This window comes from Rhineura floridana, chromosome 1 (genome assembly GCF_030035675.1).
Source record: "Rhineura floridana isolate rRhiFlo1 chromosome 1, rRhiFlo1.hap2, whole genome shotgun sequence".
Lineage (NCBI taxonomy): Eukaryota > Metazoa > Chordata > Lepidosauria > Squamata > Rhineuridae > Rhineura > Rhineura floridana.
Window position 1 is genome coordinate 128,517,834 of NC_084480.1, and position 72,089 is coordinate 128,589,922.

At 41.8% G+C, this 72,089-nt stretch overlaps 1 protein-coding gene and 1 long non-coding RNA gene across 3 annotated transcripts; one reads left to right on the plus strand and one right to left on the minus strand.

Moving 5' to 3' along the window:
- Positions 1-16,588: 16,588 nt before the first annotated feature.
- LOC133380276 (uncharacterized) lies at positions 16,589-54,698 on the minus strand. 2 transcript variants are annotated; one of them, XR_009761417.1, is made up of 3 exons: positions 54,584-54,698; positions 17,494-17,621; positions 16,589-16,770 (listed from the first exon to the last, which is right to left on the minus strand). It is a non-coding gene; the product is annotated as an uncharacterized LOC133380276 (long non-coding RNA). The 2 variants fall into 2 exon arrangements; XR_009761414.1 differs by lacking the exon at positions 54,584-54,698 and adding an exon at positions 54,211-54,298 and having other exon boundaries at positions 17,494-17,623.
- Positions 54,699-56,172: 1,474 nt separating this feature from the next.
- Positions 56,173-57,245, plus strand: LOC133380246 (tetraspanin-3-like). Its single transcript, XM_061617182.1, has one exon. The coding sequence runs from the start codon at positions 56,251-56,253 to the stop codon at positions 57,061-57,063; it is 813 nt and encodes a 270-aa protein (XP_061473166.1). The 5' UTR covers positions 56,173-56,250; the 3' UTR covers positions 57,064-57,245.
- Positions 57,246-72,089: the final 14,844 nt, after the last annotated feature.

Consider the following 72,089-nt stretch of genomic DNA (forward strand, 5'->3'; position numbering starts at 1 on the left):
TGTACAGAGGTAAAATTTACATTATTTCCTCTGCCAACGTTTGCCTTTAGCTTCATCCATCACTGCCATGTGGCCCTCAGAATATTGCCCAGAGAGGAAGGTGGTCCTTGGCTTGAAAAAGGTTCTCCACCCCTGGAGTATGATAATATTTTTGTTGTGAAAGTGTAATAAAATGAGGGCTTTCTACCAGATGCAGCCAAGGCCTGAGCCACATTGGTCCTATACAGAGGGATTCAGGCATTGGCTGAGTCAGGTTTAGACATCCATGGATCACTACAGGTCAGGCTGAATAATCGGAATTAATTAGATTAATTGATAAATTTGGTAGAATTTCAGGGTACATGATAAATTGGTCAAAATTTGAATTAATGCCAGTTGGCAAATGTAAATCATCTGCTTTGTATGCTAATTGGCATTTTCGTTGGGGTCCACAGGTTATAACATACTTAGGGATTTTGTTTCCTATGGATATTAATCAAATGATTAAAACAGCCTTTCCCAACCTTTGGGTCCCCAGATGTTGTTGGACTACAACTCTCATCAGCCCCAGCCAGCATGGCCAATGGTCAGGGATCATGAGAATTGTAGTTCAGCAACTTCTGGGGATCCATAGGTTGGGAAAGGCTGGATTAAAATAAATTTAAACAGGTTGATAACAGAATTTTTTTAGTGATTTGGAAAGATGGGCATCACTTAGACTTACTATTTGGGGTAGTATATTTTGCCACAAATAAATATGCACTGTGAAGTATGTTTACATATTCCCTAAACATAGTTTTGAAAGATTGATCCCATATTTCAGAAATTTATTTGGGGCAATTTTCCACCTCATATATCACTTAAAATAATGTATATTGGAAGGAGAATTTCAGTTTCCAGAATAAGTCTTTACCATAAGGCATATTTGTTAGCACAGAGAAATGCTTGGCAACTTTCTTTTTTTATGAATACCCTGCCATGGGTAATTTTAGAGATGGCTTATCTAGTACCTCTTTTTAGATGAGCAATGCTGGGGTCTAGATATGTAAAAAAAAAAAGGGATCCATACCACCTTCCATTTTAGCTGCCAGAGAAACATGGTATATATTGGTTTAGCAGTTACAGTTTGATCCATATGCTCATGCTAAATTAACTTTATGGGATAACCTGACCCCCGCCCCCCAGGATTGGAGACATGTGGGGACTGCAAAAAGCCCTACTAAAAACCCCATATGGTCCTTGACCTTATGTCCTCTGGGATCAATACAATCCAACTTATTTTTTGTTTCCTGACCAGTATCATGTCATTCCAAAATCTAAGAATGCTGAAACATCACTTGTTTCCACTCTCTACATCTTTACTCTCATAATAAATTGTGACTGGCTGGCCTGGGGAAATTGCAGTCCCCTAAGCTCTGTAGGCAAGTCTCACCTACCACTAGAAAAAGATGTATAACCAGCTTCTCTGATTATAAGCAGGAGAAAGCCTTCGCTCCACCAATGAATTGTGTCTGCCCTTCAGGGTAAGCCGCAGATTTAAAAGGAGTGAGCCAAATGGAATGTTGTTATTACCAATGCCATATTGTTTGTTTATTAATGTCATTACTATAGGCCAATAACTCAAATATGGCTGTGTCTGGTGAGGTACGCCTATGTGTAATTACACTTCACAATGGATTTCCCAAAATATTTCCTCTGGAATAAAGGATCAGCCTCTCTGTTAATAGAGTGCTTAGCTTCATCTGCAGTATATTTCAGCATCCATGACAACTGACAAATATTTAATGTCCTTGGAGACCTCATTAAATATACAAATTAAACTTTACCTTGAATTTATGGCCTCAAGTAGCACTTTAAAAAAAGAAGAAAAAAGCAACGCCTCTATTTTGAAACACGTTGAAGGCGAAGAAGAGTATCTGAACAATCAAGAGTCCTGCCTCACATTATTTCATGGTGGCCATTTTCAATGGGCTTTACCAATGATTAAAACACATGTGCATGTATGTATGGCTTTTCTTACGGAGACTGATTCCCACCTTTCAGTTCTCATTAGCGTGATGCTTTAACAAACTGTATAGCGGGGACTGTACGTTTTCAATAGTCTTTAGATGTCTTTGGGGGCCTTGAGATCAAAAGATGGCTAGAAGTAATTTATTATTGTCTTTGTTCTATACTGAAATAATTTAGAAGCTCATTAGATGTTTGTCACAAGGATGACATAACAAATCAGTTTAACAAGGTTCATAAGGGCTGGTCATGCAAACTCTAAAAAGTCAAAATCACAATGAAGGTTCAGTAAACTATTAAAAAAAATGGAGATCCTCAAACACAGGATCCTGGGGGGGGGGGTTCTCAATCTGTGCCAATGTAAGTGCCTGAAAGTACAGAAAGCCATTGTTTGTCTTCAGGATTGGCCCAAGATGTTCTGCTGCCTGTGGTGGACAAGATGATGCCCCCTCCCACTCCACATGCAGAAAACAATCAAACTGGCAGCTGAAACTTACTTCAACACTGTTGATGGGATAGTATCTTCACTACACCTGATGACAGAAGGCTAGATTTTAGGGTACAGGTCAGGCCACATGTCATACACATCTTTAGTACCTTGCCACCACTCTCCACCCACTAGCATCTGCCACATGAGGTGGACTCCTCATTCTGCCTAATGATAGGGCTAGCCCTGTTTATCTTGACCAAGTGTAACTTCTCCTAATCATCAAGTCAGATGGTTCAGCAGGCAAAGGATGAACGGCAAAGCAACAACACAGAAAAGGTCCTTTCCCCCATGCCCATCTACCTAATTATTCTTAGAGTTGGGCACATAAGAAGAACCTCTCCTGCTGATCTCCAAGTAAGGTTAGGCTGGTATGGGTAGAAACAGTCCTTTAGAAAACCTGGTTCCAAACTGTAATGACTTTTAACAGGATTAGTCATTCACAATGTATACACAGTTTTGCAAAGCAACATAATTCATGTTTGTATGTTGTTTTCACTAATATATATATTTTTATGCACACTGTACCCAAGTATATGCTTTTCTGTACATATTACTTGGCTGGAGATCTGCACTGCAAAATTCAGAGAAGTGCAAGCTTGGAAGGATTGGTGTGTTTCAGTTCACATATTGTTTCAGAAAGTGCACATTTGGTAGGTTCACCTTTAAATGAGAACTAAACAGAGTTTCTCCTCCATCCCTACCTATAATTCTTCATTTTTCTGATCTGAGTAGTTGTTTAGATATTGAACATACAGACATCAACCTAAAACATCTTTATTTCATCAGGGTTTTGATGGTTAACTATGTGCTGCAATGGAGATGCTTTACTGTGTGCTAGATTGTTATCGATTTGTGGATGAATTTTAATTATATTTTATGGGCTCCATTAAGAGGAAAGGTGGCATACAAGTCCAATAAATAAATAGTTAGTCAATTCATTTGTTTGTTTGTTTGTTCATTCCTGTTCTTCTCCCTTATCATTTAGAGGCAAGATTCCCTCTCGGAGAATGGCAACAAGGGAGAGGGCATTCTCAGTGGTGGCCCCCAAATTATGGAATGATCTTCTTGACGAGGTGCACCTGGTGCCAACACTGTTATCTTTTCGGTGCCAGGTCAAGACTTTCCTCTTCTCCCAGGCATTTTAGCATGTGTTCTATATTGTTTGAAATTTTTAAATTGTGTTTTAAATTGTTTTTCATAAGATGTGTTTTAAATTGTATTTGTTTTTAGTTATTGTAAACCGCCCAGAGAGCTTCGGCTATGGGGAGGTATACAAGTTTAATAAATAAATATATATATATATATATATATACACCTCGGGAAAGGAATGTGGCTTAGCCGATCTGGACTGATGTTATCAAGTGACTGGTTAATCTTAGTCCTGGAAACCAAGTGCTTTCAGTGTCACTGGAGACCTTCAAATCTCAGTCCCAAAATCCATGAGCATCTTATGTAATATAAAGCCATCTCTCATTTACAGTTTTGACTTCCATCTGAATTGATTTGCCATCTGCTTTGATTATTATTTGAATAGAAAAGTGAGGTACACAAGTTAATAAACACTGCTAAATAAACTTTGTCATTACAAGTGAGTTGAGAAGTCTTGGAGCTTTCCCCTGGAAGGAATAGTCCATATATGCAGCTTATAAGGTGGGAATTGGAATTTTCTTTGCCAACCAATAATAGAAATGGATAAGAATTCATCATAAGAAAATCTTAATTCCAGTTCATTTCAATGGCAGCCTAGAGGACTGATGTGGGCGGGGGATCCATAAAATCAAATAGCATCCCTCTTTCCTCTGTAATGGGCTTTAGATCAACTCCAAGGACAGTAAGAAATGGGTCATTTATAACAAACAGCTGTCATTTATAAACAGGCATAAGCAGAGCCAACAGCTTCTGTTTTTATAGCACACCATTTTTTATTTGCAAATATATAAAAATTGCATAATTCATGGCACGTTGGCCACAGATCCAAGGACCACATCTGCATGAGCATCTCTGGGTTTCCAATACATTTATATTCTGGAGGAAAATGTGCAGTGTTTCACCCCTTTAAAGAGTTCATTACTGAGAGTTAAACTTAGGTTTACATTGGAACTCACCGGTGGGGAAGCAAGGGACATTTCCTTCTCTCTCTTCCACCACAACACCACAATATAAGGCTCTCCAAAATACACAATTGCACACTAAAGATGCACACTTGTGTGTATAAACCTTGCATTTCTCTGTCATTTTTTTTAAAAAGGTACTTTAGAATCAAGTATTTACCAACACTGTGATAATGTGTTTAATGTTTTCTGGAAATCAACAATGGAAATGGGAACATAAAACAAAACCATTGAAACCTGTTTATTTGGATCAAAGGAAGTTAAGGATAGTAATCAGTTGATATCTGTAAAAAATATTCAGGGCTGTAATATTGTTTGAGTTTTAATGGGGAAAACCATACCTGATATTATCTAAATATTTCACTTTCACAGGATTACTTATCCAATCCCAGATTTTGCAAGAACATATTGAGTGACATATTGTGATTAAGATGTAGACTTTAATAAACTGATTGTTTAATTGATTTAAGACATGCTGCACCAGTGTAATAACATTCATTGAATAAGGTTTAATTAGCCCACTGCAAGTACACTCTTATAGTACCATTAGTGGAATGCAGATAGTCTTTATCTAGGAAGACACATAGCTCAGTGGTCGCGCACTTGCTTTCCACTCAGAAACAACCATACTCCAGGTTGTTGTTTTTTAAAGTGGTTTCAGGTAGCAGAACTGGGAAGACCTTGCCCTGGGATGTTGAAGAACTGCCGCCAATTGGGGCAAACAGCATTGTGCTAGATTAGGGATGGGGAACCTGTACCCCTCCAGATGTTGCCGTACTTAACACTGAGTGCCTAGTGAAAATTTCCAGGGGGCTATTGGAGTTCCAGTTCAGAATGGAGGTGGATGATACTGTCATTAAGGGATAAAAACAACTGTTGATTAATTTGCCAGTAGTGACTGTACTTGTTTGGGGAAGCTGCTTTATTCTCACCAGGGCTAAGTAAAGGCCAAATGGAGGCACGTGAGCATGTTGGCAGTAAGCAAATAGAACTGGTGCAGAGTTAAGCATTAGCATACATTCAGGGCTCTTGCCCTTCCCGAGCACTGAGGGCACGTTTGTCTCAGAGTAACGAGGAAAGCTTCAGGCTTTGATTCCACTTGTCAAAGCCTCATGCATTGCACAGCCACCTGAAGTGAAGGGCAAAGTCAAATAGGCCAAGGAGTTCTTGAGCATCTGGGTAACACTATCGAACCTCACGCTCTGTCTACGGCAATGGCCAAACAGCACAATAGGGAAATACATCTCTTCTTGTTCTCCCTCTGCCCCTTGCCCCCGTTACTCAAAGCTTGAATGTGAAAGTTCCTGGGCAAGGTCCTGGAACGGGTGGTTGCCGGCCAGCTCCAGGGGCTCTTGGATGACACTGATTATCTTGATCCATTTCAATCCGGTTTTAGGCCCGGTTTTGGCACCGAAACAGCCTTGGTCGCCCTGTATGATGACCTCTGTCGGGAGAGGGACAGGGGGAGTGTGACTCTGTTGATTCTCCTTGATCTCTCAGCTGCTTTTGATACCATCGACCATGGTATCCTTCTGGGGAGACTCACAGAGTTGGGAGTCGGGGGTACTGCTTGGCAGTGGCTCCGCTCCTACTTGATGGGTCGTCACCAGAAGGTAGTGCTTGGGGAACACTGCTCGACACCCTGGACTCTCTGTTGTGGAATCCCGCAGGGATCGGTACTGTCCCCCATGCTTTTCAACATTTACCTGCAGCCGCTGGGTACGGTCATCAGGAGTTTTGGGGTGCGTTGTCATCAGTATGCCGATGACACACAGCTCTATTTCTCCTTTTCATCCTCTTCAGGTGAGGCTGTTAACGTACTAAACCGTTGCCTGACCGCGATAATGGACTGGATGGGGGCTAATAAACTGAAGCTCAATCCAGACAAGACTGAGACGCTGCTGGTGAGTGCCTTCACTGCCCAGATGGAGGATGTTCATCCTGTTCTTGATGGGGTTACACTCCCCTTGAAGGAACAGGTTCGTAGCTTGGGAGTTCTTTTCGATCCTTCCTTGTCACTTGAGGCCCAGGTGGCCTCGGTGGCATGGAACGCTTTTTACCATCTTTGATTGGTAGCCCAGCTATGTCCCTATCTGGACAGTGATGACCTTGCCTCAGTTGTTCACGCTCTGGTAACTTCTAGGTTGGACTACTGCAATGCGCTCTATGTTGGGCTGCCCTTGAAGATAGTTCGGAAACTACAGTTAGTCCAGAATGCAGCGGCCAGACTACTGATGCGGACCAGACGGTCCGCTCATATAACACCTGTTCTGGCCCGTCTGCACTGGCTTCCTATTTGTTTCCGGGCTAAATTCAAAGTGCTGGTTTTGACCTATAAAGCCCTACACGGCATGGGACCGCAATACCTGGTGGAACGCCTCTCCCAATATGAAACTACCCGTACACTGCGCTCGACATCTAAGGCCCTCCTCTGAGTGCCATCACATCAAGAAGCTCGGAGGGCGGTGACTAGATCCAGGGCCTTTTCAGTGGTGGCCCCCGAATTGTGGAATAGTCTCCCCAATGAGGTACACCTGGCGCCGACGCTGCTATCTTTTCGGTGCCAGGTGAAAACCTTTTTATACTCCCAGGCATTTTAAAAAAATTTAAATATTCTATTTTAAAAAAAAAAGTTTTATAGTGTATTTTAAAACAGTATTTCATTACTGGTATATTCTGATGTTGTTTGGTTTTTGTTCTTTGTTTGTTTTGCTTTTTGATTTTCTTATATTTGTTCTATTCATATATTTTCTTGTTTATCCTCTATGTACACCGCCCAGAGAGCCTTTTTGGCTTAGGGCGGTATATAAATTAAATTAAATTAAATAAATAAATAAAATACCTAGAAAGCCAGAAGCAGGAGCCAGAGGACAGGCCAGGGTCCAATTTTGTTACTAGTTAACTGGGGCAGTTTCTTTCAGCTGCTTGAGGAATTAAAGCCATATCTTGTGGGGAAGCTGAAACCTTCAGCCAATCAGGAGATAGGCAGTGTTATCTGAGCCAATGTTTTCAGCACTATGAACAGCTCCCTATGTTTAGGTCTCTTACTTGGAGAGCAGAGCCTCCAAGCTATGTCTGTTCACCTATTCTTGAAAAACTAGCTTTGTGGATGAGAGTGTCCTGCAGATATCATCTTTTCAGAAGCCTCGTTCCACACCTTGTTGGAATCAGGCCTTTAGTGTGGTGACACCAACCCTTTAGAATTCTTTCCCATTGCATATCAGACAGGCGCCTTCTCTGTTGTCTTTTCGGCACCTACTAAAGGTGTTACTCTTTCAACAAGCTTTCTGAAATCTCTATGTCATTTGGTATCTGCCTTGGATTTGAATTATTATTATTTTATTTATTTATTGTATTTGTATACCACCCATAGCCAAAGCTCTCTGGGCAGTTTACAACAATTAAAAACATTAAAAACAAATACACAAATTTAAAAACACATTTTTAAAAAGCAATTTAAAAAAAATTGTTGTTATGTTTATCCTGTTGTTGCTTAAATTATTTTTATATTTATAATTGTTTTTAATTGTTTTTATATACGCAATTCTTTTAACTGTTTTTATATATGTAACTGTTTTATATATGTGACTATATTGTAAATGCTTTGAATTTCTATATGGGGAGTGATTCATACATGAAATCATTACTAATAATCATCATTTTGGGTGGGATTCAACTATTCTACTATCGAGTCCCATCAGCACAAGGATTTCTGCTTGCACAATGGGACTTTCCCCCTCCTTCCCCTGTGCACACTCTGCACCCTCCCCAAATCAGCTCCAGAAGGTTGGGGGAGCCCCTCAAACAGATTTAGGAGGAGGAGGAGGAGATTCAATCCAGACAAGACTGAGACACTGTTGGTGAATGCCTTCCCTGCCCAGATGGTGGATGCTTACCCTGTTCTAGATGGGGTTACACTCCCCTTGAAGGAACAGGTTCGTAGTCTTGGGGTTCTTTTCGATCCTTCCTTGTCTCTGGAGGCGCAAGTGGCCACGGTGGCACGGAACACGTTCTACCACCTTCGGTTGGTAGCCCAGCTACGCCCCTATCTGGACAGGGATGACCTCGCCTCAGTTGTTCATGCTCTGGTAACTTCTAGGTTGGATTACTGTAATGCGCTCTACGTAGGGCTGCCCTTGAAGACAGTTCGGAAGCTTCAGCTAGTGCAAAACGCAGCAGCCAGACTGCTGACGAGGACCAGCCGGTCAGCGCATATAACACCTGTTCTGGCCCGTTTGCACTGGCTACCTATTTGTTTCCGAGCCAGATTCAAGGTGCTGGTTTTGACCTATAAAGCCTTACACGGCGTGGGACCGCAGTATCTTATGGAACGCCTCTCCCGCTATGAACCGACCCGGTCACTTTGCTCAGCATCTAAGGCCCTCCTCCGGGTACCAACCCATTGGGAAGCCCGGAGGACAGTTACTCGATCTAGGGCCTTTTCTGTAGTGGCCCCCGAATTGTGGAATAGCCTCCCCGAAGAAATACGCCTGGCGCCGACGCTTCTATCTTTTCGGCGCCAGGTTAAGACCTGGCTATGCTCCCAGGTATTTTAATGCATTTAATGTTACAATTTTAAATCTCTTTGTTTCAGTTTATTTATTGTGATATTTTGTATTTCTGTACTTTTAATCTTTTGTACACCGCCCAGAGAGCTATTCGCTATGGGCGGTTTAAAAATGAAATAAATAAATAAATAAATAAAATAAAATATTCCATTGTGCAAGCAGAAATCCTTGCACTGATGGAGCTATTGCCTTAGCGTTACGCTGGATTCTGCCTAATATAATAATAATAATAATAATAATAATAATAATAATAATAATAATAATAATATAGCTATAATTTGGTTCACAAATGCTCTTTTAATATTGTGTCCTGACTCTGGCCCATTCCATTGTTTCAAAATGGAATTTTGCTCCTTCAGTGACCTACACTTTTAAGTGATTCTATGCTGTAGGAAAAGCATATAAGAGCTTCCTCTTCCACCTAAGAGATGATCAACTGAATAAGATAGTGCCTGATGCTTGATGAAGTGTCTTTTCCCTTTTGATCCCAGCTAGAATAACTGCAGGCAGCTTTCTTAGTCACAGACATGTCAGGATTCATTTTGAAAACTCACAAGGATGTTTGAGGGAGATACTTGTCACATCAAAAGGAATGCTTAAAGAAGAAGAAAAACCCTATGACACATTCAAAACCCAAAGAAATTAACAAGCATACTAAAACAGTGAATTGTGTGTCACCACTAAGGATGACAGCAGTGGGAGCTTCTCTGATGCTGACTTGGGAAACAACATCCCATTTGCCTTGTTTCCTTTTGGAGTTAATGCTGTGCGCTAACACTCCCCTCCCCACAACAGAGAAAAAGAGAAACCACTACATTCACTCTTCTCAGATACTGACAAACCAGGAAGATAACATGGAAACTCATAAGACCACTGCATGGCTTGGGACTTCCCAGGAGGATCCCTACGCCTGTGCAGCCTCTGAGACGAGCTCTGTCTTGGATGAAACTTATCCAGTTTAAATTCAGTCAGAAGGCTCTTTTCTGACTGGGAATAATTTCTTCCGGATAAGGAAGAAACGTGAGATTTCCCACACAGCTTTGCTTTGATTGTTGGAGTCTGGAATTCGTCAGAATTGTCTGTCTTCCAGCAGCTCAGCCAGAGCGAGGATTTTTATGCTAGCTCAGCTGGATAAGTGACCCTTTTTTTTATACGGATTAACAGGCAAACATCCTCCTGTCTACATTCATCATTTTCTTATCTATACAGCTAAAGAGATTTGTCAAAGTAACAGCAATTGAGATAACCTAGGTGAGGTAAGACTTTCCTTTTTTTATTCACGGAACTAAGGGGGAAGAAAATATAAATAGCTTATCTTTTTTTTATTGCAAAAAGCTGACATGGAAAATAGCATTTTAAAGATTACAACGGACGAGAGATTTCTGATTGGGAGAGATAAGAAATCTTTTTGATTTATAAGACTTTTGTGTAATATATGGCTGGGACTATTTTTCCTGATCTACTTTTTTTTTGACGAATCTGCTCATTCTCTCTGCTACTAGTTATTTGGACGCTGTGAACTAAAGCCGTTCTTACACTTCTGGGCAGATAAGAGATAAGGGCTGTCTAGCGTGTGACTTTAGTTGGTTGGAAAGATTAACTCCTTTGTAACTGGTTAAAGAAATAAGCTGCTCTTTGTTTGGGACATTGAAAATTGAAGGAGTTTTGTTCCTTTGGCTTTAAGAATGACAATTATGGATGTACAAGAAGGGACTTTATCTCTAGACATGTTTCAAAAAATAATGAATGGGATTAACTCAATAAAACAAGAACTGAGAAATAATAGACAAGCGTGGAGAATTGAATTTCATGAAATGAGACAGGAGCTGAAAGAAACTCAGGATTCTATGAGAAAGGAGAATAAAGATAGATCTGGAAAACAAAAAAAGGATGAAAGAGAAATTAAAGGCAAGGTTCAAACTATGGAGATTGGCTTAATTATGGACATGAAAAAAGATTTGGATTTCCTGGCTGTGATGGATCCTGGAGACAAATATTACAGTTTGGAATTCAGCGCTGTCTCTGAAGGAATTGAAGAGATTGGAGATAAAGATATTATCGGTTCAAAAAAATTCCTGGACTGGAAGGATTTGATGGAACTTGAAATGGAGAAAGTTAACAGAATTAATCCCTGTTTTGTGTCAATGGAAAAACCTTCAAGAGATGTACTAGTGTATCATGTGGAAAAGAGGAACAGAGATGCGGCTTTGCAACAATACTTCAGTGATACGTTTGGATTTGATGGCAAGAAAATATCTGTGATGGAGGAAATTCCTATCAGACTTTTATTATATGACTATGACAGCAAGATTTTTGGGTGCGTAAAGATGGAAGATGGAAGATGGACCCAATATGGATAATGACAGAAGAGCGATTTAAAATTACTGGACTTAGTAGATTTGATGAGTTGGATTAATTGATATGTTTATTTAGTAAAAAAATTGATTGATATATATCTCAAGGATTGGAAACTTCTCTTTGACTTTTTGTGGAAGATTAAAATGATAGGATGTTAATGAGATTTGAAACCAACTAAGATAACCGCTGGAGGAAGGTGATTTTATAATCTATTAAGAGATAGGTTTGTTATATATTATAGATTTATAGCTGAACTATGACAAATCGGAAGTCAATATTCTTTCTTTATATATATATATATATATATATATATATATATTTCTTTTTGTATTGTACTAGTTATTGATTTGTGTTGTTTTCTTTTTGTATTGTTTTGGTTCTGAAAATTGGAATAAAAATTAATTGAAAAAAAAAAAAAGACCACTGCATGGCTTGGCAGAAAGGTAACATACCCTTCATTTAATTGTAAAAACAAGTGGACTGGTTAAGTAAGTGTTTTGACAATAAGCAGATTCTCTTGCAGTCTTTTGGTTACTTAGAAAGCTGTTATACATCGAGTCAGACCATTGTACATCCCATCTAGCTCAGTATTGTCTACTGCCACCATCTCTAAATATTCAGACAGTTTTCTTGTGTTCAGATCTGATGGTGGGTCTCAGGGTCAGAGGGTGCAGGACCACAGACAGCTCCAAGTAAGCAACTTGGTCCAGTAACAGGTGAGAGAAGACTGAGCCTTTTTAAGCATCTGCCCCCAGACTACCTCTTCTAGGATTTACCCTCTTATTTTAATGAGCCAACCCTCCAGCATGGAGATGGGCACTCCTCCTCCATTCCAGTCTCCCTCCTGGTGTGCTCCCTGTGCTGCTAGACCGGCAAGATGTGGCAGAAGGCACTAAGTTCTTCATTGGGGAAGGTGTCCATTAGGATCCTGGCTTTGGCCCTACAGCCCCTGGTAGTATGGGAGGTTGCTCTGTGGGCTTCTTTCTGCAACCTCAGGGTCAGTGTTCTCCTGATATCTAGGAGCTGGCTCAGAGCCCTGAACCTGGTCTGATCCTGTATCTGGAGACTCTGCAACCTCTTACCGTGAACATAGATTGCTGCTAGACCCTGGGGTCAATACATTTCCCCAGCACCACCTGGAGATGCCAGGATCAAATCTGGGGCCTCCTGCTTGCAAAGCATGCGGTATAGTGAAGTAGCTAAGACAATGAATAAAATCCGCACTTCGCAGCTTATCTTCTGCCATGAACTCAGTATGAAAATATAGGCAAGTTGCTCTGTCTCTGTCCTGCCCAGAGTGCGAGTCATGAGACAGAGACAAGGATGAAATTAATTCTTGTTTTATTAGGGTAATTGAAACATCAAAGGCAGCGCGCTTCATAGACTTAGCTAAGCTAACTCACTACTGTCCCTAACTAAGCTACCTGAGCATACTCTGCAGCGTGTGAAGAAAGTTGACTCAGCACCCATGTCAGGGGGGCGCAGCCTTAAGTGGGAAAGGTCTTTGCCCGTAATCTCTGACTCCTTCGAAGACCCTCCCTCTCACCAAAGCGCTTCTCGCGACGTCTCGCAAGAGGCGAGAGGGGGCATGCCTCCGCCGGCTCATCTGACAGTATAGGCTCGATAGGTGCCGGCTCGGCTTCAGGAGGTGTGGAAGCATTTGAAGTGTCGGGAGGGGAGCTCAGGGGAGGGTGGAGTTGGCGCATGCACCAGGACATTCCCCAACGGCTCTGTTGGGGTGTCTGGAGGTGGAGCGAAGTCTTCTTCGGTGGGAGAACTGTTCATGGGAACTGGCACAGTGTCAACCACACCCCCTCCCTCATTGTCCTTGAAAGTCTCATCACCCTCTGATTCTTCCCCTTGCCCTAGCTGAGGGAGCTGCAGCTTATCCAGCCCCCCTCCTTGATCCCCCTGAGGGAGCTGGAGCTCAACAGTCTCCCAGCTTCACCCCTCCCCAGCTGTAATATGGGAATACTAATGCTGATTGCCTTACAGGATTATTGCAAGAATATTTTGTAGGGGCAGGATTTATCCTTTTTATAATATTGCAGGAAAAGCACTTTTAGTTCATAACATTTTATTTTATTTTTGATGTTTATTTTAAACTCTTGTATGCATATCAGAGCTTGGAAAAGTTACTTTTTTGAACTACAGCTCCCATCAGCCCTAGGCAACATGGCCACTGGATTAGGCTGATGGGAGCTGTAGTTCAAAAAAGTAACTTTTCCAAGCTCTGCATATGTTTTTTTTTACAATTGTAAGCCACTGAGACATTTTAAGGGCTCATTAGAAGAGCATCTGCTTTGCATGCAGACGGTCTCAGGTTCAATCCCCAGCATCTCCAGGTAGCTCCAGGAGAAAACGCAGTCTGGAATCCTGGACAGCCACTGCCAGTCAGTGTAGACAATGCTGAGCTAGATGGACCAATGGTCTGACTCAATATAAAGCAGCTTCCTGTGTTCCTAAGTGATGAATAAATATAATAAATAATAAAATAATAAAGGTTGCAACAAGATGATATATGTAAAGCACTTTGAATAGCAGCGTATGATTCTCTTTAAATGTAAGGCATTAATATTAAGAAAAAGAGAACTGAAAATCAACAGCCCCAAACAGGAATATCTGATTCTGTGGTTTGGTTTACCAGGATTGGTTGCCATATGTATGTAAATTTTACATGTGTACAGCAGAATAGTTTCCTCTCCAGCCTCCATCCAGGCAAGCAAGAAGAATGATCCGAGTTCAAGGACAGATTCTAGCCAGGCAAAAACATTTAAGGAAGGTGCAAAGCAGGGCTGGTGAGCAATGTGGCCCAGGAGGTTGTGTGCCATGGACAGATTCCTAAAGCCACATTTGGCCCCCAGGCATGAAATTCCCCATCTCCGCTCTAGAGCTCCTGGTATGTGTATGATCTGTATCTGTGCAAAAAATCATCCTCTGTGGCTTACACCTGTACCTTTCCTGAAGATGATCAAATATTTTAGGGACCAAACAATCCTATTCTTTCTTTGAAAACCTTTTCTGAATTTAAATCTGTAGTAATAATAAGAATTAAGTGATCTGTTATTGTATTATTATTATTAATAATAATAATAATACTTAGTTGCTTTCCTCGCAAAGCGACCCAAAGCATCTTACAGCAATGAAAGTTGTAATATTATATTTATGTTTATATAACTAATCTATAACATTTATAATATTTATATATGTATAAAATAAGAAAACTAGTAACACAGTTTTATTATTCCTATGAATAAGTTTTTGCAGCACTATAGATTAAGGCAAAGTACAATTTAAATTACATATACTTTTTTTTTTAAAAAAAGTGAGAATGCCTGTAGTATATTAATTTGAAAATACACAATGGATTTATACAAATTATATTTGTAATTTGTATTTGAAAGGCTTCTCAGCCAAAGTGGTTTTGATTTTGTATTTGAAGAATAGTTTAATAGACCACTTTGGAATTTTATTTGTTATTCAGAAATATGTATCATGTCTAGAACTGGTTGAGAGAGACAGCCAGGATGGAGGTGATGGGGGCAGCCAACTATCCAAATGTCTGCTTCAAAAATGTAATGTAATTTTTGAAATAAGGGTTTGTCTCAATTGCATGCAGATAAGAGAGTGTGGTTTAATATTTGCAATAAAAATTCTGCATCTTGAGAGGAACTGAACCTTTCCTCCATCTCCCAGTTGGCTTATCTCACCATGCTCTGTTGCTTCAAGCACTTCTCTCTTGAACATGGTTCACTTTTGACTGGGATAAAGATGCCAGCAGCAATAGAGTATGGTGAGGGAGGCTCCAGGCACCCTCATCTGCTTGCATCTTCCATTGTGAAAAGAACCTCCACAACCCAGGAAGATGTGTGAGCAAGCTACTCTTTTCGTGTCTAGTTTGGCCCTGTGTAACTCAAAAGCCTATCCATGCACTCTGAACAAATGTGTTTGGGTTTTAAAGTGGGGATGGGGTAGGTCATGCATGCAAGGCCTGTCCCTAATGTCCCTGTGTGCATTGGCTTCACTGCAGACTTCCCCATGTTCAGTGCCAAGACCTAAAGGAGAATTCCTAGCACATTTGTGTGAATCCTTTAGAAGCCTCCCCACAATGAAGAACCATATGACATCACCCAAATTTACTAAGACTCCCCTGTAGACCTTCATACTAAATATGGTTAGGGATGGGGGAGAAATTCAATTCAGTTCGCATTTAAAGGAAAATTTATCTAATTCTCACTTTCCAAAACAATAAGCAAACCAAAATAGAGCCCTCCTTCAAACATCACACTTTTCTGAATTTTGCAGGGCAGTTCTTGTATTGCATTACTTGTAAATTACTACAAGTAATGTGTACAAAAAATCATGTGCTAGGATAAAATGTTCTTATAAGTGCATATATTAGTGAAAATAAAATAAAATGCATTATATTACGGAAAATTGCTTTGCAAAAATGTGTATAGCAGACAAAATTTATTTCAAAATGTGTATATTAGGAGCAATTTGTGCTAAAATGCTAATGAATTTTCATAAGGACTTTTTTTAAAATTGCAGAAATGTGAAGAACTGAACTTAAGATTGGAAAAATGAGAAACTGAGAGAACTCAAAATTGACGGATTAGCCCATCCCTAGAATAAGTGCATTTGGGACACTGGGGACAAGGCTTGTGCATGCCCCTGTTCCCTCCCACATGAATTCAGTCAAAACACATTAATATGGATCTCTTGCAATGATGTGACAGATTTCAAATAAGTCCTAGTGTCATCAGTCAAGCACTCTCCTCCCCTTGAAAACCACATTTGTGTGGAAATGAAATAACCTCCATGACATCAGCAATGACTGCAACTGGTGGTGTTTGCATACAATATGGCTGCAAATGTCATCCTAGATGCAGCCACTGTGATGGGCCAGTAATTAATTAGATTTTGGGAGGTCACACCAGCGAGACATAGATTTTCAATCAGCTTTGCCTGCCTACTTCAGTTTCTTATTTATTTATTTATTTATTTATTCATTACAGAAAATACATTTATACTGCAATTTCATTTTAAAAAATCAGAGCAATTTACACCTATTCTATAGACACATAAAAACAAATAAAAAATTAAAACAGGTCACCAACCAACTATTGCAGAAAGTCTTTATCTTCTCTCCATAAGCCTGGTGGCAAAGAAATATTTTCAGCAAATATTTAAAAGTCAATATAGAAGTTGCCTGCTGAATCTCTATTGAAAGAGCATTCCACATAGCTGGGATTTTCTGGAATAAATAAATAAATGACATTAAAGGCTCAGTTTCTTGTCAATGTCAAACAAGCCTCTCCAAGTTGGGGAGATAACCAGTGACACTCCTACAGATGATCTCAGTGATTGAGCTGGGATATAAGGGTTCAGGCGGTCCCTAAGGGGACCTGGACCTGTTGTCCAATGCTTAGTAAATTACTACAAGGACCTTGAACCTGGCTCAATAGTAGATGAGCAGCCAGTACAGATGTTTTAGCAATGGTGCCACATGTTGTTGGCCATATGCCCCATCAGCATTCTGCACCAGCTGGAGGTTCCAGATGAGGCCCAAGGGCAGCCCCATTTAGCAGACATTGTGATAATCTAAGTTAACAACATATGGACTATAGTGGATAGGCAATCCCTGTCCAGGAAAGGTTGTAGCTGGCAAACCAGATAAAGCTGCAAAAAGGTGCTCCTACCCACAGAGGACACTTGGGCCTCTAGTGACAGAGATGTATCCAAGAGTACTTCCAAACTACTGTCTACTCCTTCAGAGGGAGGGTGACCCCATCTAGAACAATTAACTTGACTATCTTTGGATATGGGACCACCCACCCAAAGACCCTCCGTATTCCTAGGATTCAAACACAGTTTATTGGCCTTGATCCAATCCCCCACTAGTCCAGAGATTGCACCGCCACTCAATGGTATCAAAAGCCACCGAGAGATCAAACAAAAGTAACAGAGTCACACTCACCCTCTTTCTCTCTCATGATAAAGGTCATCCATCAGGGTGACCAAGGCTGATTTGGTTCTGAAACTGCATTTAAGCCCAGACTGTAGTGGTTCTAGATAATCTGTCTCATCTGGAAATACCTGCAGTTGCTCTTGGTAAAAACATTACAGAAATGAACTCTCAAGGATCAAGACACAGGTACATAGAAATATAAGAAGCTGCCTTGTACTGAATTAGACCATTGGTCCGTCTAGCTAAGTGCTGTCTACACTGACTGCCAGTGGCTCTCCAGAGTTTCAGATGGGACATTCCTAGTCCCACCTGGAGATGTGGGGAATTGAACCTGAGGCATTGTGCATGCAAAGCAGATGCCCTACCACTCAGCCACTGCCATTCCTTTAACTATAATTCACTAATAGGCAAAAAACCTTGCGGTTTAAGAATGTACCTATAGCCCACAGATATTTCTATCCAACTTTAAAAAGCAGGGAAATTGGGCAGCTATAGTGAATGCAGCAGGGATGAATATTCTAGGATGAATAATGAGGGAAATAAACTTTTCTGGTTTAGATTCTCTGTAGAAACATTAGTAACACAGGAAAGAAGCAAAGTAAGAACACCAACAAACATACAAAAATATAATTCTCCATCTTTGGAGATGGCAGGTATTGCCACCACTCACCATATGCTCAGAGGCATGTTACCAAATTCTTGCAAGCTACACAGGAAGTGGATTGGACTGTGAAAGACCAACCCAAATTTTGTTTGTATTTTGACAAATGTGTAGAGCAGTACAATATCTCAGAGAGGAGGTCAGGTGTCCTTCTCCCCTGGTGCATTCACTATAGCTGCCCAATTTCCCTGCTTTTTAAAGTTTGATAGAAATATCTGTGGGCTATAGGTACATTCATAAACCACAAGGTTTTTTTTGCCTATTAGTGAATTTCCCTGCTTTTTAATCCGAGAGGTAAGAAATGTGATCCTGTGCAAGCTTGCTGAGAATGGATTGATCATTTGCATGCTTATTGAGTTCAGTGGGATTTACTCCCCTGCAATCATGCTTAGGATAGGTGAAACTGACAGGGGGAGGGAGGGAGGGTTGGAGTGGGCAGGGAAGGAGGAGGAAGGAAGAGGGGGGAGGAAGGGAGAGGAGAGGGGAAGGAGGGGGAAAGCAGGTCTGATCATTTGCATGCTTATTAAGTTCAATGGGATTTACTCCTATGCAGTCATGGTTAGGATAGGAAAAACTGACCATGGAGGAGGGGGAGGAGGAGGGGGAAGGAGCATATTGGAGGGGGCAAAGGAAGGGGGAGGGGAGGGCAGGTTTGATCATTTGCATGCTTATAGAGTTCAATGGGATTTACGTCCATGCAATCATGCTTAAGATAAGTAAAACTGATCATGGGGAGGAGGAAGGGGAGGGGGAGGAAGGAGCAAAGGAAGGGGGAGGGAAGGGGCAAGAAGGAGGGGATAGGAGGGAGAAGGGAAGGTGGGTTTGATCTGGGGTTGCCAGACTCAGGGCCTGAGAATGATTCTGTATCTTTAAGAGAAGAGAAAATTCAGCCAAGTACAGGTTTTCTTACAACACTATAATGGGAAAAACCACAAGGTGAAATTCTTCCTTTCCCCTGCACAACTTTTAAAGATACAGAAGACCTCTTGGAGGCTGGGCCTGGCAACCCTAGTTTGATCATTTGCATACTATTTGAGTACAATGGGACTTATTTCTGTGCAATCATGTTTGAAAATGGAAATGCACTGCCTTCAAGTCGACCAAACTTATGGTGACCCTTTGAATAGGGTTTTCATGGTAAATGGTATTCAGAGGTGGTTTACCATTGCCTTCCTTGCTCTGAGGCTGTGAGGCAGTGACTGGCCCAAGGTCATCCAACGAGCTTCATGGCTGTGTGGGGATTTGAACCCTGGTCTCCCAGGTCCTAGTCCCACACTGACCTGGGGGAAAGGTGGGGAGGGGGAGCGGAGGAGATTGGGTGGGTGGGCACTGGGCAGAGGGGAAAACCCTTTCCTTTCCAAAAGGAAAATATTGTGAACAGTATCGTTGCTTTTCAGCGTTTCCCCCACCTTTTTATTCTACCTCAGGCACATGTAGCCTCCCACCCAAATTTAAACCAAAGCTGTCCCTGGCCACATCCACACCGGACTTTATTTCATTTTGGACAGTCATGGCTTCTCTCAAATAATCCTGGGAAGTGTAGTTAGTGAAGGGTGCTGAGAGTTGTTAGGAGATGCCCTGTTCCCCTCACAGACCTTCAATCAGAGTGGCTGACTGTTAAACCAGTCTGGGCACTGGAGCTCTCTCAGTGGAACAGAAGTCTCCTCTCAACACCCTTCACAAACTACACTTCCCAGGATTCTCTGAGGGAAGCCATGACTGTCTCACATGAAATCAAAGTCTGGTGTGGGGGTGGCCCCCTGATTAGCCAAGCCCAGCAGCTGTGAGGCTTTTAGAACACTGACAGTTGGTTCTTACTGAGCATCCCCAATGTTATAATTGGGTTCCAGACAAAATTTCTTAAATTAATTAAAAATCAGCCAGGCATTTTTTTTAACTTTTCAACTGCATAAGATGAAGGTCAGAGTATGGGGCAAGGTCAGTATTAAGATTACAGGTACTCTGTGAACATGGCTGATTTTTAATGAATTTCAACAGATTATGAAAACTCTCAGAGAAAAAAGTCCAAAAGGGCTCTGGGTTTTTTTCTTTCTCTTTAGACTTTGAACTCTCTATTCTCTCTGTTTTGTGTATCGCCATGAAAATTGACAGGGTTGTTAAGCAAGCGTTTCTGAGTTCAGGACTATAAGTTTTCTAAGGTTTTGTTTTGAAATGAGCATATGGGAAGCATCGGAATGGCATGGGGTATTTTCAATTTAACATTGCAGAATGTGAAAAATCCACCCTGGCTATAGTATACAGCCACTCTCATGGCTGTATAATATTAAAAAGACCACTCAGACTGAGTTCCTTAGCCAAAGCATGAGTCTGGCTTGCTACCAGTTCTGCACTTTGAATGACACTCTTTGATATGTAAGAGTGTATCAAACACTAGTTTGGTTGTGAGTCACACCCACACCCCATGTTTCAAGTAGGCTACTTGTGGCACTCGTGTATGCACACCCAATGTATCACCTTATTAAGTTATCACAACTGATTTTAAGAAATGAAAAACTATACCAAGGATGGGAAGGATGTTTCTTGATGACATAACAGACCAGTCCAGTCTGCACAGTCCACAGCTGTGCTCTACAAAAGATTGTGCCTGTTTTCAACCTAGGATTCTGTTTCCACGCTTTACTTGTTTGTATTCCCATTCCACCCAGTGGATTTTAATTTTCTAAATGAGGTCAGGATGAAAACTGGAAGCTTTAGATAAGTCACTGTTATGTCCATTAAGACTCGGAATGGCAACATTTGTTTTCCAAAAAACTTGAACCTTTTCAGAGGAAATAACAAAATAGGTGCTTACTTTTTATTGATCTTGGTCATCCCTTTTCCCATCTTCCCTTTGTAAAAGAAAGCTACAGGGTCTTTAAGGAATTAAATTCTGTCCTTATCCCATTGATGCCTTTTCTTGTCTCTTATTATAAAATAGTTAAGAACAGTGTTAAAAAAAGAATGAACTCCCAATGCTATATTTAATTTTAAATACTCTCCCAATAGACACTGCTTCTGATAGACACATTTAAAGTCTTCCCAGAGTAGCCTATTCATATTGTTTAAAAAGTTATGATTTTAACAAGTCTCCTAAAGTTTGATGCTCACTGCATATTTTTACTGAAAGACAGTGACACAAGCCTCATAAATTGTAAGTTTCTTTTAAAAATATGGTTGACGTATTTTGTAGAGGTATACGCTTGTAAGTGTGGATTGATTGATTTTATTATTACGGTCATAGACCAGCCAACTTGTAAGTGTGGAACCTTCCAACATAATCGGATTCAAAAAACTAATTTAGTTGTGCCCTTAAAGCTTCCCCTTAATTTGGGGAAATTTCTCACAAATACTTCCCCCCCCCAATGAACACATATGAATCAATAACCCTATTATGTGAGGATCACCACAAAATATATTTTCAGTGTATGTGTGTGAGATCAAAATTTGTTCCACCCTGAAATAAGTTGGGGAGCTCAAGTTGCTCTAGGTGAAAGCATTTTATTTAATATTTTTAAATTTCCAAATAACTGAAGATTCTCTTTTCAACTCACTGTGATTGATTGTTTTATAAATCTTCTTCTTGACCTGTGATTCAGCAGTGCATAATTCAGTGAGCATTTACCAGGAGTACCAGCCCAATACAAATCCACAATCTGCTGGGATGAGAGAGTATGGATTCGGTGGATCTTGGGCTTACTTGGCTGAGTCCTCACCCTGGCTCAGCTGGGGCTCAGTTGGCAGAACTTAAACTGGTAAAATTTATGTCAGCTTACTTCCAAAAGGGGGGCATTCTGGTGCGGTGGCAGGGGTGGGGTGGGCAAGATGGGGCAAGAAGAGACTTATACCTGTTCCAAACTCTTGGTCACATGACCTAGCAAGCCAGAGGGAAAAGGCCAGCAAAAGGGAAGTGAACAGGGCCAGCACCAGGGGGTCCCCTGTAGCCCAGAGGAGCCCCTCCTTAGGGTGGGAGGGCAGGGCTCCTGATTTGCAATCCAAGGCAGTGGCAGCTCCTGACCCTGCCACAGATAACAGAGAGGGAGCTCCCAGGCACCTCCCCCCAATATAATCAGTGCAGGCCACACATGTCCCACCTACCTCTGTTGCTTCTGCCATCAACTAAGATGGCGGCAGAGGCTTCCCTAACGGGCTGATGCCCCTGCAGCCATCTAGGTTGATGGCAGGCATGTGCTCACACTGCACACATGCCTGCCATCAACTAAGATGGAGGCAGAGGCTTTCTTAAGGGGCTGATGCCCCCGCTGCCATCTTGGTTGATGGCAGGCATGTGCGCATAGCATGCACGTCATTTACAGGAGTGACAGGTAGGTGGGATATGCATGGGGAGGTTTATTAGCCCTGCATGGCCTGTATTGAGGGGTTGCAGGGCAGGCTGGAGCCCAAGGGCCCCAGCATGCCTGGCGCTGACCCTGGTGGTGAAAATCAAATTCCTCTAAATAAATTCATCTTGAACAGTGTTTGGAATAGGGGTAACTTACACCACCATAAATAATGCTGGCATAAGTTACACTGGCTTTCTATGGTTAGGATTGTAAATGAATGTGAACACATTCTAGTATGGCCACATTGCCACTCTGGACTCCTTTGGGACAAAGGGTGGGATAGAAATGATCTACTGTTGCTATTTAAACTCACTATTTGATTACATGCTTAATTTCTGATTGTAGCACATGTCCAATGTTTTACTACATTACTGTTTTTGTGGGGTTTTTTTTGCTGTCCAGAATTTATAGGAATTACAGTTCTGCAAAAAAAAAGTTTGTCATCTAAAAACTCAAATCCAAATTCTGACTCTGTTTCTAAACTCTGCATATTAAGAATGCTGAATGTGCTAGTACTCCAAATTACATTTTGTGCAAATTATGAATGAAATCTGATATTCAATCACATTTCAGGCCAAATAACAGTTATAGCATCTAGAAAGTTGCTCCAAAATCCTTGACATTCATAGGGGAATAAAGCATTGGGACTGATAAACCAAAAGGAGGGGCAAATGAAGGTGTATTGGAAAGAAAAGTAGAACGTTGAAATGAAGTATATAAATGTTTGAAATGAATGAGTGAATGAATACAACTAGTGCTGAATGAAATTAAAGGGTGTCACACATTTTCAAGTTTGTAGGTAGAAGCTGCCCACAAATGTTTACGTTTTCATGTGGGATAACTCATGAGGACTTGAAACTTACAATCTGAAAGATTCTTAGAAATCCAACATGTGTACTATAGAGAAACATTTTAAATGATAATTTCACTCTGGCTCTCAGGTTCTGTATTTTAGAGATGGATTTCAGTCATGTAGCCATCCAATCCCTTTTCTTTCAAAGTGGTGCATGACAATGAATCCTAAGGCAACTCCTTTTAACAAAGCAGCTACTGTAAATTACTATTAAAGTGTTTTAACTCCCCCTCTTTTTTGTTCTACTTCATTTCAAATGGAGACAATCTTGAGGAAATCACAATTTCCCCCTATTATAGCAGCCTGCCTGGATCAACCACATGTGAGCCCATCCGTATCTGACCCTCTCAGGCCTGCTCTTTTCTAAGATGCCCATTCCCTTAGTGATTACAGCTCTCTGCTGGGTTTGATCAGTTGCCAAGAACTTCCACCCTGGGCTGGCATCAACTCAGCTAGCCTATTTAAGTGCATGCTGGAGGCTGTTTTTAATATAGTGTGCATTGGACATGCAAATCACTGAAAGACTCAAAGCTATTTTTCAGGCACCCTGCTACTGTGATCTGAATCTTGATTTATGGAGCGGAACCCCCATGTTGTACTTTAACTGTTGAAGGATAAGAAATATATTTCTTGGTTTGCCAAACATCACTAACATAAAGGCATGCATTCAACAAAAATTCTTCTATTGGATATCTTTGGAGGATAGGAATGCAGCCTTAAAAGGACAAGCACCCAGATAAAAAGGTTTCTTTCTTTAATTAATTAATTAGGATGAGCCCAGGGCGGCAAACAAAAGCACTAAAAACACTTTAAAACATCATAGAAACAGACTTTAAAATATATTAAAACACAACAACCATTAAAAACATATTAAAACAAAACATCTTTAAAAACACTTTTTTAAAAAGGTTTACACGTTAAAAGAGAGGCTGTAACATTTCAGCAAAGTACAATTTGGATTTCTGGAGGATCAGGATGGGGGAGAAATTTGATTCAGTTCATATTCAAAGCTGAAGCTATCAAATTCGCACTTTCCAAAACAATATGAGAACCAAAATACTGCCATCCTCTGAAATTCTCACTCATCCAAATTTTGCAATGCAGTTCGCCAACCAAAGAATATTTACAGAATTGCACATATTAGGGGAAAGTGTATATAAAAATGAATATATAGTGAAAGTGAAAATAACATAAAAACACATTCTGTTAGAAGAAATTGGTTACAACATACATACACTGGCCAATACTGCATACAAAAATGTGTTTTATTAGGAAAAACTTTCATTAAAAGTGCTGAAGAACTTTCACGTAGATTTTTTTTAAAAAATTGCAAATTGCTGCAGAAATGTAGAGAACTGAATTTAAGACTGGAACTATTTGAAACTAAGATAACCAAAATTGACAGATCCTTCCATCCCTACTGAAGGCTATGATTATATAGCAGCTGAACAACAGAAACCTATTTGCCTTCCTGACCCCACACATATAGGACAAAAAAAAAAATCTGTTAGGAGGGAATATCCAGCTATGGGTTTTATTTATTTACTTATGCTCTCACCTTCCAACCAAGGCCCTCAAAAATGACACACTACTTCCTCCAAAGAAAATGTCTTCACAACAACTAATCTAAAGTCAATTAGTCCTAGAGATGGTGACTAGCCCAGGGTCACCCAATGAGCTTTATGATTATGCTTGGTTCTCCCTATTAAGCCCTCTACCTTGTTGCCATCCTCCGAGCTTCCGTCGGAGTAGGCACCCGGAGGAGGGCCTTTGATGTTAGCGTAGTGTATGGGTGGGTTCGTGTCGGGAGAGGCCGTCCACCAGGTATTGTGGTCCCAAGACATGTAAGGCTTTATAGGTTAAAACCAGCACTTTGAATTGAGCTCGGAAACATACAAGCAACCAATGCAAGCAGGCCAGAATAGGTTTTATATGTTCGAACCATCTGGTCTCTGTTACCAATCTGGCCGCTGCATTTTGCACAAGCTGCAGTTTCTGAACTGTCTTCAAAGGCAGCCCCACATAGAGTGCATCACAGTAATCTAGCTTGGAGGTTACCAGAGCATGGACAACTGAAGCCAGGTTATCCCTGTCCAGATAGGGGCATAGCTGGGCCACCAACCAAAGTTGGTAGAAGGCACTTGAGGCTCAGGTAGCATCTGTGGCATGGAGAACCCCTAAGTTACGAACCTGCTCCTTCAAGGGGAGTGCAACCCCATCCAGGACAGGTTGGACATCCACCATCTGGTCAGAAGAGCCACCCACTAGCAGCATTTCAGTCTTGTCCGGAATGAGCCTCAGTTTATTAGCCCTCATCCAGTCCATTGTCGCAGCCAGACACTGGTTCAGCACAGCCTCACCTGATGAAGATGAAAAGGAGAAATAGAGCTGTGTCATCAGCATACTGATGGCAGCGCACTCCAAAGCTCTGGATGACTGCACCCAACGGTTTCATGTAGATGTTGAACAGCATGGGGGACAGAACTGACCCCTGTGGAAGCCCATACTGGAGAGTCCAGGGTGCCTAGCACTGCTCCCCAAGCACCACCTTATGGAGCCGACCCGCCAAGTAGGAGTGGAACCACTGCCATGCAATAACAACAGCAATAATAAACTTTTAATTTTATTTCCTTTCTCTTTTTTCTTTCTTTCTTAAATTTGCAAATAAAAAATTAATAAAAAAAGAAAATGGGGAAGAGCAGACTTTCACCCCACTCTTAATTTATATAACTACAGCTTCTGAATATGCCTGACACTGGATCAAGGTCAGAGCCTTTCTTAGATAAAATAATTGTTGTAATTTCTTGTTAGTAAGGATCCTGTCTAAAAAACAGAACTAAAAACCATGACATTAGTAACAAATAACAGATTAAATCTAATGAGGCTATGTGAAAAGACTGCTCCAGAAAACATTCCCAGCATGGAGTGATGACTGCAAATGGCACTGTCACCTGCACTCAGTGCTTTATTCATCACCAGACATGGATATGACCCGTTAGGGTGACAGACTTCCACCCAGTTTGCTCTGCAGCAAAGTGTAATTGCTTCTGTTTTTATATTAAGTTCATCAATTCTTCCAAGGGAACGTTTGCATGGGCAAGCAAGTGCAAGGCCAAGACTAGGAAATTTGAGAACAACATACTGAAAAATAAATCAGCTTGATCTCCTAATGGCTTTGTTGCATCTCAGGTAGGACAGCCCAAGCAGGGAGGCAGGATTCAAACTGTGAATGTGCCTCTTGTTTGTCCAGATGGAGGATGGAGATGCATGTGTGTCCTATGGCTTCTAGTTTGTTCTCAGATCACTATGACTTGTAAAATTCAAAAGCGCTAAAAAGCTTGTGGCCAAAGCATTGGCTAGCTGGATCACATTCAGCCTCTCTGCCCTGCCCTTCTTCTTGGCCATCATTGTCCTCCTAAGGGTAGCCAAGTCACAAAGCTGCAGTGACAGAAGAAACCACAACTGTTCTTCTGCAGTGACAGAAGAAATCACAACAACCCCTTAAATATTAGACAGGCGCCATCTCTGTTATATTTTCGGCACCTATTGAAGACCTTCCCCTGTCAAAAAGCCTTTTAAGTTTAGACCTATCCCAGTCTGCGTCTGTATTGGAATTGCTTTTTAATATGTTCTTAAACCTTTTTTTAAAAAAAATGTTTTTAATCTTAATGTTTTGAAAGCTCTTTTTAAGAAACATTTTAAAAGATGTTTTGTTTTAATGTGTTTTAAAGTTTGCTTTTATGATATTTTAAAGTTTTTGATGCTTTTGTTTGCCACCCTGTGCTCCTGCCGGGAGGAGGGTGGGATATAAATAAATAAATAAATAAATAAACTGTTCAAAGTCTCCTGCCATTCAACTTTTTAAACGTAAAGCTGCCCTCTGGGCTCCTCTCAGGGTCTAAACTCTGCTCTTAGCCACCATAAAGGAGTCTATGATCCTTTGGCTCATAAATTAAACTTTTTTTAAAAAAAGTCCTAGTAGTAGAGCTTGGAGAAAACATATAAATGTGTTTTCCCTTGGCTGTCCGAGAACAAGCTGGCAAGCTTCTGTTGTGGGTGGGTGGGTGGGTAGATGGATGGATGGATTTATATCCTGCCCTTCTTCCCAAAGGAACTCAGGGCGGTATACTTCACACTAAGGATTGGTAAGAAATTTGATTCAGTTTGCAGTTCAAGCTGAGTCTATCAAATTATGCATTTTCTGAAACAATCTGAGAACCAAAAACAAAGCCATCATTCATACTTATTTGAATTTTGCAGTGCGTTCACCAACCAGTGTTTACAAAAATGCATGTGTTAGGGGAAAGTGTGCATAAAAATGAATATCTGAGTGAAAATAACATGCATACGATAAGAAACTGCTTGCAAAGATGTCTATATTAGTTAATACTGCCTACAAAAATGTGCTTATTAGAAGAAAATTGCACTAAAATGCTGGAGAATTTTCATGAGGATTTTTTTTAAAAAAATTGAAAATTGCTGTGGAAATATGGAGAACTGAATTTAATATCAGAAAAGTGAGAGAACAGAAATTGACAGATCTTTTCATCCCTACTTCACACATACATATGTCACTCTATAGTCAGAAAGGAATTACTTTGCTTTCCAGAACAATAGCTATATCGGTTTGTTGTACAAAAAATATTGTCTGTATACTTATTTGAGTGCAACCCCATCAAACCCAGTGGGTTTACTTCTGAATAGACCTGCATAGGATTGCAAATTCAAATCCAAGGTAATAATGAAGCAATTGAAGCAGACGGCCCTTATTCCTACTTAGCTAATCCAGGACACTTTTGTCTTTGGTTCCACCCATTACCAGCATCTGATACCATCACGCCAACTTATTACCCAAGGAAACGCAGCTCTCTGAGAGAAAAAGGTTGTTCACCCCTATGTTCATTTGAGAGAGAATGGCTAGCTTAAGGGCACCCATATAATAATAATAATAATAAAATTTTATTTATGAGTCGCCTATCTGGCCGAATTAAGGGCCACTCTAGGCGACGTACATTAAGACTATAAAATACAATATACAATCAATAAGACCATCATTCATCTAAGCACCACTCTACCAATTAATAACAACATTAATAACTAACCCGCCCCAGAGATCCCATAGGCCTACCTGAATAGCCAGGTTTTCAAGGCCCGGCGGAAACCTATTAGGGAGAGGGCATGGCGAAGATTGAAAGGAAGGGAATTCCAGAGGGTGGGGGCCACAATCTAAAATGCCCTCTCTCTGGTCCGCACCAGTCTCGCTGTTTTAACTGGTGGAACCGAGAGAAGGTCTTGTGTGGCTGATCTCATCAGGCGGCATAATTGCTGATGCTGGAGGCGCTCCTTCAGATAAACTGGTCCAAAACCGTATAGGGCTTTAAAGGTTAACACCAACACCTTGAATTGGGCCCAGTAATTAACTGGTAGCCAGTGTAGATCTACTAACACCGGAGTAATATGATCACGGCAACGGCTATTCATGAGCAACAGAGCCGCCGCATTCTGTATCAGTTGTAATTTCCGGACCGTTTTCAAGGGTAGCCCCACGTAAAGCGCATTGCAGTAGTCTAAGCGAGAGGAGACCAGAGCATGTATCACCCATGGGAGCAGATGGGCTGGAAGGTAGGGTTGTAGCCTTCGTATCAGATGTAATTGATACCAAGCTGCCTGGCTCACAGCTGAAATCTGAGCCTCCATGGACAGCTGGGAGTCAAGAATGACCCCAAGGCTACGGACCTGGTCTTTCAGAGCGTGTTGGCGTGTGTGCGTTGTTGTGTGAAACAGCATACATTACTTTGGAGTTAAGTTGAGCAAGAAACTTCTTCAGAGCATGTTAAGAGTATTTATTGAAAGACATTAAAGCCAGAGGCTTAAGAGTAAATACATGTAGAGATTCTTCAGTCACCCCCCTTCTGGTACATCTCTCTCCATAGATAAAACACAAAAGACAGCCTCTCAACTCAGAGGCATAATTCAGAAGAAGGGAACAACACATGGACTCTGTTACAACTTTCCCAGCTGTTATCTCCCGTTACCATGACAACCTGTCTGACCTTCACGTCTGCTCTCTCAGGCCAGACATGGCAGATAAGACTGCTTCTCAAAACACATGCTTGTAACTTTCCAGACCTGATGAAAATATCCTTAGGCAGTACGGCCTAATGCCAACAAACTTACCCCATTGAACACCAGGTCTATATCTCCCAATCTTCCCTTGTCACCCACTAGCAACACTTCGGTCTTGTCGAGGTTTAGCTTCAGCCTATTCCTTCCCATCCATTCACTTACGGAGTCCAGGCACTTGGACATGGTATCCACAGCCAACTCTGGTGAGGATTTAAATGAGAGATAGAGCTGAGTGTCATCCGCATATTGGTGGCACTGCAGCCCAAATCTCCTGATGATGGCCCCCAGCGGCTTTACATAGATGTTGAATAGCATGGGGGAGAGGATAGAACCCTGTGGCACTCCACAAGTGAGAGGCCAAGGGTCTGAAACCTCATCCCCCAATGCTACCCACTGGCGCCTGTCTGAGAGATAGGAACGGAGCCACCGTAAAACAGTGCCCCCTATTCCCAATCCCTCCAGGCGACCTAAAAGGATAACGTGGTTGACGGTATCGAAAGCTGCTGAGAGGTCCAGGAGGACAAGGAGGGTATATTCTCCCCTATCCAACGCCCTCCTCATATCATCCACCAGGGCGACCAAGGCTGTTTCAGTTCCATGTCCAGTCCTGAAGCCCGATTGGAATGGATCTAGATAATCTGCTTCATCCAAGTGTGTCTGTAACTGTTTGGCTACCACTCGCTCAATCACCTTGCCCAAGAATGGTAGATTAGAGACTGGGCGAAAGCTATTCAACTCTTGGGGATCCAAGGAGGACTTTTTCAAGATAGGTTTTATTACTGCCTCCTTGAGGGCTAGTGGCATTGCACCCTCTTCCAAGGATGCATTTACCATTGCCTTGATCCCTTCGCTCAGTTTCTCTTTGCAGCTAATAATGAGCCACGAGGGGCAAGGGTCTAGTAGACAGGTGGTTGGCTTCACAGTAGAGAGCACCTTGTCAGAAGGAAGAGGCTGAAACCGATCCCACTGGACCGGAATGCAACTTGCCGACTCTGGCTCACTTCCTGTATCCACAACGTACGGAATCATGTTCTTCAGGCATTCGATTTTATCGGCAAAGTGTTTAGCAAACATGTCACAGGAGGCTTTAGAATGCTCCATGGGTTCCTGAGCAACTGGACCGACCAGGCTTCGGACCACTTGGAACAACCTCCTGGGACAACACTCTGCGGACGCAATAGAGGCAGCAAAGAATTCCCTCTTGGTTGCCTTTGTTGCCACCTGGTAGGCAGCTATTGCTGCTCTAACCAGTGTCCAATTGTCTTCAGAGCACGATTTCCGCCATCGGCGCTCTAGTCGTCTCACCTCCTGTCTCAGACCCCGCAACCGTGGTGTATACCAGGGTGCTATCTGAGCTTTATTCAGGGGGAGAGAGCGTTTCGGAGCCACCCGGTCTACTGCCCTAGTGATCTCCCTATTCCACTCCACCACCAAGGTTTCGACCGGGAGGCCTTCAGCCGGCTCCAGATCTCCCAGCACATTCAGGAATCCTTTAGGATCCATCAGGTGTCTGGGGTGGACCATCCTAATAGGTCCTTGTCCCCTGTGGAGGGTGTGTGGCATTGAGAGGTCTATATTCACCAGATAGTGATCTGACCATGACACAGGTTTGGAAAAAACAACCCCCGTTTTCAGAACACTTCCCTCCCCTCCTGAGACAAACACAAGGTCAAGAGCATGACCGGCTACATGGGTGGGCCCTATATTACTAAGGTGCAGTTCCCAGGAAGTCATGGTTTCCATGAAATCCCGAGGGGCTCCAATGAGGGCTGCCTCGGCGTGCACGTTGAAGTCCCCCAAAACCAGTAGGTTGGGGGAAAGCAACCGCACACCCGAGACCACCTCGAGCACCTCGGTCAGGGAGTCTGCTGTGCAGCGGGGTGGGCGGTCAAGCACAATCCCTAAACTGCCCTTTGGGTCCAACCTCCAGTACATGCAGTCAACAAACTTGGTCTCATGGAGAGGGGGTCTGGCGAAAACCAAGGACCCCCGATAGATGACTGCCACTCCCACTCCCCGCCTACCAACCCTCGGCTGCTGTGCGTATTGGAAAACGGCTGGACACATGGCCTCGAGTGTAGGAGCCAAGGCCTCATCCAGCCAGGTCTCCGTAATACACACCAGGTCTGCGCTCTCATGGACTTATGGATTAACCCAATATTTGCATCAGCTGAGGGCCCTGGAGGAAAGTGGCTTTATATTTCAAGAAAACAAAGGATGAGGTCCGCAAATGTAGATAACAATGCCCAAGAAACCCAATTAACAAAAACAAAGGTGATTATTGATATAAACAAAGGTGATTATTGATATAAACAAAAATGTAGGAGCATACACATTACAAATACAAATTATGCAAACTGAGACTACTTGTATGTACAGTGGCCTCAGCTTTTGTTTACTTAGTGCCTTCAGTTTGCATAATTTGTATTTGTAAACTGTATGCCCATCTTTTTAAATATATCAATAAACATCTTTATTTTTAAAAAAATTGGGTTCCTGTGACTTGGCTTTATGTTTCAATCTTTGTACGCTTAGGGTCCGCTGCAAAGAGATGTGGTCTGCCTAGTGCACATTACTGGACCATTATAACCAATTGACCTCCCAGACTTGGGAAGTGGGAGAGAATTTACTTGGAGGAGAATCATGGTGCCCTTGACAAAAGGCAATATGAACCAGGTGGTAGAAATGGTGGAACCAAAAACTGAATGTTCTTTCTGAAGATATTCTAAATCTAAGGATAGAGTTTTTTTAAAAAAATAACACCCAAACAAACCCACTGTCATTTCCATTATACAGTAATACCTCAGTTGACAAAGTAGATGCATTCCTGGACATTACTTCTTTAACAGAAACTTTGGTACCAGAGGTAGGAATAAAATGGAAATAATGGGGATAGGTTCCTACAACTGCTCATAGATGGTGGGGGCAGCTTCAACAGGGGCTTTAAAGGGTGCCTACCCAGCACCCCCCCTCCTCCTCTGAGTCATATTGGATCCTTCCCTCCCCAGCCCTGGGAGAAAGCAAGAGATCTCTTTAATGCAAAGCAAACACACAGTCTGGTCAGTTTCACCTTAAAGCAAAGGCACAGGCTTGAACCTTTATCCATAGCAAAGCAAAGCTAGTCAGTTTCACCTTTTAAAAAGGAGCTTCCTTCCTGGAGGATTCCTTAACTGCAGTATTACTGTATCTGGATAATTTGTATTTAGGGGATCCATTTAGGGAAAGGAGATATTTCAGCTTTCTTCTCCCCGCATCCTCCATGCTTCACCCTACAAGTGATGTGCATGCCAAAAGCACAAAGGCCTTTGCAAGGGGGAAGTACAAGTGTCCTGTGTTGATAACACTACTATAGCTATTGTGATATTTTGTTTTAAAAATAAAAACCGCATCAGGCGTTAAAATGTGCTTAACGTTGCTGTGCACATTAACTTCAAATGTACCCAAGGGTACATTTGGGACAGTAGCACAGTGGTGGAGCATCTGCCTTGCATGCAGAAGGTCCAGAGCTTGGGAAAGTTACTTTTTTTGAACTACAACTCCCATCAGCCCCAGCTAGCATTGCCAGTGGATTGGACTGATGGGAGGAGTTGTTCAAAAAAGTAACTTTTCCAACCTCTGGTTCAGCCACCAAAATAAATTGGTCTGCCTTTGGTATGATGCGCCCTGACTGGGAGCCATTTGGTGCTCAACCTCAGGCCCGAAGATGCCTTAATGTTCTTTGCATCCTTTTGCCAGATAATTTATTTTGCCTTTTCCTTCCACTTTGTGTTAAGGAAAAGGGCAGGACAATTGGCTGGAAGGAGGAGAAGGAGGAAGAGGAGAAATTCTGGGAAAGCAACTGAAACTGGGCTGGTTGAAGATGATACACCCTCTAAGAATGCAACACAACATCTTACTATCTTTGTTAGGCCTTAGAAGTGAGTGAATGTCTGGCTTTTCATCACCATGAAATGTTGACTACATGAAAAAAAAAACACAGCTGCTAACTGAAGGATAGGCTTTGATGAAAGCTGTAAGCATCAGAGAGAGAGAGAGATGGAAATTGATCAATGGTGTGCTTATTTTGCAGGGAATTCAAGCTGAGGGTGAGGAAACTGAAATGGTTGTGTGAGTCAAAGGGACTCAAAGTTATTTTCTGTGACAAAACCTCCAAGAAAACATATGAAGTGGGATTAGCTGCTAATTCATTTCTTTAAATATTTCCTCCGAAGCTTTCTTCAGATTCAGCAAGCTGCTGCTGTTGTTTTTCTGAGCAATGTCCTTAGTGCAATTTGGGTCATCAAGTTGTTAGGAAGAGCTGTTTCCCACAATTCCTTTTACCCTCTTGCTTCTTCCCCTGCTCTCTGTAGCCTCTGTTTTCTGCTTTCTCCCTTGCTTATTTCAAGGAGATTCAGTCCCAACCTTCTTCCTCCGATTTCAGAAAGCACACAAACGAGACTCGAAACATGCAAGTGGTTTCATTAAAATATGAGACGAGGAGGGAGATTGGAGGATCAGAGTTTGTATCAGGAATCAGAGCTTTTCAAGACTCAACATTTTTAAATTTTCTTTTTAAGAAGAGAAATTATCAAGAAAATAAGGTATTGACTCCTTAAGAATGTTTCCCCCCTATAGTTGACAGTTTTGGATGTTCCAATGTAGAAGTGTAACCATGGCTGATTTTAAAGTTCTCCATGGATTGTTGAGAGGGGTGGTGGTATTCAAATCAGAGGTTTCATGAATGCATCCCCACTCACTTTTTCAACCATGACATACCCTAACAGCAGCAGTAACATCACTAAGGCCACATTCACACTGTACATTTATTCCACTATTATTCCACTTTAAACAGTGAGGGCTTCCCCCAAAGAATTCTGGGAAGTGTAGTTTGTGAAGGGTGCTAAGAGTTGTTAGGAGATTCTTATTCTCCTCAGAGAGCTACAATTCCCAGAGTTCTCTGGGAAAAGGGACTGCCTATTAAACCATTCTGAGAATTGATTCTTCCAACATGGTACACCTGATTCTTTCTTGAGGTTATCATGCATTTTAATACACAGAACTACACTCAAAATATAAAAGTGGGGGAAATTATTTATCAATTGGGGTTTCCAGCCTGCTGCTCCCACTGTAACATACTTTGTCCCCTGGAAAGCCTTTCCTAGTATTTGGGAAACAATTTAAACAATCAGTTCCTAACTCTACTTTCCTGACAAGTCTCTCACATTTTTAGGCACTCTATTTACCTGGGAGTAAGCCCCACTGAACTCAGTGTGATTTACTTCTGAGTAGACACTTTATCTCCTTCCTTCCCTTAAGCTCATTGCTAGCACACACAAGCTCCATTCCATTTACCTGGGAATAAGCCCAACTGAACTCAGTGGGGTTTACTTCTGCATAGACATTTTTAACATCCAAATGTGAATCCTCCCAGGCTCTTTCCTCTCCCCCATTTTTTCTCCTTCCTTCTCTCAAACTCACTCACTGCCAGCACACAGAAGCATTGAACTCAATGGGACTTACTTCTGAGTAGACTTTTAAAAATTGCAGTATGAGTCCTTCAAAGCTTCCCCCCCCCTTGTTTGTGTCTTTCCTTCCCTCAAGCCAGCACACGGAAGCTCTCCTTCAGGCTGGTCTCCTTTCCCTCTTTCTTGACCTTGCCTCCATCTTGGCCTTATTCCTCTTTCCTGCTCCTCCATGGCTCCAGCAATTGACATTTCCTTGAGGTCATTTGTGATTGGTGGTGGCTGCGGCAGCAACTGCTGCTGCTGCTAGAACAAGGCTTCAGGCTCTCCCCAGGAGGAAATCTAATTGCTCACAATCAACTCCATGTGGACAGCATGCAGAGAGACTCACCACATGAACAAAATACTTTTTTCTTCAGGGTACCAGTACACCTGGTGATTTGACTCTTTCTCAAGAGCACCTGAATCCAGGTACAGGGGGCTTCTAAAGGGCCGGCTCCAGGCATGCCGGAGCCCTTGGGCATCAGCTTGCCTTGGGCCCTGGCATTGTGTGCATTTGCGTGCACGTGCGCCCCCCACACCCCCACCTACCTGTCTCCTGTCTTGTACTATTGCTATTAACCAAGATGGCGGCTGCGGTTTCCCTAAGGGGATGAAGCCTCTGCCATCTTTGTTGATGGCAAGCGTGCGTGCTACGCGCACGCATCTCTGCCATCAACTAAGATGGCGGCAGGGGCTTCAGTACTTTAGGGAAACCGCGGCCGCCATCTTCATTAAGGGCAATACTAAAAGGCAGGAGACAGGTAAGTAGGGGGTGTGGGGGGCCACAGGTCATGGAAGGGGAGTGGAGGGGCTGCTGAGGCCCCCCTGTTTCCCTGTAGCTCCAGGGGCCCTCGGGCAGTGCCCCACCTGGCCGCCCTTTAGAACCGGCCCTGGGCTTCTATCTGGGTACAGAGTAGGGTTGCCAGGCTCAGGGCCTGAGAATGATTCTGTATCTTTAAAAGAAGAAAAAATTCAGCCAAGTGCAGGTTTTCTTGCCACCCTGTAATGGGAAGAACCACAAGGTGAAATTCTCCCTTCCCCCAGGGGAAGCTGCACTTAGCTGAATTTTCTCTTCTCTTAAAGATACAGAATCATTCTCAGGCCCTGAGTCTGGCAACCCTAGTACAGAGTAACATGTGAATATCCCTTATTGTTATATTTTATCATAACTGAAATTTTGAATAAACTCATAGTAATTGGTTCACATAATGATATTCTACTTCTTAAAAAAAACAATACCACCATTGTATGTTCTTCTTTACAGTGAATTTAATTAGGCTTCTACATGTGGCCAAAATAATAGTCAAAATTACATTCAGGCTATCCCTGTTCTTAAAGCTTTTTAAAATGTTTAGTAACTGTAGCCAAGGCTCATACTGAAGTATTCATAAGACAAATCTGACATCCACAAATTCAGTCAGGCTTGACCAAACTTTAAACAAATATAACTGGGCAAAAGCAGAAAAACAGATAATATGAATAGAGTCCATAGGCCCCTATTAGATTGGCTTCACGCTTTCTGAAAGTTTTCTAAAGAGTTTTAGAAATGCTTCAGCTAGCAATGTGGTAAGAAAATACATTACATCTCTCTTTCTTTCTCTCTCTCTTGCCGTTGTTGCGGGGGGGGGAGCAAATTGAAAGAAGAATAATGGAATTGTCCATAATCCATTAAAGCATGTTTGGCCTCCTAAGAATGAATTCTGACATTGCTGACATTTTATTGACAGTAATTGTAAGCCAAGAACGGTAGTAAAAATAGATTTTGTAATGCAGGATATATAAAACACAGTATTGATACTATATGAATGCTGTACTTGATACAAGCATATTTACTGCTGCAAGAGTAAACAAAGGGACATTGTCAAGTACATAATTCTCCTTTCTTCTACTTCTGTATTATTTGAACCTTCCTTACAATTTAAGGATTCAGCTGCATGAAGATATGAAATTGGGCTGGAAAAAGAGTAGAATTCTATTCTTATCATTATGTTGCAGGCAGAATACAATTCCTAGAACAAGAAGTGGATAGGGTATAAACATTTCTCTTTTTCATACTCCTCAATCTGCCCAGATTTGATCTGCCTAGGAAATACAAACAGATATCTCTTGGCCAATTCTAACCCCAGGGACTTTTCTAAATACCTTGGCTCCAAGTGCCTAATTTCTTAGCCAAAATGGTGGCCAGCCTAGAAGCCTGTGGAGCAAAGGAAGAAGTGTTGGCAATTTGACTGACTCATGGTGGTGTTTTGTTTGTTGTTGTTTTAGAGGGATGTACCTTGAGGGCTGCTCTTGTTAGTATATTGGAGTTTAAATCCCCCAACTGGAAAGGGAAGAATTTGTACCCAGTGTAAGTCACAGTGCTGGACAATGCACAGGAGTGTAGTTATCCAGGGACTCAAAGGGCTTAGGCTCCTTACATTTTTGGGAGCAGGATCGCCATGTCTCCAGCATCCTATGAGTCAGCCAGCATGAAAGAAGTGTGTGTGAGCCACTGATAAGAGGCTTCTAACATGCTTGCTTGTCCTTTCCTGCTGATTGGAGCTGTTCAAAGTGAAAGGAGGTGAGTCAGCCACTAAGAAGAGTTTCACTAGCTAAGGCCTGTTTTTATGATGTTTTAAAGTGTTTTTAGCATTTCTGTTTGCCACCCTGGGCTCCTGCTGGGAGGAAGAACGGGATATAAATAAAATAATAAATAAAAATAAATAAAATAAAAATCTTCTGGAAGCAGAGTGTCAGACCCAGTAAGGGGGGAAATGGATGATGTGATTTTTCCTAGAGTATTGGCAGTGGTAGATGATTGGGTGAGCATTATGCTACTTTCCCTGCCATTATAATAGGCTTGTTCACAGGTTGCACTGAATGCAGGTACAGGCTATCTCTGTACTAGGGGTGGCAAGATCTGTCAGCTTCAGTTCTCTCAGTTTCTCATTCTTCAAATCTTACATTCAGTTTTCCACATTTCTGCAGCAATTTGCAAAACAAAATTACAATCCTCATGATAATTCTTCAACATTTTCATGCAAATTTCTCCTAATAAATACATTTTTGTAGGCAGTTTTAAAGAATGTACATATTTGTGCAAGAAATTTCTCGTAATATAATGCATTTTTGCATGTTATTTTCACTTATATTCATTTTATGCACACTTTCCTCTAATATATGCATTTTTGTAAGCAATTATTGGTGAACTGCATTGCAAAATTTGAATAAGTGTAAATTTCAAAGGATTGTTGTTTCTAGAAGTGTGAATTTGATAGATTTGGCTTGCAATGCAAACTGAATCAAAATTCTTGCCCATTCCTACTCTTCACATGTGCAAGTGTCTGTGTGAAAGTGTGTACACTTGTTGATTTCCACAGGTCAACTATTGTGTATGCAGGTACACAGACTGTGCACTTGTTGAATATTACAAGTGAATTGTACGGTTGTTGAATGTAATGTGTGAATACCACTAAGGTGTCCTGTTTACTCTGGGGCCTAGCAAACTGGGAGCAGAAGTTGTCTTAGCTGGATTTAAACCAAGCCAGGATGGCTGGATTCTCCTTGAGGTCAGAAGGGCTTTTCAGTAGTGTTCTCCTCCTGTTAGCTATAAGACAAAGGTTGTACTCTCACAGTCTAAATTGTCTAAGTCGATTATGCCACCATAATGACTGATAATAGGAATGATCAAGAACTTTCTAGAAACACATCTCAAAGTGACAAAACTCTCAACATGAGAAATAGTCTTTTCTGGGTGAGACACCACCACCAGCAAAAGCTTGTGTAGGGTGCTAGCAATAGTATTTCCTTGTTTGCTATGCTACCTTTGTGGATCTTAGCATTCAGTCTTCATGCATCTCAAGTGCTCCTCAATGTGTGGGATTGTAAGAAAGCCTGTTGATGTATCTTAATCATCTCAGTTTCTCAACACTTGCTGAGTCAAAGATATGACAGAGCCGATTCAACCTGCTACTATCTCTAGCTGATTATGGCTTTTTCAGAGTTTATTTAATTACTTAATAAATAATCATACTGTCTTTCAAGAAATAGCCCTCCCAGGGTGGTTCTTAAGTCACATATCAAGCATACAATAAAATAGAATGATCATAAAAAATAAGAATATTATCATTTCAAAACATTATTAAAAGCCAAGGGGAGAAGTCCTAATCTAGGATAATATAAGATTATCAAAATCAGGTAAATATTGGGGAAGCACTTCAAAAACTTTGATCAGAGATAACAGTGGGACAGAGAAATGAGTGGGGGGAAGCTATAATTTCTTTCCAACCATTGAGAGAAGAGAATTCTTTGAAAAACTGGGAATGCCTTTCACTGTGAGAGACATATAGACAGCGTGGCAGACAACCAGCATTCCACAAAGACTTTTCTGTCTAAAGTTCATTTATGCATATCACTTGATTTCTCATACGTTGCTGCCAAATGTGTGAACTAACTCATCAGGAAACATTGCACATTTTAGTGTGATGCACTGTGAACAGTCTTTGTAGCTATTGCTGATTTGTGATAGATTATTTGCACATACAAGTAGCTAGTTGAAACTGCTGGACAGCGTGGAACACACTCATGTGAATCAACACCAAAACTGATCAAAATGATATATCAGAGAGTTTCAAGGAAATAATATTCTTACAAAGCCAATGACCGAAAGGTGGAAGAAATATCCCTCCCTAGGTGGTTTTTAAGTCACATATCAAACATACAATGAAATAGAATAAGATCATAAAAAATAAGAATAAACATTTTATTTCTTAAAAAAAAGGGAAAAAACTAAAACCCAAATGTAGGAGGTTCCTCTTAGCATCCCCTAACAGAGTGGCTGACAGGCCAAACAGATTCGTTAACTCCTGTCAAGAGAAGCCCCCTTCTATATTACTCCAGACAAATAGATTTTAAGGTTTGTAGGGGATAAAGTTACCTCCTCGTAGATCGCTCAGTGCAGTAGTGATGATTATAAAGCCTTATTAGAGAAACAGGATATCTCTGTTACAGAAAAGGAATGCTATAGCAAAAATGTTAACTCACATGCTTTCAATTTATGTCCAGGATGGGTACCCCAAGGGTGAAGATAGGTGCTTTTATACTGGCTGCTTTTCTCCTAAGTGGAATTACATGCCTTAAATGGCTATAATCTTCTGCATACACCAACTTTTGTTGCAGAGGCCATGGTCTCTACCCACGTACACCTGTGTCACTTGTTCTCGGGTCCTTGCTCTTGTACCTATAGCTAAAGCTATTAATTATAGATGTATATAAATCTAACACCCTCTCTGACACAAATCATCCCCATGTGGACACAACTGCCTCTCTCCAGAAGTATCATTCAGTTCTAGGTAGCCCTTTTCCCTTTGATTTGATCCTGTACAGCAGTTTTGGGGAACCTTTGTCTCTTCAGATGTTGCTGGACTACAACTCGCATCATTCCTAGCAATTGTCCATGCTTGCTCGGGCTGATGGGAGTTGTAGTCAGCAACATTTGGAGGGACATAGGTTTCCTACACCTGCTGCACAGGGTTACTCAGAAATAAGTCTCACTCAGTTTAATGTGGTTTTATTTCTAAGTAATCCAGTGCATGTTTGGAAGTAAGTCGCATTATGTTCAATGGTACAGATAAGGCTGAATAAGACTGTAGCCACACACATGGAAGGAAATCCCATTGCGTTCAATGGTAGTTGCTCCAAGTGTGCATAAGAATGCCATCTTACAGTGCAATCTACTCAAAAGTAAGCCCCGCTGAGTTAAATGGAACTTACTCCTACCTCAGTGTGCATAGGATTGCAGCCTTGATTTCATATCCTTCCTAGGACAGCCAGATTTTGCTTGGATTCTGACTAAAATAGCAAATGGACTGCTGTTGCTGCATTAAATGCTTTCAAACCCCAAGTTTTCCATTTCAAACAAAAGGAGGGGAGATTTCCTGCTTTATTGTGCTTAAGGCTGAAATCTCTGGAGTTACTTAGAGGATTTCAATCCTCATTTTTCATTCATTTTCATGGGAATTAGGGCTCAAATCTCTTAGGCTGCTTTACAAATTGAGGAATAAGATGTTGTATGAATATGGGAAACACCTCTTCTGCTACATCTCTCTTTGAGCTGTAAACCTTGCTTAACATGCCCTATTGGAGACTCAAGCTCATTGTCTCCTCTTGAAGCAATGAGGCTGACCCAACAGCTGCTTAAATCCTGGGCTAATGGATTCATACATCGCTGCCTGCTTTTTCCCCCAAAGGCAAAGTTATATATCATCTTCACAAGCCTTTTCTTCTTTTTCTCTCCATAACAGGGTAAATCCAGCTTGGTTCAAGCTTTTAGATCATGTTTGTTTCTTGAATGAACACATCAAAGCAAAATGTTTCCACATGGAGATATTTTAAAATATTTTCACTGGGGAAAATAGAAGGGGGCAAATGGTTCCTGTGGTTTAACAAACACCTTCAGCCCTATTTAGGCTGCATACATGTCACATATTTAAGGCACGCTGTTTCCCCCAAAGAATCCTGGGAACTAGCTTGTTAAGAGTGTTTGGAATTGTAGCTCTGTGAGAAGTAAACTGCAGTTCCTAGGATTCTTGGAGGGAAATAATGTCCTTTAAATGTATGGTGTGTGTGCAGCCTAGGTATTCTTTTACTGTTGCATCCTGGCATCCCTGGTTCCTGTTCCCTTCTACATCCAGCACAAACTCCTAGGACTTATCCAGGTAAACCATTTATTATTTATTCTACGGTTACCAGGTCTCCAGTTTTCACCTGGAGACTCCAGTTTTTTGGGGTCATTTCCTGGTCTCTGGGTGAGTCAACCCAATCTCCAGACACTCGGCTTTCATTTTTTTTAAAAAAATAAATTTCTAGGTGGTCTGGTTCAAGAGATATAGACCAAGGGTTTACCCACATGGGAGTATTACTTTGTGCTAAAGATGCTGTTTTTAACTCCATTTTCTATTTGTACCATGCATAGTAAGGGCTCAATACCAGCTACAAACACGGTGTTTTCTATTCACACTGAAGGGAAGGATCAGTCATGCAGTTTCCTAATTACTATGCCCTCTAACATTTCCACTCCCTCTAGTTATTTGGCAACCAAGCATGCTGCAGTGACTTCCTTTAAAAATAACTCAGAAATGCGTATATCTGTGTTTTTCCTGGTAGGATACAGCTGAAATACAAATTTTTGTTTGAACAGTATTATGCTTGTGCTCACAAGTCGGGGGGGGGAGAAAATAAAGGCACCATTTGCAGTAACATAAAAATGCTAGCGGAACAGAAGAGCACAGCCAGAAGTTGCTTCTCAACCCTCAGGAAACAAAATGAATGGAGGAGGAGGGAGTGGGCATAGAGAGGGGAATGATTGACACACTCACCTGAAAGCATCAGAGCAAAGCAAGCACTAGAGATACAGAGTGAAGACCTTTTTTCCTTCCCTTTTCATATTATCAGAGGATTGGTTTAGTACATATTTACAGAGGGAAAGCTGTGTGATATCTTATGTTTGTCAGTAACATCATGTGAACCATGCGAATTAAAAAGGGATGTGAGTAGCACCAAACAAACAGTAAACCACCTTGTAGATGAGCCCCAAAATGTCAGCCCACTCTGCAATGTCTGTTAATCAGCTCTAATCTTCACCCTGTCAGTTTTTTAGCCAATAAGTGAAGTCAGAGTTGTGATTGACAAGGGATTTGTTGACCTGTATGCAATAGCTAGAACTCATAGTCCTGAAAACAGTCTCCTTTTCCTGCTGGTCTGAAAATTTCATAAATTGAGTAAGTTTATAGCTTTTAGCGACAGCACCTTTCTCTCTGTGTTGAGGAGATCTCTAGAACAAAAGACCACAGCAGGATCTTGGCAGGCATGAACAGTAAACAATTTCAGTTATGATTATGATAAAAATGTACATGCAGGTTTTTTTAAAATTACTTGAAAAAAATAGCATATTATACATTTTATCTTTCAAATATTTTTGAACAAAAATAAGTGTACATGCAGCTTATTATGCCATTCCAATGTGTTAAACTTTTCTAATTATAAGGAGTCAAATAAGTTTTAATTTTCCTGGGCTATTGAAGAAGGCAGTTTGTCTAATTCATAGCCTGTTTTGAAAACCTTCCATATATGAAGCTTTAATCCTATACTCACTTTTCTGGGAGTAAAGTTCCAATGCTAATCCCATTTACCTGGGAGCAAACCCCATTGAATTCAGTAGGACTTACTTTTGAGTAGTCATGGTTAGGATTGTGCTGTAAATCAGTGGGACTTTTCAGTGAGCATAGTAAAGGATTTTGTTGTAAATCATTTTCTCCCTTTCCCCCCTTTTTAAAGTAATTAGGCAGGGTTTACATGTCACTGTTTTTATTTTGCAGGAAACTAATACTGATTTTTTAAAAGAATGCTCTGCAATAACCAACTGGTTTTGATAATAAACTATTATATGGGGTGTATGTATTCTTACATCGCCAATGTGTATATATATGGAGTCTTTCCAACAACCCTGTGGGGTCGGGTTACCGATTGGAAACCAAGGCAGCTCACAACAAGAAATAAATCCCTTTAAATGCAATAACCATAAAAACAAGTATAGAACAGTTGCAAAAAAGCTTAAAGTTGCATGATTCTGAATTTTGGGTTGGGTGAATGAAGTTGCTTATCACTTGCAGTTACAATCCTGTACATACTTACAGTCATACAGTGACCCTGAGTCGATATAAGGCAGATTCCTTTGTTTGTAAAAGGAAAGAGACCCAAAGGCCACAGTGACTCTGAAATTTATTTATGTATTTTATTTACAATATTTATATACTGCTTTATTTTGAAAAACCTCAAAGCAGTTTACAGAAGGAATTAAAACAATAACATTGCTGCCAACCTAAAAGATCAATTTCTAACAAGAGAAGAACAAGTACTATGTGGTACCCTTAACATGGAAAGCACACCTTGAACTTGGCCTGGTCTCACCCATGTCAGCAATTGTGTTGCAGCCCCCAGGTCAGGTTGTGCTGCATGGGAATATCTGACCTTGGGTGACTGGCTGCCAGGGGGGTTTTTTAGTTTTGTTTTTGGTTAAGAATGCTGACTGGTTGTGGGATGCTGAGTTTTCTGCGTTACTCATAGGAATCTTGTTGTAGTTGGTATGGTATTGCATTTAGGAAATCACTATATTTTTATTTTCTATTTGCATTTCATTTACCTCTGACCTCACTCTGTTACATCCATAGAAGCAACAACAGTGGTTCCATGTACTCAGCTCAACCCCCTTAAACCCAGTAATAATATATGTTGTTGGATGCATGATGGTTTGTTTCTTGCCCAAAAGTAGTAAAATAGAATTCACATACTGGGAAGTGTAGCTTCAAATTGTTCTTGTTACCAAGCTCCTGTCTGTGAAGGTAGGCCAAACCATGTCTGCTCTCTATCTGTCAATTATTACTCACTGGAATTGTGTTCACTGTTAAAGTGAGTTTGTAGCAGCCCGCAGGATAGGCAGGAAAGGGTAGAGAATCTTCTTAACTCTGACTCATTTCTCAAACCTCTCTCTTCAATGAAGGGTCAAGTCTGCAAAGGAGTTTGGAGAAGCCACGTTAAAAGGCAGGCAGGGCATTCCAGGCAGGGGGTTGCCATTCCTGCTTTGATATCAATATCTTTCCAGATGATCCCTACTCAAGCCTTCTAACAGCACATCATTTGGGAAACTCAGGAGATTTCTCTGTCTCTGTTTTAATGTCGGTTTCCAATCCTAAAATCACAGAAAATCTAGCCACGTTCCTTGCTGTACCCATCAAAACTAGGTCATGGTTATTAAAGAGATTATAGGTTCTGAGTCATAATTGTCTGTATTTGAAACTATTTCTGATTGTTTATGGGTTTTGTTAAAAGCCACAATTTATGTCTGTGTATATTGTGTTTTTTGCTATGCTTCTCTTGTTAGCCTCACACTGAATTTGATGTTTACTCTGTACTGTAGACCAAATATACTGAAAATGACTGATTAACATTTGCCAGCCTTGCTCCACCTTACATTTCTGCCCTATTTGACATCTCTTGTCTCTGATTACACACCTGTCCATCACCATTGCTCCTCCAACTTGACTACCATCAGCCACCCAACCTTCTCCTGCGTCCTTAAAATATTTCACCTTTTCTCCCTCACTGCTCTTTATGCCTGGAACTCTCCTAGTACACCAATATGGTGCCACTTTTTTCTGTGAAGCCAGTCTCTTAGGCCCTAAGTACTACTGATTCCCAACTGGACTGACTGTTAAGTATGTACAGACACACTTTCTAATTTTCATCTGTTGTTACCCTTGCACCTCCCTTATCTCCTTTCATCATTGACTCCACCACTGTCACAACAGAGGCCTGTATCTTTTTTGCCTATGTTTCTCTGTGGGAGTATTATTAATAACAGGCAGGAGCCAAAATGTCCTTTCCACTTCCAACATTGCTGCCTTGTTTGCAGACTCTGAATGTAGCCCCCTTTTGGTGATTTTTTTTTTGAGGACAGCTACAAGTGGGGGAAAAGTGTTCACTTCACTTATTCACTGTGACAATCACACTTCCCTGTTCCTATTGGCACCATCTCTCTAATTTTTTTTACCCTGAAGATATCAGAAAGCACAGGAAGCATTGCTACTTTCCCTTTACCTGATTTGACTTCAGACAGTGTCACATAGCCAAATTACATTTATTATGTGGTGTCATCATGAAGTCAAATCAAGAGTGAGAGCAGGAAGTATTGCCCTGAGTCTGATTTTATTTCAGGTAGTCAATGCGATTTGACTACATTATGGCATCTGAAGCCAAATCAGAATGAGGACAATGCATCTTACCTTCACACCAGCATCCTATGGGTACAGACAAGGGAAAAAATGGCCCCAAGCCAGAATAGGAAGTGTAGTTGTGACTATTGCCCAGGATCAGGACCTAAGACCAAAGCCAAGGACCAAGAAGGCATGAAAAAGGTGAGCAAAGAGGGGATTCAATAAACTTTCATTCTCTCCCAAAGCCTCCCTTTTGAGCCATAAAGTTAAGCTGAGAACTTTGGAGCAAGCATGCAAATAACAGCTAGAGAATTTGTACATGGGTAAGAACTACACTCAATCTCCAGTCTCAGTTACAATTTTGTGTGAGCATGAATGCTTCTGAAGCGGGGCAGGGAATTCTTTTTGGGGGGGGCAAGGGCCACATTCAATTTGGCCAAACTTTTGGGGGGGCATACCCCAGTGGTGTGTGTGCACAAAAAGTAAGTGTGGGAGTCCCACATACACATGCAATACACATGCATACTAGGGTTGCCAGGTCAGAAGCATCCCAAACTCTGATTTCAGGAGCGGGCCCTAGTGATGTCATGGAGGTGGGCCCTAGTGATGTCATGGAGACAGACCCTAGTGATGTCATTAAGCATCAACCACAGTTTCTTGGAGTATATCAGTCAAACAAAAACATTATCTGGTTGGAGATTAAGACAGAAATCTTAGCTAAATGTTCCCACGTTCAGCTAAAGTGACAGGATCATTCCTTCTCTCCTGCTTGGGTAGGGAACACTTAATCTAGCCTACTTGCTTCTGGTGAGAATGGTTTAAATGCCCTCAGGCCAGGACAGTCGCCAGAAGACCATTGTAGGAAAAATGAAGCCTAGTGTGGATATGTTTAATGGGAGCACTCAGGAATAAAGATGGATGCCCCTGAAGGCTGCAATTCTAAACACACTTACTAAGGGACTAAGTCCCATAGAACTCAACAGGACTTACTTCTGAGTAGATATGGTTAGGATTGTGCTGTTGGAAGGCTTGCCTAGGGATCCTCTGGAAAGATATCTATATCAAAGCAGGGTTGGCAACCCCCTGCCTGGAATGCCCTGCTCTTGCCTTTTAACGTGGCTTCTCCAAACATCTTTACAGATTTGACCCTTCTCTTCAGAGAGGTTTGAGAAATGAGTAAGAGTTCAGATTCTATACCCTTTTCTGCCTACCTTGTAACGATGAGGGTGAATTTCTGCATTTTCTGATTTGTTACTGAGTTCTGTCGGAACCCACAAATCCTACATGACTTCAGATTGGGTTTGACTCCTTGCTAATGCTTGCAACTGTCAGCAACACTGGCTTTAAAAAAAAACAAATCCACTGCTAATTTGACATGGTTATTAATGTAAACAGCTTTGCTCCGAAGTACTGCAATGTATATTCCTTTGAAGTTGTCTCAGTGAAGTGATAACAATCGCCATTAACATCCATTAACTTTCATCCCTCTCATGCAGCAGCCTTTCTTTGAGTTCTTAGCTCATTCAGCCTGCTTCACTGAGTGAGGTTAGTTTTTTGCAGGGAGGGCATAAGCAGAGGAAGCTATTTACCTAAACCTATGTGCACACATGGATGTTTTAACAATGAAAGAGGGAATGATCCTCGCGCTCTCTGTCACTCACACACACACACACACACAGAGAGAGAGAGAGAGAGAGAGAGAGAGAGATCTCCTGCAGTCTGTGGCTGCTGAATGGGGGTGGGAGTGAGGAGTTGACAGTCTTTGATCAGCACTGCAGTAACCTGAGGGAAGAGGCAGAATTGACAGGCGATGATCTGCCTAATTTAAATTTAAATATACAATCCAAGAGACCATCAGTAGAAAGATTGCCAACAGCATTAGCAATTTCGTGGATCAGAAATAGCAAAAATAAACCGGGGGGACATTGTTGTGGATCTGCACCACAAGCCAGTTGCGAAAACCAAAACATGGACTGGAAACAAAGAGCGAACCCCATTCCTACTACCCTGTGGGCTGCTATAAATCCACTTTGACAGCCAGCACAATTTTTGTGAGTAATAATTGAAAGAGAGAAAACACACGATTGAATCTGCCTGCACAGGCAGTAGCTTGGGAACAACAGCAACTGAAGCCACACATGAGTATGTGAATTCTCTTTTACCACTATTGGGCAAGAAGCAAACCATCATGCAAATAACAAGGTACATCCTCAGTGGGTTTAAGGGGGTTGAGCTGAGTGCATGGAAACACTGTTGTTGCTTTTCTGAATATAAGGGAGTAAGGTCAGAGGTAAATGAAATGCAAATAGAAAAACAAAAACAAAAGACAGTGATGATTTCCTAAATACAATACCATACCACCACAAGATTCCTACAAGGCAGAAAGCTCTGCATCCCACAACCAGTCAGGGTTTCTAACCAAAACTAAAAAAATCCTGGCAACCAGTCAACCAAGATCATAGAAATCTCCATGCAGCACAACCTGACCCAGGGGCTGAAGTTAGTGCAGAATGCTGTGGCACGATTGCTGACATGAGTGAGACCCAGTCAGCACATAATACCTCTGCTCTGAAATCTGCACTGGTTGCTGATTTGCTACCAGGCCAAGTTCAAGGTGTGCTTTCCATGTTATGGGTCCCATATAGTACTTTTCTGCTCTTGTAAGAAATCAGTCTTTTAGTGTGGTAGCACCTATGCTTTGGAACTCACTGCCTATTGACATTAGGCAGACACCTTCATTGTATTCTTTTTGGCACTTGTTAAAAACATTTTTGTTTAGACAAACCTACCCAGGTATGTAGAAGCTACTATGTTTTTTATTTGTTTTTAACTCCTTGTTCGTTTTATTATTTTGAATGTTTTTAAATACTGTCTTTAACTGTTTTGCTAATAATTCCATTGCTTTAATTCTTTCTGTAAATAACTTTGAGGGTTTTTACAATAAAGTGGTATATAAATGTAAATAAAACACATAAATAAATTTCAGAGTCACTGTGGCTCTTGGGTCTCTTTCCTTTTTTCCTCATTTAGGAACAAAGGAATCTGCTTATACAGACACAGGCTATTTAGTACCATCTTACTCAGTACAGATGACATGGACTAGCATTTGCTCACCAGGATTCCAGGCAATAGTCTTTTCCAGATATTGGAATTTGGACCTTTGCATGCAAAGCATGTGCCCTACTAATGAGCTACAGCCCTGTTTAAAAATGTATCTTTTCAATTCACTAATGAATGCACAGCATAGCTAGAGGGAAGGTCCACACCATGCATTTAATGCACGTTCAACACACATTTGAAGCACATGAATCCCACCACAGAATCATGGGAATTGTAGTTTGGTAAGTGCTGAGAACTATAACTGTCAGTGGGAAATTATACTTCCCAGGATTCTTTGGGGGAAGTCATGCACTTTAAATGCAAGTTGGATATGGTTTATATGTGTTATGTGGATCTGCATTACCTCATAAACTTTGCCTCCATATAAATCCTTTTACTTAATTTGTAAAATTGAAATCAGCTACCAAGGTTACTGGGTGACCATGGGCTACTCACCATCTCTCAGCCTAATCTGCCCCTCAGGATGAAAACAACAGAGGGGGACTATGACCCCTCAAGGAAGAATGGCACACTTAAAATGTAAAGGAAATAATAATGTACAACCATAGTATGAAATCAGATACTTATCAGGACATAGTATGAAGAAATGTTTCTATAAGCATGACTGTTAAAGATGTTTATTAATAACACAAACTGTAACAATATTTATAATGCAATCCTATGCATGTTTACTCAGAAGCAAATCCCAATGTATTCAATGGGGCTTACTCAAACAGGGAAGCATGCATAGGACTGCAACCTCAAGTGATAAGGAACTTCACTCACCCAACCCAAAATTCAGAATCATGCCACTTTCAGCTGTTTTGCAATTGTTTTATATTTGTTTTATGGTTATTGGATTTTAAAGGGATTTATTACTTATTGTGAGCTGCCTTGTTTTCCAACTAGGGTTGCCAGGTTCATGGCCTGATCCTGATTGGGCCTGGCAACCAAGAGGTCTTCTGTATCTTTAAAAGTTGTGCAGGGGTAAGGGAGAATTCCACCTTGTGGTTTTTCTCATTACAGTGTTGCAAGAACACCTGCACTTGGCTGACTTTCTCTCCTCCTAAAGATACAGGATCAGTCTCAGGTCATGAACCTGGCAACCCTATTTCCAACCCTTCCTCACAGGGTTGTTGGAAAGACCCACCCACCCACCCACACACACACACACACACACAGAGGAGATGTAAAAATACATACACCACATATAATAGTTTATGGTCAAAACCAGTTGGTCATTGCAGAGCATTTTTTAAAAATAAAATAAAATCAGTATTATTTTCCTACAAAATAACAGCAGTGACACCAAGGTAAACCTTGCCTAATTGCTTTAAAAATAGGATTAGAGGGGGAGAGAAAGATTTATAAACATGAACACAATGCATAAATACAGCACACCCTTATAAAGGGCTCACATATACACACTGCAGTATAAACACATGCACACACAACCTCCTCTTCAGTGGTCTCTGTTCCCCACCCCCACAGCTGATACAATGAAAATGGCCAGCTTCCCTCACCCTTGCCTTTCCTAATTGAATGAGGGAAGCCATCAGGGTCAAAGCTATTGGTGGTGCTGATCTCTCCACCTTTCCTCCATAGGGGAGTGAGGTAGCCGATCACAATGATCTCATAAAATGGTTCTTTAGCACTCTGATCAGATTGGACCTCTTGGCTGCCTCCCTCCCTCTGGACAGGAGAGCTCAACACTGCCACCACCACCAATGGCATCTTCCTTGATAGCTTCCCCTGCTGGACTTTAAGCAGGTTTATTTTTCTCCTGCAGCAACGCCACCAACAATGCTGCTAGTGTCCCCCCAGTACTGCTTATGGGTAGTGGTGGTTCTTTCTTTCTTTCTTTCTTTCTTTCTTTCTTTCTTTCTTTCTTTCTTTCGAGCAACAGTGCCATCACCACCAATAAGTGGAGACCACTAGAAATGGCTTTGCAAGCCATGTCTGGCCTGCAGGCCACCAATTCCCCATCAATTGCTTTAAAAGATACTCCAGAAGGAGTTGCTGCAGCTCTAAGTGTAGCAATCTTTTCCTATTCCTCAGATTGAAAATGGCTAGTCACCTAGATGAAATAAATGTTTTGGTGGCAGAATCTTACTTCTGCTTACTCTCAAATGCACCTTACTTCTCCACCTTTCCTCTTTTCATCATTCCTACAGGAAGCATCACACTGGTGAATTTGGAAACTGTACTTATTTGGAAAGATGGGGTAACTATGCTCAGTAAATGGAAGCAGAGTTGGAAAGTGCTTGAATGAAAGCTGTGCTGATATAGGGACCTGCTACTAGCATTATGAATGTAGACAAATTCATGGAGGATAAGGCTACCAGTGGCTACTAGCCATGATAACTGTGTTCTGCCTCCATGGTCGGAGGCAATATGCTTTCGAATACCACTTGCTGGAAACCGCAGTAGGGGAGAGTGCTCTTGCACTCAGGTCCTGCTTGCAGGTTTCCCATGGGCAACTGGTTGGCCACTGTGAGAACAAGATGCTGGACTTGATGGGCCATTGGTCTGGTCCAGCAGGCTTTTCTGATATGTCATTCAGTACAACCTAAGGTGACCAGTTGGTAAGGCCAATGAACGATAGCTCTGCAGCATCATTCTACGGGACTGACATCTAATTTTAGACTCTCTAAATACATCAAGGCTGAAAAGCATGAGCAATTGAACCTTTACAAAGTTGATGACAGAGTCTGCTTTTAAAGCAATAGTGAAGGATCTATGCCCCTCAAAATGATGCTGGACTCTAACTCCCATCAGCCCCAGCCAGCATGGCCAACGGTCAGGGATTATGGGAACTGTTGCCCAACTTCTGGAGGAGCCCAGGTTACCTACACTTGCTTTAAAAGACGAAGACTAAATTCCTTGACAGCTGCAGCTGCACAATTCCACTTTGATGAACTGCACAACTTGTTTCTGCATAAGGATTAGATGGTTCTTTTTGGTACACAGTGCCTCCACAAAGGTTTGGTACTGATGTGGTTCATAAAAGCCCAACTGGCCGTCTTAAATGATGTATTTATGTTGCATCAAGATGCTGCAACATTTCCTCTTAGTTCTCAGATGACTCATCCAGGTCTTATGAGATAAGCTTGAAACCCACTTGATGCCAGTCCGGATGTCAGTCTGAATTTTTCTCACATACATATACTAAGGCCAAGAGAGGCACTAATCTAACGTACTTTGTGATGATGGGCCTATTTGACCCTCTTTCCCCTGTCAACACACTTCATTATTAATCTTCAATTGGTACGACAATAATGAAAAAAAAGTGCTAGCTATTTTATTAACTTGAAGGATTATGCTTTCAGCAATATATCAGAAAGTATTTTATCTAAGCTGTATTACCGATTACATTTGCATTTGAATTTCATCCCACATCATTTCATATGCAGAAAAACCCCAGAGAAAACAGGGGAACATTCATCATGTTAGGCTGATCTGTCACAGGAATAGAAACTGTGAGACTATTCTAATTTAATTTCTCCCCTTGATTTTATACCCCCTTATCTATTAGCTCAAGGTGGTGTAAAAAAAACCTAATACATTAAGAAGGAACCATAAAAATTTCACGACAAATATAGATCTTGCTGCACATTGACAAGAAAATCATCCTTCCCCTCTCCCAGGCCACTGGAAACATGACCAAACAGAATGGGGGAGTCTTATAAGCCTTTTAAAATGTGGCCAGGCTTAGACTCAAAAATGGATTTCCAAGGAAGGATGCTGCATGGCTTGGGATTGACCACTGAAAACGTTTCCTCATACACCTTTAAATAAAAATCAACCAATAACTGTGATATATATGTTAGGATATACAATTGGATACCAAAGAAGACTTGGTCCCCAACTTAATGGGGATCCTCCTTTTGCGGCTTGGTGCAGGATGGGTGGAGACAGGGAGCAGGCACCATCTTGTGCAGCTGTGCAGTCATGTAGTCTGAATCTACATTCATGTAGCATGAATCTGCTGGCTTCCCCTGGGAGTCAATCAAATGGATGGTTGGCTTTGGAGGGGGGGAGGTAGGGGCTGTGGGCAGAGAGGGGAGACACCCCTTCCTCTGGGCTGCTCATGCACTATTTAAGGAGGCCCACTCCCAACCATGCCAGAGCAATAATTGTGGAACTTAGGCCAAGCCTTCAAGCTTCTGTATTTTAACTGGGTATCTCCAAAAGTCAAGAATAGGACTAAGATCAGGGTGGGGATTTATTAGACATGATTGCCAGAAAGCAGGGATAGATAAGAGTATATGGTTCTCCACCACCCCGCACTTAAGTGGGCCCCAGTGTTATGATCATGGCAATATTGGAGGTCTATGGTTCCAGAAGTTCTTTCTTTTCCCCCCTCACTCCTACTGTGAAAGGCACAAATGAAAACACCAAAAACTTTTGAAAGTCCAATAATCATTTTGCCTCACCTGCTACTTTTAAAAGATCGAAAGCGTCAGACTGAATGGAGTGACAAATTATGCACTGGGAAATATTTAGACAGACAGGAGCCTTTGGGCCTCCATAACTGCTGAAATTCTCTCATGCCTATTCAAGGAGAGACAACGGCAAGTGCCCACACTGGAACAACCTTGAAGCACTGCAATGGTCCTCTGGAGGCCCTTTCAGCCATCAAATGCCTTTCAACACTTGCAAAATAAGGTAATAGTAAAAGAGCATTGTAATTCAGATGTTAATATCTCATTAAGTTTTATGAGCAGAAAGGGAAGGGGGAAAAGGGGGGGGGAGCAGCACTGAAGCCTTTTCCTGTGGAGTCTACAATAAAAATTAAACAGTACATTTGCCAATAGACTTGAAGGTATTTTCTACATGATCCAGCTGTACTGCTTAGAGAGTCATGACATCAGTGGAAGAAAGCAGGAGGAGGAAGTTCTATGATTTTTCCTGTAAAAAATCTGCACAGACTTTGGATGGAACAGATTTTCCAGTCTATCAGTGTTTACAGGACACAGACTGAATAAAGACTGTTTTGTCCATCCCTAGTTTGCAAGATGGGCTAGTTTACACCTAATGCTAAATCATGGTTTATTAAACTATGGCTTAGAATTATGTGTGAATCCTTCCTAGCTGCTGAACTATGGTTTGTTTACTGACAATAAACCACAATCTGAAGCCATGGTTTGTCATTACAAACTAACTGGCTTGTAGTTATACATGGTTTGTTGACCACCCCACCCCAGATGCTCACCAAACTACAAAGATTCAAGGCAAGAGCCAATGGAAAACAAAACAAACTCAGGAGAATCAGCCCATGGTTTGTTGGATACACTTACAAAATTATCTACTTCACCCCACAAGCCATTCACAGAGATCATCTGCAGACACAAAACACCAACCCACAATGAATTACTACTAGAGTTGTCTGAAAGTGGCCTTTTGAAGTTCTCACCTCTATTCCTGGATGGAGAAATTGTGGGAAACTTTTTTGCTTAATTTCTATGTGGGGTTAGTTTGCTAGGGGAGAAGAAATTCTCCAGCTGTTTCTTGAGGATGGGGCTCACTAATAATTAGCAGAGGCGCAGCTCAGCTGCTTCCTTTTTTCCCAAGGTTTTGGTTTGCTTTATTACCACTTCAAGTGACAGCAGAAGCAGCAACTGTGTAAGCAGCCTGGCCTCAATTTTGTATCTTCCATCATGTCTGTGTTGTTTCAGAGCATTTGGGGTGGGGGATAGTGGTCACCCCTGTTTTTCTAGGGGGGGTGGGAAAAAGAAACAAACTCAGAAATGTTCTCAAAGAATGGCTTCTGAGAAATTTTGACTCACCTCTAGTAATTATAGGACAGCAACTTTCATGTAAAACCTTATACAGCAGAGCTAGAGGCTGGTTTGGTGATGACAACTACGCTGTACCTCCACTGTCAGAGGACGTGTGCCTTTGAATACCAGTTGCTAGGAATCACATATACTGCTTGGGGGCTTCCTGTAGCTATCTAGCTTACCACGGTGAGAACAGGCTGCTGGACTATATAGGCATCTACTCAATTCAACATGTTACTTTTTATGTTCTGAAAGTTAACCAGTTAATAGTAATATCTTGGAGATGAGGATCACTGAATCTGCTTAGCACAAGGCCTGCCACTGCAGAGATTACTTTTTAAAAATATTTTACTGGTGATTTTACTTGCTATTGTTAAAACTATTGGGAGTCAGCATTATAGAGAAAAAACACTTTTTCTTTAAAAATAAAAAGGAAGAAAGCTGATCCTTCCTTGTATGAAGAGTAGATTAAAAGTGCAAGTGAGGTGCCATTTACAGTGCAAGGTTATTTATGTCTACTCAGAAGTAAGTCCTAATGAAATCAATGGGGCTTACTCCCAGGTAGGTATCTGTAGTCCTGCAGCCTTAGACATCCTTGCACCTTCATGGGAGATGCTTTTCAGCAAACTGATGTCACATAGGCAGGGGCTGCATCTTAATGCTGCAATCCTGTGGGTTCAGTCATTCAGATGTGGTCCTTTTGTGAAGGGCAATACCCTCAAAATAAAGGAACATTAATTAGGAAATGGTACCTCAGCCTAATGTTTAATGTACTTTGATTTCTCAGATTGCATAACACAGGCCTGCACATCTTATGAACCACCAAGCTAAACATTCTTCACTAGCCAGGTGTTTAACAAAGTGTAGGTACTTTCAGGCTATAGACCTGTCAACTTTTCAACCAGCTGTTATAGTTGTGCCTTTTAACTCCCCCTTGATGTGCAGATCCCTAGAGGTGATTGGCTTGTCTTGTCTTGCATTGGATTGGAAGGGGTGGGTGGGTGCCAAGTTTAGCAAGCTGCTGTTCAAGGCACAAGAGTAGGCTAAGCAGATTCCCACCCACCCCTATCAGCTGGCAATTAACAGGCATGATTAAAACAGCAGGCTTACTGAACACCCAATGGGTCACTTTCAGCTTGGTGGGTCACAAATTCTGCAATTCACCCAAACTGCAAGTGAGATGAATCTACCCACGAGCTGCTTATAAAGTCCAACCCTCATTCTGCAATTACTTGTGCATTAGCTAGATGTCAGCACTGAGGTTATGAGAGGATGGGAGAGACTAGCCACACAGCTCAGAATTAGAACCCATGGCTTATATGTGGAAGTCTCTAGGTCCAATATCCCTGGCATGATCAGGTAGTACATCATAGGAAAGGTCAGATAGCAGGTCATAAGAAAGATCTTTTTTTGGTCTAAGAGCTACTGACAGAGTAGGTAACACTGAGCTAGATGACCAAATATTCTGACCTGGTATAAGACAACTTCCTATGTGTGTTTAAATTGGCATTGAACCATATGTGTTTGCAGAATGAGGCCCTTGTGTACAATGCAAAATCCTAGGTTTGTCACTTGCTAATTAGTCAAGGATCTGGGTTAGGCCTTGTATATTATCTGCCCAGAAATATGGGGACTGAACTTTTGAAAGACTGTATTGAAGAGTATCTCCTAAAATGGAGGCAGCACGGTATAGTCCCAGCTTTAACCCTTCATTATTGTGCATAACAGAGTCTTGGAGTAGAGCTGTTGCTAAAGTTGTGTTGATCCTCCTTGGCTTCTTTCTCTTGGGAGCTGCTGTGGCTTTCTTCTTTAGTGGTGCCTTTATGATCCTTACCTACAAAAGCTACAGAGTCTTCTTTCAGAATAGATTCTTCCTTCTGCCTGGCTGGCTAGCTATCATGGCTGCTCTTTTGCTAGTCCCTACTAGTGCTTTGGCCATGTGTGCCCCAGTTAGGAACTCTCGTCCTCACCAGGGAACTTTGATGTACTTGCTGTTGGTCCTTCTCTGCTTGGAAGCCTCTTCAGCCATCATGACCCAGATCTACTCTGTCAAAGTGGGCTATCAACTGGAAAACAACATGGACCATTTTTTTCACCGATACAACAGGACTGCTCCAAATCACTATAGCAATGAGGCAGTAGATACAATCCATAAGCAGCTGAAGTGTTGCGGGATTTACAATTACACCGACTGGATAGTGGCACTCCCAACCCATCTCCAAATGGGGCATTTCTTTGCCCCCAAAAGTTGTTGCGAAGAGGCTTATTTGGGTTGCAATGGGAATATAAGCCAGCTGGAGATGCTCTTTCAGGAGGGCTGCCTCAAGAAACTGGAAGAGAGATTGCATTTGGTCATGCAATGTGTGGCCTGGTGTTGCACAGTAGTAGGCTGCCTGGAGATGCTAGTCGCTGTTAGCAATGGCATCCTTATGAGGGAACAGCCATTCCAAGACTTCCGCATTCTTGATTCGGCTGCTTTCTCATAACCCGCAAAACTAACTATTGTGTTCTGATGCTTTCAATATTCCCTGAGGCTATTGGGCACTGCTCTTAAAGCTGAGGTGGCTGTCTTAAAACCATGGAAAATCTGTTGCCAGACCCTTTGGTCTATCTGTCTGTTTCTTTTTTAAAAAATACTAAGACTAAATAAATAGATGCATCTCAAAAATTCTCCCTATGAGTATTTCTTTTTTCACTGTCCCACATGTGTGTCAGTGAAGCCTTGATACTGATGGCTGAGCAGGGCTGGAATGTTTACAAACTTTTCAACTGCTCAGGAAGTAAAGCTATCTGGATGTTGACAGTCCAGCTTTAGTGAGGGAAAGAAAAGCTGTCTGTAATTAAACCTCTCACAGATCTGTGGGGCAGGCTAAGGTCTGGAAAGAGGCCCCATCAGGTAGAGGAACTAAAGGGCAGGGGGTACATAAGGAAGGATAAGTGGAGGAAACAGAATTTGTGAGAGAAAGGGCAGAGAACCGAAGAAAAGAGGGATTACTGTAATGAGAAAAGAAGGAAGTGGACTGACATGTATACATAGTATTATATACACATGTATCTATGTATGTGTAGGAACATACTATGTATGTATAAAAAGCATAGTATTCCATAGCATTCTTATGTATATGACTGCTGTGCCTTTAACTGTTGTAATTCTTTTCAGTAGTGGCTTCTCTTGTCACTGGAGCATCAGGACCTGGCAATATTGACGGTGAAGAAGCAGGGGAGGATGTGATGGGGCTGATTTTCATATATTGGATTGGAACTAACCAGGCAGTGCTTGGGCTGCAGGGTTCTTGTTATGTGCCTTCAAGTTGATTACAACTTACGGCGACCTTATGAATCGGTGACCTCCAAGAGCATCTGTTGTGAACCACCCTGTTCAGATCTTGTAAGTTCAGGTCTGTGGCTTCCTCTATGGAATCAATCCATGTCTTGATTGGTCTTCCTCTTTTTCTCACCTCAGTTTCATCATTTTAGCTTCCAGTGACAGTTCTGGTTTAATTTGTTCTAACACCCAATTATTTGTCTTTTTCGCAGTCCATGGTATGCGCAAAGCTCTCCCCCAACACCACCTTTCAAATGACTTGATTTTTCTGTTATCCACTTTTTTCACTGTCCAACTCTCACATCCATACATAGGGATCAGGAATACCATGGTCTGAATGATCCTGACATCTTTGCATTTGAGGACCTTTTCAAGTTCTCTCATAGCTGCCCTCCCCAGTCCTAGCCTTCTTCTGATTTCTTGACTGTTGTTTCCATTTTGGTTAATGACTGTGCCGAGGTATTGACAATTCTTGACAAGTTCTGTTTCTGACAGTTCTGGTTAATGTTTATTTCAGTATCTGCAAAGCTAAAACGACGTAATGTGAAGCAGATGGAAGGAATAGACGGTCTTCTTGTGTTCTTGAAGCAGCCCTATTTTCACACTGAGGGTTGCTGGCTGCCTAAGCACCCCATATAGATATTATTATTACATCAGCTTATACCCGAAGGTCTCAAGGCAACTTAGGATGCACTCCTAGCCCTTGGCCAGCAGCAGTGGGGCTTGATGGAGTGGTGCACTCAGAGTTGTATCCACAGCCCCACTGCTCTTGCCAGCCAGAGCGGAAGGCAGGAACAATGCCCCTTTGCTGTGCCAGCTCCCAGGCTGGTACAGCAAAGAGCCAAGGATTGGGTTCATTGTCATCGCATGATGATAGCAGGATCCGCAGCGTGCCTGTGTAAATGATCAGTGTTGCTGTTTCGTAAATTTTAAAAAACAAAAAACAACCTTTGCTCTGTTTTCTGGTTACTGATTCCCCCTAAGACTTGTAGTGTAAGTGTAATCTATCGGTAGCATGCTGTGTCTCTCAGTTAAAGACCAGAATGCATGTGTTCCTTCCGTGGTATGTAACCCACATATGTGGACAAGGGCATGAGCTAACTTAGCACTCCCCACCTAAAGGGTGGGGGCCATACTACAGTTGTGACTGGTGAAGAATACAAATGAACACCACCACCCTACTTAGCAATCACTTTAGGGGGGAAAAGAACGTGAGAAGCTGCCTTATATCAAATCAGACTTTTGGTCCATCTAGCTCAGCAGTGTCTACACTGACTGGCAGTGGCTCTCCAGAATCTCACACTGGAGGTGCCAGGGATTGAACCTGGGAACTTCTGCATGGAGAATAGATGCTCTATCATTGAGCTGTGACCCTTTCTCTTCCTTTTCCTAAGTAGGGAAAAATCTTACTTAGCCTTGTACATGTGACTGGCAAGTCTTGCACTGCATTGGATTGAAGGAGTGGGTGAGTGCCAAGCTTAGTAAGAGCAATGTCCGGAAGCAGGCTTTCTGAATTCTAAGATTTCAACATACTATCCTCCTGTTAGCAGGTTATCATGAGGTCATTACTGTTGCCCCGTATGGTAGCCTGCCACTTGCTCCACTGGCTATGCAGAAGGCCACCTGCCTATGGAGCAAGAGGGATGGGAACAGAGCAGGAATCGAACAGACAGTTATGGGAAGATAGAAGAGAAGCTGTTTTCTTTAGTGCACGAGACCACATGTCTGTCAGGGACCACATGCTGACTATAAGTGGGCCTGAAGCAGTGGTGGAGAGGGCCAGAGCAAGATGTCACCCCTTTCCTCCCCTTCTCTCCCCTCTCCTTGCCCCAAGCCAGCTGCTAGGGAGGAATAGATCACTCTTGATAGAAGGCTGAACTGAGTGCTTGCAGAGGACTTTTGAAGTTAGATCAAGGCCTGCATGAAACTAGGCCAACAGCTTCATGCGCATGTTGCCCACCTGGGTCCTCCTAGACCAGGGATGGGGGACCTGTGGCTTTCCAGATGTTAATGGACTACCAATCCCATCATCACTGACCATTGGCTCTTTCAGCTGGGGCTAATGGGAGTTGGAGTCCAGCGATATCTGGAGAAAGTCACAGGTTCTCCATCCCCAGTCCTATACACTAATCCAAATGGGAAATCAAGGAAGGAGTGTTGAGTGAAGAGAAGTAGGTACCGTTCAACTATCTTCCCATCAGTCATCATCCAAGGAGTTTAGGCCCTGGTAAATGGGGACAGTTGGAGTGTACACATATGATATAGCCCGTTTAATGTGTTTGTAAAATATTGTTTTTATAATTAAAAGGACTTTATGTGGGTGGCAGTTGACCACATGAGTGTCTGGAGAGAATTGCTTACTTTTCGGACACTTCTCATCTTCTGATTGATCTTTTAAAGCATGCCAGCCAGTGTCTCCCCCAAAAACAACCACCAGCTGTACCAGCCATTATGCCTTGTTTTCTTATTACATTTGAAAGTCTGTTAATTTCTTATGGAGGCTTATGTGCCAGCTTCTAGGAAGATTAGCCAGAATTCTGCTAAATTTATGAGGTTTGTGTATCTAGGTTAATTAAAGGGACTTTGATGCTTTCATTGCCTGATGGGGGAAAATGTATTCTAATCACTCTCTAGCTCGCTCTCTCTCTCTCTCTCTCTCAAAAAAAAAACATCTTTTGAAAACTGAGAAGTCAGGCAGCTAACTGAACAATGTGCTAATCTGGCCCTCCAGGGTGACAGCTGAACTCTTGTTGTTTCCCCTTCTCCGAAAAACTGTTAAGTAGATGTAAACACGCATGCCAAACCAGAGCTTTTAATTCATGTGTTTTTATGTGCTTGTGCTCTTGCTAGAGTGAAAGCAAGCTGCAATGCTTCCTGCTCTTCAGGGGCTTGCATACATAAGCAAGGAACAGAATAGCAGCAGCAGGACTACCCCACCTTTGGCATAATCAAGCTAAGAAGGGCCATAGCTCAGTGGCAGAGCATCTGTTTTCTATGCAGAAGGGCCCAGGTTCAGTCCCCAGCATCTCTAGGTACGGAGGGGAAAAGACTGCTGCCTGAAGTGCTGCAGGCTGCTGCCAGTCAGTGTGGGTATCCCTCAGCTAGATGAATCGATGGTCTCACTCACTGTAAGGCAGCTTTTTATTTGCTATATGTATCTAGAAGCAAGTGCTCAGAATCCAGTGCAGATTTTTTTTCAAGGTGCTATAACTACAATTAATTTTACAGGGCAAGGTTTTATGCGTGGTGTTGATTGTGTGTTTTCCTCTGGGGGGATTGTCTTGTTTTTCTCTGGGCCACTTCCAGGGTGAGAGCCTGGAGGTGATCTGGAGTGGTGGGTGTCGGTGAAAAGTGGTTTCATGCCCCTGGAGTGAGAGTCTGATCCAGGGTGAAACTGTGCCCTTCCTGGGGGAAAGTCTGAGGAGAGTGGTTTTTATCCCAGGGAAGAGCTAGGATGTGAGTCGTATCTGAACGTTTTCTTTCTTTTACTGTCTCTTAGTTTCATGTTCCCTGCCACCAACTTCTGCAGCATATCTTTGTTTACTAGTGGTGGGTCAGGGAAGTATATGTTCTTTTGCCAGGAACAGGGAAGGGTTGGGAGTGGGACTGCCATCCCTGTGATGGTAGGTAGGGGGAGATATGTTGGTGGATGAAGGAGTAGAGGGGGGAAGAGGAGGGCTAGTTACATCAAAGTCCTTGCCCCCTCTACTTCAGAATTTGGGGACACCAGTCAGCCAATTCCCTGGCCTTGTGGTGTTGATAAATGCTAGGTCTACCCAATACAAAATATCTGTCATCCACAATTTTTTTGTACATAAGGGGGCAGACTTGGCATGTGAGCTGGGCAGATGAGCTCGGTGGCCCAATGCTAACCTAGCTGTGCCCACCTGGGTACTTGGTGCAGCACCATTCCAGGTCAGAGGGACAGGGAGGGGGATTTGTAATCATCCATAAAAATTCCATCTCCCTTGCCAGGAGACCAACCCGTACTGTGTCTGGGCTGGAGGGACTGTTTGTAGTGTTGGGCCAGAGAGACCAAACAGGGATGTTGATAGTGTACTATCCACTCCACTGCCCTGCAACCTCCCTAACCGAGCTGGCGGAGGTAATCTCGGATGTGGTGTTGGAGAACCCTTTCACAGTGGTGTTGGGGGACTTCAGTATCCATGCTAAGGCTGCCTCTGATGGGCTAGCTTGGGAACTCATTGCCTCCATGACAACCATGGGGCTGTCCCAATATATCAATGGCCCAACATAGTTGGCAGATTGGTGCTACTACATTTATTGGGGGACTTACTGCGAGTCCATTGTCATAGGACAGGGCATTCCTTGGGAAGGTTTGGGTTGAATGTAGCTATTCCACTCTGCAAGGGTGGGGAACCCATTGAGATGGTCTGTCCTCGGAGACTTATGGAATCTGATGGATTCCTGAATGCTCTGGGGGATTTTCTGGCTGGCATGGCTGGTGCTCCTGTCAAGGCTCATGTCTCACTGTGGAATGGTGAAAAGCGTAGAGCCCTTGATAAATCGCTCCTGAATGCCCCTGCCATCGCTGTGGAGCACAAAGGTCACCTTGGTATTCCACTGATCTGCAATGAAACAGGAGAGTCAGTGGCTGGAGTGCAGGTGGTGCAAATCTTGGTCCGAACCAGACCGAACACAGGTAAGGCTGCACTATCGTGCCTACCACGTGGTAGTGATGGTGGTAAAGAAATCCTACTTCTCTGCCATCATTGCAAATAGCCAGCCAGCAGAGCTTTTCCGAGTGGTGAATGGGCTTTTGTCATCTGGCCCAGAGAGTGTTGCTCTGCTGCTGTAACAACTTTGCAAGGCATTTTAGGGACAAAATTGATCAGATTTGTACAGAGTTGAATGCCACAGTTAAAGCAAGTCCAACAGAGGCATCCGGAGCACTGTCTGTTCCACCTGTATTGGATCAGTTTCAATTATTGTGGTCTGAGAATGTAGACAAGCTGCTTGAAGAAGTGTGGCCCACCACCTACTCCCTTGACCCTTGGCCATCCTGGCTGCTGAGAACTAGCATAGGGGACTGACTGGGTGGGTCCAGGGAGTGATCATGCTTTGCTGGAGAAGGGGGAGGTACCATATGCCTTGAAGGAGGCAGTGGTGCATCCCCTCCTTAAGAAGACCTCCCTGGACCCAGAAGTGTTAAACAACTATCGCCCAGTGGCAAATATTCCCTTTTGGGGGGCAAGGTACTTGAGAAGGCGCTGGTGGTCCAGCTTCAAGCATGCTTGGAGGAAAAGGATTACTTGGATCCATTCCAGTCTGGCTTCAGGCCTGGCCATGGCACTGAAACTGCCTTAGTCGCCCTGGCTGATAACTTTTGTTTGGAGAGAGATGGGGGAATACAACCCTGCTCATTTTCCTTGATCTCTCAGTGGCTTTTGATACTGTTGACCACGCTATCCTTCTGGAATGTCTTGAGGAGGTGGGGTTTGGGGGTACTGTGCTTCAGTGGTTCTGCTCATACTTCCAGAGCCATTTCCAAAATGTAATTATGGGAGGCTACTGTTCAGCACCATGGGAATTATCTTGTGGTGTTCTGCAGGGATCCATCCTGTCCCCTATGCTATTTAACATCTATATGAAGCCAATGGGAGCTGTCATCAGGAGATTTGGAGTGAGGTGCTATCAATATGCAGATGACACCCACCTCTACCTATCTATTCTATCTGAATCAGGAGAGGCAGTTGAACCGGTGCTTGAAGGCTGTGATGGTCTGGATGTGGGCCTGTAAACTGAGGCTGAATCTTGAAAATACAGAGATGTATTTTCTTATGTCCTGGAGGTGGGAAGACAGCCTGTTCTGGATGGAGGTACTCCTTGATCCAACACTGTCACTGGAGGTTCAGGTGGCCTCAGTGGCTAGGAGTGCCTTTTTCCAGCTGTGGCTGGTTTGTCAGCTTCGGTCCCTTTTGGATAGAGAAGACTTGGCCACAGTGTTCCATGCTCTGGTAAATTCCAGACTGGATTACTGCAGTACACTCTACGTGGGGCTCCCCTTGAAGATGACTTGGAAATTTCAGCTGGTCCAGAATACAGCAGCCAGATTACTGGCAGGGGTTCCTTTTAGAACTCACATAACCCTTGCTTTAAAGCAGCTGCATTAGTTGCCAGTTCATTTCCGGACCCAGTTCAAGGTGATCACGTTACTGTTTACAGCCCTAAACGACTTAGGTCCCAAATATCTGAAAGACTGCCTCCTTCTCTACAGACCCTCCCAGGTGTTGAGATCAGCAGAGGGGGCCCTTTTGGTAGTTCTGCCACCCTCAGAAGGTGTGGTAGCCTAGGTGAGGGCATTCTCTGTGGCAGCTCCTAAGTTGAGGAACTCCCTCCCCACTGAGGTATTTCATTGTACAACTTTTGGCGAATGCTGAAGATGCACCTCTTTAGCCTGACCTTCGGCGCCTGAGATGTGTATTTTTAGGGCTCGCCCTGTTTTCTGTGATGTTGTGTAGAATATTTTTAACTGTTTTTAATTATGTGTTTTAAAATTGTTGTAAGGGCGGGTAATAAATTTGGTAATAATAATTTAGTAAGAACAATCTCTTTGGTGTTAACACTTCTCTTCCTTCCCATTGCTCATAGAGTTGCCAGCTAACCAGGAAAAAACTGGCCTGCTCTTGTGCTTTTTACAAGAGTTTGATGTGCACATTCAGTAAGAAAGCCTTAGAGTTAAACATTAGCCGTGTACATGGGGGGGGGGGGGGGTTGGAGTTACATCCACTGACTCCCAACTTCCATGCATTTTAGAGTCCTAAATGCACATAGAGCCCAAATTGAAATGTGCATACTCCCATATGCACAATCTCAAATGAACTCCTGAATAGACCTGCTAGTATCTAAGAGACAGCTTCACTAGCTAGCAGAAAAAATGTAACAATCCTACATACATAGTGTTCTTGCAACCAGGGTATACTGAGCAAGTGAGAATTAGGCAGTAGGTAGTACAAAGATAAGCAACACAGTGCCCTCTGGATGTTGCTGGACTACAACTCCCATCATCCCTGACCATTGGCCAGACTACCTAGGGCTGATGGGAGTTGGAGTCCAATAACATCAGGACACCACATTGTCAACCCCTAGGGCAGCATTTCCAGCTTTTCAATTGGCTCCCATAGCTGTGCCTCTAATAGAAGCTCAGGGTTATATCCAACTAAGTCACTGCACAAATGGAACAACTTCTATTAATGGGTGCCCCTTACACCACCCCTAAATATGCTCCAGAGGGTTGAGGGGAAACCCAGGCCATATTGGTAGTTGTGTGAGGGATGCACAGGGGGAGGAGAGGAAGGGGAAGTTCTGCTATGTGAGCATTCCAGCTCATGCAATGACTTTCTTGGATGCAACCAACATATTGATAGAAGCCAATTTTACATAGTGTTCCCTTACAGGTTGTTTGTGTTCCTAATACTTTACTAGACTGGATAGACTACGGGCTTTAACTTAACATGTCTTAACATTAGTCATCTGACATATTGAGGGTGATAGCCCATTCAAAACCTGGATATATATTTTGCATTCTACCTCAGGTAAATGGATAGTTCATTGGCAGCTAAACAAGAAACTTGGCTCCCAGTAATCTGTAGTCTTCCAGCCACCATTAATAGTCTTTGGCCGACAAGAAGGAATATGTTCATTAATATTCGATTTGGAGAAACAATAAAATGAAAGTGAAAGATGAAGCTTTGCTTATGAAGAATGATGTTGAAAAATGACTGCTATTCTGGAAATATATCTTAATGCGGTTCAACAGCCACTGTCCTCCTTTGTGCATATTTTAAAGCCATTATTATCCTCCGCCCTAGTCATGGAATCAAAATGTTCTCCCAACAATTGATGATCCTAAATCACTAGTTATTCCTCTGGAAGGAATTTATTCAGCTTGATATCTTTCTATTAGCATGCATTTCTAATGTGCACATGCATAATGAGAACACCAACCTCCGTTGCTGAGAAGCTGGCCCACCAGCATCCAGCCAGTTCAATGGAATGCAGTCGAACAGGCACCAAGAAGCAGATCCCATCCTTAGTGGAGATTTTAACCTCCAGTTCCTAGTTCAACACTCTAGTCACTACACCACATTGGGTTATCCCATTTATCCTCATAATAATCCTAGCTTAATTTGAGAGTGTGGCAGAAGCAGGAGAATTTTGCTTGGTCTGCATTTTTAAGTAGATTAATCTCATTTACAATTCCCACACTAATACATGGATCAGACCATAATTATCCTTCAGATTTTGCACTTCTCTGAATTTTGCTATGCAGTTCTTGGTTCAAAGAAATGTATCAAACTGCCTGAAAAATGTGTATCAGAATAAAAGATGTCTAGAAATGCATTCATTGAGATAAAATACATATTTAGACTTCCGGGAAGGGTGACTTAGCCTGTGCCTGCTTTTGAGACGGGCTCCTGCCTCAAAAGAAGCTTATTCAGATATATCAGTCAGATTTTTTTTTTTTTTGACTGATTAAACTTCTCCCGGGTAGGGAGAAACGAAGAGATTAACCTCAAAGCCTATTTTTGTTGGGACGACCAGATCTCATTAATTTATGGGACGAGGTCCAGCCGACGAAGGTGGGACGGATTTTCAACAACAAGCTCTATCTGATAAAGCGAACGTTCATCTTATCTTCTAAGAGGGAACGCACTAACAGGCAAGCACCCTTCTTTCTATATTTTTCTTTTACTTGACTTAAATTGTTGCTGTTTAAAAGAGATTTGCCAGATTGATCGGTTTTTGACATCTCACTGGGGAGCCATAACTTCTCTCTGCTACTCACTAATTAATAGCTTATCTCTGTTTTTGTTGCAAAAAGCTGTCCTGGATTTGCATTCTAAAGATATACACAGAAGAGGGATTTCTATTCCAGATTTTTATTTTGAAGAATATTATATTGTCTGAGACTACTCTCTTTTTGGTCTATTTTATTTTGACGAATCTGTTTCCTGACGACCGCCATTAATTGTTTCGATCCTGGGAACTGCATTTTGTTTACTTAAGCATGGAGAGATAAGGCTGTCTGCTCTGTTTATACTGTGATGTCACCAAGTTTGGAGTATTAACCCAATTGTTGCTGAAATAAGAAGTGGTTTTCCTATATTTTTCTTTTAAAATGGCAATTAAGAAAGTGGCTGAGAATCTGGAAATAACTATGTTTCAGAAAATAATGGATGAGATTGAGATAACGAAACAAAACCTGCGACAGGGTTGTAAGGAGCTGAAAATTGAATTGAGTAAAATGACGCAGGAGATTAAAGATATAGGGGTCCCTGTGAGAGAGGTGACCCTGGAAGGGGTCCCTGTGAGAGAGGAGACCCCGGAGATTGGAACAAACGTGGAACAGGAAAAAGATTTGGAGTCTATGGACTTTAGAAATAAAATCTATTGTTTGGAGACACAGGAGATTAAAGACATAGGGGTCCTTGTGAGAGAGGAGACCCTGGAGACTGGAACAGGGGTCCCTGTGAGAGAGGAGACCCTGGAGACTGGAACAGGGGTCCCTGTGAGAGAGGAGATCCCGGAGATTGGAACAAACGTGGAACAGGAACAAGATTTGGAGTCTATGGACTTTAGAAATAAAATCTATTGTTTGGAACTCAATGTTATCTCTGAAGAAATTAATGAAGATTTTAGAGATAAAGTTATCAATGGCATGGATAATCTTCTGGACTGGAATGATGTGATGGAGCCCAATATAGAGAAAATCTATGGAATTAACTGCAGCCATGTGACAATGGAAAAACTTTCAAGAGATGACCCAGTGTATTTTGAAAAAAAGAACAGAGATATGATTTTACAGCAGTATTTCAGCAACCTATTCAGAATGGATGGCAAGAAAATATTTGGGATAGAGGTAATTCCCATCAGACTCTTACTATATGACTATGGCTTTGACAGCAAGATTATTATGGAATACTGATAATGGAAGATTGGATACTGAAATTACTGGACTTAACAAGACTACTGAAGATGGAAGATGGAAAATGGAACTAATAGGGATAATAGAACAATGGCTACTGAAATTACTGAACCTAACAGATTCTGATGTGATGGATTAATTGAAATGTTTATTTTGACTATGGTTATGACAATAAGATTATCATAATTAGTAATGAGATGGATTAATCGATATGCTTATCTGGAAAAAAAAATTGATAGATATATTTCTTAAAGAATTGAAACCTCTCTTTGACTTTTTGTGGAAAGAATAAAGTAATGTTTATGAGATTTGATGATTAAGTAAGATAACTACTGGAGGAAAGTGATTTTATAATATGACTTAAGAGACAGGATTGTTATATATTATAGACTTATAACTGATTTGATCTTTGACAAATGGGAAGTCAATATTTTACTCTTTATTTTTTATTTTTGTTTTTTTTTTCTTTTTTTTTTTTGTTTAACTATTTTTGATTTTGTTTTTTGTCTTTGAATGTTTTATGATTTCGTCTTGTATGTTTTATGAAAATCTGAATAAAAATTATTGAAAAAAAAAAAAAGAGATAAAATACATATTTAAATACATGATAAAATGCATAAATTGATCTGGATCACCAGAAACAGACACGCTGTCCATCCCTACTTGTCACCTACAGAATTTCTTGGCTGTGTAAGAATTTGAACCCAGACCTCCTTTGGCCAAGTCCAGCACTTACACAGCACTGACTAATTACCATGATGCATAGGTGTTTTGGTATATCCCCTTTTCTAACGTGCAGGTGTTGAGAAAAAATGTGTGTCCTTTGTAATGTATAAACAGTGAAGCAATTAGACACTATGCACACTGGAATGTTGTGTATTGGCCCCAACCTAAAGTTTTGAAATGAATGTGAACACATTTCTCTTAGATGGATTCAGAAAGACCTATTAGCTTATGAAGTTGTACATGACTGTGAACAAAAGGAATCTAATTGTAACAATTATTAGACTTATCTGTAGAAAAATGCAATTCAAATTTCTGCTTAGTCCTGGCTCCAGTTTTTACCTCATTTCCTCATCTGCAAAAGGAAGAACAGTTCTAAGTTCTTTCAGGCAGAAGTTAATGAGGATAAATGAAAGAATTACCATAAAGCACATTGTCTAATAAAATATGTTATATGAATCATAAATAATACCTTTATATACTAGATTCTACCACCATTTAATATATCCGATGCACAATCCTATGTATGTCCACTCAGAAGTAAGTCCCACTGAACACAATGGAGTTTATTCTGAAGTACTCTTTATAGACTTAGCTGGAAGTGAGTCCCATTGAACTTAATGGGATGCACAAGTTTCCACTGTTCGTAACCATACTTTACATGAATGGGACCCCAACAGGGGTATAATTATATCTTGGATTCAACTACGGTTAAGTAAAACATTGTAATTTGGGGGATGAAATGTTCTAAAGGGTATCTTGCAGAAGATATAACCAGGGATATAGTGTCCAGGGTCCTGGCAGGTCTTAGGATGGAAGTGGGGCAAGAGCAACTCCTGTTTGGGTTCTTTTGTTTGTATTCCAGAAGGAAGATAGACTTAGGGTCCTCCAGCTGGCTAGGCTTGCCTACCTTTATCTGTGCTGTTCTCTACCTGGCTGCCTTCCATTGTAAACTGATATGCTCAGGGAAGCCCCTCCTTCCTTTGTCTTCTCCTTCAACTGTCCGAGGAGAGAGGAGACATCTCTGTCTTTGTTCTCTATTCTGAACCATGAGGGCACATACCCACATCTGGGCATTGTGCCTCCAACTTAGTTAGTTAGAACTAGGTATGCCTTTCCTATCTACTATGTATTTCTACAAATAAAGTAGCTTTTTCTTATTTTACTAAGTCTTAAGTGTCAGTGATTTGAATCACTTACTTAGGTAAATACACACACTGGCACACTCCAAGCTCAGACGCTGAGTTACTCTGCATTGTCCATTACATCTTAGGAAAAAAAACCCTACTTTTTTGGGAGCCAGGTCCCAGCAGGGTCCCTATGTTTCCAGCTTCCTATGAGCCAACCAGATACCAAATTCAGTAATTAAAGCAATATCTCTGACAGCGAGAAAGGAAACTCTACTGGTGGCAGTGATAGAGAAGTACAAAGCAGTATTCAAGCCTGGGCAAATTATTCTATAATCATAGAAGGTAGCGTGGCTGTGACTATCATGAAGGGACCCTGCAATTATGAATTTGCCACTACACTACTGGATATAATGGGTGGATAGAGCCTTTACCCTTTGAAGCTGTTGGAACCCTTAGCATATTTCTATTTGTACAGCATTAGTTAAGCTTTCTTAGATCTAGACCAATCTTTCACAAGCCATGTCCCACATATTATCTAGTAGGGTACCATGAGAAATAAATTAAAGACTTCTATGAGCCAAAATTGTGATGGTGATGGAAGCCAATGGTGACGGGAACAGGCTGCCAATACATAACACCAGTGGCTGAACTGTCTGCTGCTAGGCCAAGTTCAAGAATGTTGTGCTAGCATCTAAAGCCCTGAATAACATAGTAAAGTATCCCAGGATACTTTAAGGACCACCTTATCCTTTATGTCCCTCTATGTCCCAAGTCAATCACTGAGATCATCTGGGAGAGTACTAGTAGTGGTCCCTCATGTCAACAAGAAGTCATGCCTTCAGTGCTATGGGCTCAACTCTGTGGAACACCCTCCCATTAGAAATCAGACGGGCACCATCCCTGCTGAGTTTCAGATATCTGATTAAAACTGTTTCATTTCATGAGGCCTTTGCATCATGATGAATGCTTCTCTGCTGCATTAACATTTTCTTGTGTTTTGTTTACATTTTTGAAATGTTACATTCTGATGTTTTAAAATTGTACATATACATTTTAATGTTGTAAGCTGCTTTGAGATCTCAGTGATGAAAAGTTAGACATAATTTTTTTAAATTAATTAATAAAAACAGAGATAGGGAACTTCTGACCACCATCGTGATGTTGCTGGATCTACAACTTCCATCATTCCTGACCCATTGGCTGCCTGGGGCTGATGAGAGCAGGAGTCCATCAACACCCAGAGGGCACAGGTTCCCCATCCCTGACCTAAAGTACCACCCACAGAGGAAGTTCACCACTACATCTTTGTATCACTGCTCAGTCAGCCCAAACGAATAAGTAATTTGACTAAGTCTCTTCATTGACTATGATCATATGATCAAATGGAAATGCAGTGACAAAATGGAAATATCTGCCCTTCTAAAATGTATACCCAGAACAAGGACTCACACATATATGCATGGTGTGGGATCCTCTGATGGTGGGCAACTCTAAAGGCCAAGTATGTTTAAAGCTTCATATGCCCCAATAACACAGAGGGTTGGGTGCCATTTTAAAAGAAAAATGTTGAGAAGTGCTAAAAGCTCCCCTTCCCACTGCTTACCTTCCTGAAGCTCCAGTCCTCGGAGATATGTTGTCAAAGGTAGGAACAGAAGGATCTGTCAATTTTGGTTCTTTTAGTTTCTCATTTTTCCAGCCTTAACTTCAGTTCTCCACGTTTTTGCAGCAATTTGTGATTTTTTTTAAAAAAAACCTCATGATTTCCCCCCTGCATTTTATTGCATGTTTCTCCTAACAAATGCATTTTTGTATGCAGTTTTGACTCACAAACACCTTTTTGCAAGCATTTTCTCCTAATGTAATACATTTTTGTATGTTATTTTCACAAAAATTATCATTTTAATGCACACTTCTACCTAATATGTGTATTTTAAAAACATTGGTTGGAGAACTGCATTGCAGAATTTGGAGAAGTGCAAATTTGGAAGCAGGCTGTTTCAGTTCTCATATTGTTTTTGAAAGTGTGAATTTGATAGATTCATCTTCAAATGTTGACTGAATAGAATTTCTCCCCCATCCCTAGCCAAGGGTGCATCAGATATCAGAAGCTTGAGAAAGATTGATCTGGGTTAATTGTTACAGTCACAAAATCATCAAGACCATCAACTGGGGCTGGCTGGTTGCCGTAGACCAGCCTTTCCCAACTAGTGGGCCACCAGATGTTGTTGGACCACAACTCCCATCAGCCTCAGCCAGCATTGCCAATGGTCAGGAAAGATGGGAATTGTGGTCCAACAACATCTGGTGGCCCACTAGTTGGGAAAGGCTGGCGTAGACCCATGATAGGGCCTTTTCAGTGGTGGCTCCCTGAATGGCCTCCCTGAT

Excerpts from the sequence above, each read along its gene's own strand:
- LOC133380246 (XM_061617182.1), top strand. The coding sequence starts at position 56,251 with ATGGAGGCAGCACGGTATAGTCCCAGCTTTAACCCTTCATTATTGTGC.